Below are 72,089 nucleotides of genomic sequence, written 5' to 3'. Positions count from 1 at the left end.
TCTACCTTCCTCTCCCCTGTAAAGTGCTCTCTAACTCCTTGTGACTACTGTCCTCCCACGGTGAGGAGGAAACAATGGTGAGAAGTCAATCAGCTGTGCAAGGGGATCCATGCTGGCTTCTGATTGACTCTAGTGACTGCTGGCCTTGCTGGATTCAAGGAGGAACTTCTAAATGCAAGCAGATGCTGTGCTTGGAGCTCTGGAGCTCAGGAAACTGCAGCAGCTAGGTTGGCTACAGGAAGAGTCACAGAGGGACTCGGGAGGGGGTGGCTGCAAAAAAAGTAATGGCTTTGTGTCTGGAATCATTCCACCAGCAATACACACCTGGCAGTAACACGTAGGTAAGTTAGTTGATGGCAGGGATGTGCATGCGTAACACGCATGTGCCATCAACCAAGATGGCGACAGAGGCATCAGACCTTAGGGAAACCTCGGCTGCCATCTTGGTTGATGGCAGACTTGCGCCCACAGCTCAATGGGCCCCAGCATGGCTGGTGCTGCCCTGGCGACCAGCATTTACTTCGAGAGGTATGTGGAGCATGTTGCACCACACATCAGCACGGCAAAATGAAGAAGTCTGAAATGATTCAGCATTGACTAGGGAGCTGCTATTAGGCAGAAGGTGTGGTGACTGATGGAGATATAAGGCGATGAGGAGAATGAATGAATGAATGAATGAATGAATGAATGAATGAATGAATGGGGAAGTAATGGGTGTTCTCTACAAGCCAACCATCTCCCTGCTGGTCTGTCTTTGTGCAACAGACATTTCTGGTGAGGGAGAGAGAGACCACTCTAGGGTAATTGTTCTGGAATCCCAAATACCAAATTCTCTCTTACCAAGGCTATGTAAACTAACACCAACCTTGTAAGGTAGAAAGTAGGCTGCCACCACCCCTGTCACTGGTTCAACTCAGAGCTAGGGGAACTCTGAGCCCAGAAAATAAGTAAACCAAGGTCCTATAAGACAAGAGCCAAATTCACACTCCTTGTCAAGAAACCTCTGGTAAAACCCCACAAAACAGAATTAGGCTTAACTCCTTTTCCCTTTTGGTAGTTGTGTAGCTGAATGGTCAAGGTGCTGAATTCAGAACCACCCTTACCCTCAATGAATGCACCAGGTTAAATTAGAAGTAGCTTTATTCAAAAAAATATAAGTGCACATTAAAATATAGCAGCAACAATTATTCAAAACCATACACCCAAACAAGGGTTTAGGTATACATAAGAGAATTCATTCACAGAACACGAAAATAACAACCTAGCTAATCTATCTACTTACATAAGAGGTAGTTGGATGAAGTTTCTTCTCTCCTCAGAGAGAATAGCATCAGTTGCAAGCAATGGAACCCTGCTTAGGTAACCTCCCATAGGCACCAGTCAGAAGGAACCTTTTCGAACCTTCCTGAGGGAAGGAGCAGTGGGTCGGAGTGGGGGCGCAGCCCAAAACAGATTAGAAGGACTTTACATGGAAGGATGACATACTACACCATCAGGAGGCTATTTATGTGCCCCCTGGAAAACTGAGAGCCAGAGTGCTACATCAGTGTCATGACTCCCTCACGGCAGGCCACTTCGGGGTCTTTAAGACCATTCAAGCTGTCACCCTGGAGTTCTGGTGGCCCAAGGTGAAGAAGGACGTAGAGCATTACGTCCACTCCTGTCTCACTTGCATGAGGGCCAAACATGCCACTGGGAAGCCGTCGGGGCTGTTGGAACCCCTTCCTACTCCATCAGGACCCTGGCGGATGATTACTATGGACTTTATTACAGATCTTCCCCCTTCTCAGGGGAAAGCCACAGTTTTGGTGGTAGTTGATGCCTTCTCGAAAATGGCCCACTTCATTCCATGTGCTGGGCTCCCAAAAGCTCAAGACACCGCCAAGTTGTACGTTCAAAATGTGTACCGGCTGCACGGACTGCCAGACAGCTTGGTTTCCAACCGGGGAACACAATTTACCACACATTTTTGGCAAGCATTGTGGAAGTTATTGCAAAGTGAATTAAGACTGTCATCCGCTCATCATCCTCAAACGGATAGGCAGACCGAGAGGGTGAACGTAATTTTGGAACAATATTTATGTTGTTATGTGGGTTACCAGCAGGACAATTGGATGTCCTACCTGCTTTTAGCAGAATTTGCCTATAATAATGCTGTGCATTTGCACATGCAACAGACTCCTTTCTTTGCCAACTTTGGCTACCACCCCCGAGCATTCCCTGCCCCAAAGGACAACCTCTCCATCCCATCCGCTGGGGATTTCCTGCAAGAACTTCATGCTATGCAACAGCTACTCCAGGAACAACTGGAACGAGCCAAGGCAGATTACAAACGTGCAGCCGACCAGTATCGGCAAGACGGAGCCCTCATTCAAGCGGGAGACAAGGTGTGGGTGTCTACACGTTATTTACCTATGCCTGGACGGTGTCATAAGCTGCAAGATTGGCATGTAGGGCCCTTCGAGGTGGAGGCACAGATTAGCCCCGTGGCTTACAGATTAAAAGTGCCTTCCACTTTCAAGATGCACCCGTTCTTTCACTGGGCGTTATTGACGAAGGACGCTCCTCCCGACCCTAACCGCCCATGGGTCGAGCACGCACCGCCATTGTTGGTAGAGGGGGAGGAGGAATATGAGGTAGAACAGATATTGGATTTGAGAAAACGCCACAGGTGCCTTCAGTACCTGATTCATTGGAAGGGTTACAATCCATCAGAACGTTCATGGGAAACAAAGGAGAACATGCATGCCCTGACTTTGGTGAGAGAATTCCATGAGGCTTACCCTGCAAAACCCAGACCTTGGGGGTGGGAAGGGTTAATGCATGGAGGTTAATGATGTTGAACCTCAGCTCTCACAGAAGGGACACGAAGGGGGGAGGCATGAGTTTCAGGTGCCTCCGCTGCCAGAAGACACAGAAGACTCCAGCCAGTTCCCACAGATGGCGCGATCTCAGAGGAGGAGAGTGCGCCACCCCCAGTTGCTGCTGAGAACCTGTTGGGGGAAGCTCCAGCGAAAGTGCCAACTCCTCCCTTACCAAGCAGTTCCCAGGATGCCACCAGCATGATGTAGCCCCCTGACCTTGAGCCCATTGCTCAGGAGCAGGTGTCTTCCGATGAGCCATTAGAGACACACCCCCTGTCACCTCGCTCCCGCTGACGCGAGAAACAGACAGATCAGAGACAGGAGTTGCGAAGGAGTCAGAGATTGCAATCGAAAACGTTCCCTACTTAAGCTTGCTTCCTTCATATGCCACAGAGCATGTCTAGAGTGTAGTTAGGGATTTTATTGAGTTAGTGCAGGTTTTCTATGAAGCGCAATGCCTTTGATGTATCCATTACTTTAATAAAATGAGATTTATTGCACCCGCGTCTCAGCCTCGTAGTTCCGGCTCTGGATGGGACATTTTGATTATTTGCATGCTTATAGAGTTCAGTGGTATTTACTTCTGTGCAATCACGCTTAAGATAGGTAAAACTGACCATGGGAAGGAGGAAGAGGAGTGGGAAAGGGAAGGGGAACGGGAAGGAGGGGATTGGAAGGGGATGGGGAGGGAGGGGTAAAGGAAGGGGGAGGAGAGGGGCAAGAGGGAGGGGATAGGAGGGAGTAGAAGGGAGGGAGGGTTTGATCATTTGCATACTTTTTGAGTTCAGTGGGATTTATTTCTATGCAATGATGTTTAAAAATGGAAATGGACCGCCTTCAAGTCGATCCCCACCCATGGTGACCCTTTGAATAGGGTTTTCATTGTAAACGGTATTCAGAGGTGGTTTCACCATTGCCTTCCTCTGAGGTTGAGGCAGTGAATGGCCCAAGGTCACACAGTCAGTTTCATGGCTGTGTGGGGATTCAAACCCTTCTCTCCCAGGTCATAGTCCAACACTGACCCAGGGAAGGGGCAGGGAGGGGAGGGGGAGGAGATTGGGTGGGTGAGCACTGGGCAGAAGGGAAGCCCCTTCCCCAGGGTGCATACCGCAGATCAGAAAAGGTACCGCCAGGGCCAAGAAGATGCCAGCATGGTTAACGAGCAAAGTCAAGGAAGCTCTTAGAGGCAAAAAGTCTTCCTTCAAAAAATGGAAGTCTTGTCTGAATGAAGAAAATAAAAAAGAACACAAACTCTGGCAAAAGAAATGCAAGAAGACAATAAGGGATGCTAAAAAAGAATTTGAGGAGCACATTGCTAAGAACATAAAAACCAACAACAAAAAATTCTATAAATACATTCAAAGCAGGAGACCATCTAGGGAGACAATTGGACCCTTGGATGATAAGGGAGTCAAAGGTGTACTAAAGAACGATAAGGAGATTGCAGAGAAGCTAAATGAATTCTTTGCATCTGTCTTCACAGTGGAAGATATAGGGCAGATCCCTGAACCTGAACTAACATTTGCAGGAAGGGATTCTGAGGAACTAAGACAAACAGTGGTAACGAAAGAGGAAGTTCTAAGCTTAATGGACAATATAAAAACTGACAAATCACCGGGCCCGGATGGCATCCACCCGAGAGTTCTCAAAGAACTCAAAGGTGAAATTGCTGATCTGCACACTAAAATATGTAACTTGTCCCTCGGGTCCTCCTCCGTGCCTGAGGACTGGAAAGTGGCAAATGTAACGCCAATCTTCAAAAAGGGATCCAGAGGGGATCCCGGAAATTACAGGCCAGTTAGCTTAACTTCTGTCCCTGGAAAACTGGTAGAAAGTATTATTAAAGCTAGATTAACTAAGCACATAGAAGAACAAGCGTTGCTGAAGCAGAGCCAGCATGGCTTCTGCAAGGGAAAGTCCTGTCTCAGTAACCTATTAGAATTCTTTGAGAGTGTCAACAAGCATATAGATAGGGGTGATCCAGTGGACATAGTGTACTTAGACTTTCAAAAAGCGTTTGACAAGGTACCTCACCAAAGGCTTCTGAGGAAGCTTAGCAGTCATGGAATAACAGAAGAGGTCCTCTTGTGGATAAGAAATTGGTTAAGAAGCAGAAAGCAGAGAGTAGGAATAAACGGACAGTTCTCCCAATGGAGGGCTGTAGAAAGTGGAGTCCCTCAAGGATCAGTATTGGGACCTGTACTTTTCAACTTGTTCATTAATGACCTAGAATTAGGAGTGAGCAGTGAGGTGGCCAAGTTTGCTGACGACACTAAATTGTTCAGGGTTGTTAAAACAAAAAGGGATTGCGAAGAGCTCCAAAAAGACCTCTCCAAACTGAGTGAATGGGCGGAAAAATGGCAAATGCAATTCAATATAAACAAGTGTAAAATTATGCATATTGGAGCAAAAAATCTGAATTTCACATATACGCTCATGGGGTCTGAACTGGCGGTGACCGACCAGGAGAGAGACCTCGGGGTTGTAGTGGACAGCACGATGAAAATGTCGACCCAGTGTGTGGCAGCTGTGAAAAAGGCAAATTCCATGCTAGCAATAATTAGGAAAGGTATTGAAAATAAAACAGCCGATATCATAATGCCGTTGTATAAATCTATGGTGCGGCCGCATTTGGAATACTGTGTACAGTTCTGGTCGCCTCATCTCAAAAAGGATATTATAGAGTTGGAAAAGGTTCAGAAGAGGGCAACCAGAATGATCAAGGGGATGGAGCGACTCCCTTATGAGGAAAGGTTGCAGCATTTGGGGCTTTTTAGTTTAGAGGAAAGGCGGGTCAGAGGAGACATGATAGAAGTGTATAAAATTATGCATGGCATTGAGAAAGTGGATAGAGAAAAGTTCTTCTCCCTCTCTCATAATACTAGAACTCGTGGACATTCAAAGAAGCTGAATGTTGGAAGATTCAGGACAGACCAAAGGAAGTACTTCTTTACTCAGCGCATAGTTAAACTATGGAATTTGCTCCCACAAGATGCAGTAATGGCCACCAGCTTGGATGGCTTTAAAAGAAGATTAGACAAATTCATGGAGGACAGGGCTATCAATGGCTACTAGCCATGATGGCTGTGCTCTGCCACCCTAGTCAGAGGCAGCATGCTTCTGAAAACCAGTTGCCGGAAGCCTCAGGAGGGGAGAGTGTTCTTGCACTCGGGTCCTGCTTGCGGGCTTCCCCCAGGCACCTGGTTGGCCACTGTGAGAACAGGATGCTGGACTAGATGGGCCACTGGCCTGATCCAGCAGGCTCTTCTTATGTTCTTATGTTCTTATGAGCCCCTCCACTCCCCTTCAGCAATCCGCAATCCACGGCACCATCCACCTGCCCACCATTCCCTTGCCCCACCTACCTCTCTCCTGCCTTTTAGCATTGCCCTTAATGAAGATGGTGGCCGCGGCTTCCCTAAGGTACTGAAGCCGCTGCCACTATGCGTGCCATCAACAAAGATGGTGGCGGAGGCTTCATCCCCTTAGGGAAACTGCGGCTGCCATCTTCATTAAGGGCAATGGTGAAAGACAGAAGATAGGAGAGGTGTGTGTGTGTGTGTGTGCTGCGCGTGTTTGCACACACGCACATGCCGGGACCCAGGGCAAATTGATGCCCAATGGCCCTGGCATGCCTGCAGCCAGCCCTGCCCTTTCCTTTCCAAAAGGAAAACATTGTGAATAGTATCATTCCTTTTCAGGCTTTCCCCCACTTTTTATTCTACAGAAGGCACATGTAGCCTCCCACCCAAATTTAAACCAAACCTTTCCTTGGCTGCATCCACACCAGGCCTTTATTTAACTTGGACAGTCATGGCTTCTCTCAAACAATCCTGGGAAGTGTAGTTAGTGAAGGGTGCTGAGAGTTGCTAGGAGACGCCCTGTTCCCCTCACAGACCTTCAATCAGAGTGGCTGACTGTTAAACCAGTCTGGCCGCTGGAGCTCTCTCAGTGGAACAGGAGTCTCCTCTCAGCACCCTTCACAAACTACACTTCCCAGGATTCTCTGAGGGAAGCCATGACTGTCTCAAGTGAAATCAAAGTCTGCTGTGGATGTGGCCCCCTGATTAGGCAAGCCCAGCAGCTGTGAGTCCGGCATTTAGAATTCTGACAGTTGGTTCTTACTGAGCATGCCCCACATTATCATAGGCTTCCATCCAAAATTTATTAAATTAATTAAAAATCAGCCAGGCATTTTTTTAACTTTTAAACTGCAGAAGATGAAGGTCAGAGTATGGGGCAAGGTCAGTATTAGGATTACAGGTACTCTGTGAATATGGCTGATTTTTAATGAATTTCAACAGATTATGAGAACTCTCAGAGAAAAAAGTCCAAAAGGGCTCTGGGTTTTTTCTCTCTTTTTAGACTTTGAACTCTCTGTTCTCTTTGACTGTTTTGTGTATTGCCATGAAAATTGAGAGGGTTGTTAAGCAAGCGTTTCTGAGTTCAGAACTATTTGTAAGGTTTTGTTTTGAAATGAGCTTATGGGAAGCATCAGAATGGCATGGGGGTATTTTCAATTTCACATTGCGGAATGTGAAAAACCTATGTTGGCTATACTATACAACCACTCTTGTGGCTTTATAATATACTGATCTAAAGGCAAAACTGTGTATAAATGGGGAAATGTCAGCTAATGTTGAACTATCAAAAAGAAACTCAGTGGGGATGTTCATTTTCACCTCTTTTTTCTTTTTTAGTGATTGAACTGGTAGCAATATTATTAAGATCAGATGAAATCAATGGGATCAAAATAAATTAGGTAAAATAAAAGATTAGATTATATGCGGATGATGTGGTATTAATTATAATGAGGCCATTACCTTCTTTAACAAGAGTGGAGGAGAACATCAATAATTATGGGATATTAGCTGTATAAAATCAATAGGGGTAAAACAGAGGTTATAGGTTTAAATATAACAACTGAAACAAGACAGAAAATAAAAATAGACAGAAAATAAAAGAGAAATATCAATGTAACTGGACCAATAGCCCAGTAAGATATTTAGGAATAAGATTGACATCAGATTTACAGGATTTATACAAGAATAATTATGAACTGGGAGCCCAGTGCTGTGTGGGCACATTGGCTTGACCAGAGTCTGCACTAGGGATGGAAAGACCAGTGGGAAAAGGGCTCTGTAGATAGCCAGGATGGAAGAGAAGAGAGCCTTTGTTGTTGGTGCTGTTCCTGAGCCTCAAGCCAAATCCTAGCACGAAGAAATGAAGCAGATGATTTCCACGAGCCCCCCCCCGAGATAAAATGATGGAAAGGCCTTCCCCTCCTCAATCTGTATGTGTTATGATGTTGTTAAGGGGCCAGAAAAATGTTTTTAACTAGCTTGTTTTATTACATATTTTAATTAAGGATGTTTTAATGTTCTGATTTACTTGTAGTTGCATATTCTAATTTTATATGTGTTTTATCATTGATTTTATGTTGTAAACCGCTTAGAAGCCATTTTGGCATGCAAGCGATATATAAATGAATCAACAACAACAACAAGTTTTATTTAGGGAGTGTATAGCTCTTATTTCAGAATTGGAAAAATTATCCTTTTCAGGAAGAATTGGAGCAGTTAAAATGAACATATTACTAAAGATTTTTGCTGCTGCTAAAATTTTATATGCAGTTAAATGGAGAGTGGCAATAATTACCACAATAAAAGATTGGTATGATAAAATATAGGAGTATGCATTGATCGCAAAATCAACTTATAAAGTAAGATTTAAGGAATGTAATTATATAGAGAGTGTGTTTTTGTTTAAGTGGCAGAATGTTTTTGATTATTTTTGTATACATGAAAAAATGAAAATGGACTGCCTTCAAGTCGATCCCGACTTATGGCGACCATATGAATAGGATTTTCATGGTAAGTGGTATTCAGAGGGGGATTACCATTGCCTCTCTCTGAGGCTAGTCCTCCTCAGCTGGCTAGGGCCTGCTCAGCTTGCCACAGCTGCACAAGCCAGCCCCTTCCTGTCCGCAACTGCCAGCTGGGGGCAACTGGGCTCCTTGGGACTATGCAGCTTGCCCACAGCTGCACAGGAGGCAGGGCACATAACCCCTGAGCCACTCACTGTGGGGGTGATCTTTAGATGGCCCTTTACACCCAGGAAACATGAGCAGGGTTTTGAACTCACAGACTCTGGACTCACAGTCAGGCTATCCTCCCCACTGTGCTAGGGATACTTCAAACAGCACTTACGGTTTTTCTATGTTTTGATTTGTTGCATTTAGTTTATTCATGACTGTAGTATAAGTCTGGCTTGAACTGGAAATAAAGTTCAATTAAAAATATAAATTATAAAAGTGATTTTCATCCTAAATTGGATTTTTAAAATTATATTATTTCTTTGTTTAAAATGGCCTGGTTATAATCAAATCTTATATGCAGCCAAGTTAGACTTTAAACCTACATTTTTTAAAATATTGAGTGCTTGACCTTCTGTGAAACATTTGGAATCATTTAATATTTTGAAGTTTTATTAATATGGCAATTAGGACATAGAATGTACAATTGGGAAATATAACAAAATGCTTCAGTGTGGACGGAGTGATCCAGAATTACAGATAAAAGAGAAATTTTAATGTGAAGCTAAATAATTTGTCCTTCAAAACAGTTCATGAATTGAAATGAAACTTCTCCTTTATAATTCGCAGTTCTCTGAATTTTGTGATGCAGTTCTCCATTGAAAAGTTGTATACAAAAATGTTTATTTTAGGGAGAAGTGTGCACATATTAATGAAAACAACATTGATTGCATTAGGCAAAATTGCATAAAAATGTGCACATTAGGGAAAACACATATTCCATTCTCTTCCCCCTCTGACCTGTTTTACCATTTTCTCCTCTCAACTCTAAGTTGGCATTCAATGCAAAGCCCTTGGTCCTCATTGGGATGTTTTAGGAGTCTCTCCCTTAGGTTTTTCTCCTAAAGGGGTTTTTATGGTAGTTCGATTATGGTACAAGCTTTCTTGGATAGAGTCCACCCACTTGAATTAACTGTAGTCCCCTAAAGCTTATGTCACAATAAAACTGTTTTACAACAGATTAATTTAAATCTGTATTCCTTGGCTTTAGGATTTTTGGACCATTGTGAGGAATGAATTCCATAGGGTAGCTCTTTTAGCGGTTATGCATGCCTGCTTCAGAGAGTGTAATGGACTGTAATTCATCTTCCTCATCACATTCTTCATAGCCAGTCATAACAGTAGCATGGAGGGTTCCCTTACCATCTGGTGTATCCTCAAGAAAATCTAAATTATCTGCAGCACAATAGACAAATCTCCCTTTCAAAAGATTTGGTGGGAAGTATATTCCTCCATTATGTTCCATGTGCCATAAAACCTCATTAGCTAAAGCTGTCTCAAACTGAAGAACTTTACTGTAGTCAGCTGAGGATCCTAAACCATGCATAATCTGCATCAAGAATTTGCTACGAGAGAAGCAGGCATTTTTTTATACTTGTGCAGCTTTTGACCTCATGCAGGGAGCCTTGTTTTTCTTTCCATGCTTATACTAGCCAAATGCTCTGCCATTTTTTAAATTATATCTGGCCTGCAATATTTGCAGGATTACCTGTGTGTGTGCATTTCTTGTAACAGTGCACATGCCCTTTTGCTTTGTATTGGTATAGATCTTCTGGTGTTGAACTGACACAAAATTCTGCCAACAGTTTGTAATTACCATTTTCACATTTATGTCAAAGTTTTACATCATCCAGTATTTTTTTTTAGGTATTGAGTTTTAAACCAATGCCACCTTTTGTTGTTCTTGACACAACAGACACAGTTCAAAGTCTATACCAGTCATGAATTTGCATTGGGATGAGGAAGGCTGATCAATCTACATAACTCCATCTATAGTTCAATTATATTCGTTTACCTGATGAATGGACATGCACAGAACAAATTACAACACAATCAATATAGTACTGTACTATATGCTTACAAACCAAGAATTGTGGATATAATGTGCAGTGAAAATTATTTACTTTGGGGTTACACTTATTATTTGCATATTTTGGAATTACCTTTAAACTGGGACCTTAAAACCTTAAAATCCATCCACTAGCTATGGGGATATTGATGATTTTGTGAACTTTGATAGCAGCCATCTTGATGACATTATTATACGGCCACGAGAGTGGCTGTATACTATAGCCAACATGGATTTTTCATATTCTGCAATGTTAAATTGAAAATACTCCCCATGCCATTCTGATGCTTCCCATAAGCTCATTTCAAAACAAAACCTTACAAAACTTATAGTCCTGAACTCAGAAATGCTTGCTTAACAACCCTCTCAATTTTCATGACAATAAACAAAAGAGTCAGAAAGAATTGGGAGTTCAAAGTCTAAAGAGAGAGGGGAAAAAAACCAGACCCCTTTTGGACTTTGTTCTCTGAAAGTTCTCATAATCTGTTGAAATTCATTAAAAATTCACAGAGGACCTGTAATCTTGTTACTGACCTTGCCCCATACTCTGACCTTCTTCTTCTGCAGTTTAAAAGTTTTTTTTTTTGCATTGAACTGAATGATAATGTGGGGCATGCTCAGTAAGGATCAACTGTCAGTGTTCTAAAAGCTGCTTGACTTGCCTAATCAGGGGGCCACATCCACAGCAGACTTTGATTTCACTTGAGACAGTCATGGCTTCCCTCAGAGAATCCTGGGAAGTGTAGTTTGTGAAGGGTGCTGAGAGGAGACTCCTGTTCCACTGAGAGAGCTCCAGCGGCCAGACTGGTTTAACAGTCAGCCACTCTGATTGAAGGTATGTGAGGGGAACAGGGCATCTCCTAGCAACTCTCAGCACCTTTCACTAACTACACTTCCTAGGATTCTTTGGGAGAAGCGATGACTGTCTAAAGTGAAATAAAGGCCTGGTGTGGATGTGGCCAGAGACAGCTGTGGTTTAAATTTGGGTGGGAGGCTACATGTACCTGCTGTAGAAAAGGTGGGGGAAACCCTGAAAAGCAGTGATACTGTTCACAATGTTTTCCTTTTGGAAAGGAAAGGGGCTTCTCCTTTGCCCAGTGCCCACCCATCCAATCTCCTCCCCTCCCCTCCCCCTCCTCCTCTCCTCTCTGCCCCTCCCCCAGGTCAGTGTTGGACTACAACCTGGGAGACCAGGGTTCGAATCCCCACACAGCCATGAAGCTCAGTGGGTGACCTTGGGCCAGTCACTGCCTCTCAGTTGCAGAGGAAGGCAATGGTAAAGCCACCACTGAATACCGTTTACCATGAAAACCCTATTCATAGGGTCACCATAAGTTGGGATTGACTTGCAGGCAGTCCATTTCCATTTTCAAACATGATGGCACAGAAAGAAATCCCACTGAACTCAAAAAGTATGCAACTAATCAAACTCACACTCCCTTCTCCTCCCTCCTATATTCTCTCTCTTGCCCCTCTCCTCCCCCTCCAATCCCCTCCTTCCCCCTCCTCAAGGTCAGTTTCACCTATCTGAAGCCTGATTGCACGGGAGGAACTACCATTGAACTCAATAAACATGCAAATGATCAAACCTGCCCTCCCCTGACCTTTCTTTGCCCCTCCCCCTCCAATTCCCTCCTCTCCTCTCCCCCTGATCCTCCCCCATGGTCAGTTTTACCTATCTTAACCGTGATTACATGGGAGTAAATCCCATTGAAATCAATAAGCATGCAAATGATCAGTAGCGGGTGGCCAGACAACTTTTGTCCATGTTCCCTGGACTACTGCTGATCTAATGAACTGGTCTAATACATTCCCCAAGCTCAGACAAGCCCCCAATGAGGGGACTTGGGAGATCCAGTGCCTGCAAGGGGAAGAGGACCATCACCGCCCAGGGAGGGAGAGCCATCTGCCTGCTTGTGCTGCTGCTGCTGCTGCTTGGCTAACATCTCTGCTCTCTCCTTCTTGGGCTCCTGCTCTGCACGTGGGCACCTTGCAGGACCAGGCCTCAGGTACTCAGCCAGCTGTGCCTGATACTGTTCCATCTGTCCCTTCTTTGGAGGGGATATATAAGCCGGCTGGCTGAGGAGGCTTGGGAGACCCACTGCCTGCTTGGGAGACCCACTGCCTGCTTGGGAGACCCACTATCTTGGCCAAGTCGGCCGCTGCAGTCCCATCTGATTGAGTGTTGAATGTTTAAACGCCTGTTGTTATTGTTTAATTGTGGACTGTGTTTAGTGTGTTAGTGTGAAGGAGTTTGAGTCTTTATTCGAATGTATTAGTTTGAATCTTTGTGTAGTTAATTTGTGGATTGTGTTTTGTGTGAATGAGACTGAGTGAGTGTATGAGTACGTGAGTGTGAATTTATGTGTATTTTACTATGTGCCTGGGAGAGAGGACTTTGCTCCGAGCGGGAGGACTTTCGGGGGGCCCAATTAATGTAGTGACGGGTAATGGGAGGTATGGTGTTGTGAGCAGAACATGCCAGATAAGGGGAACTCATTCCAGACAAGTTGTGTCTGTACCTTGTTCTGGTCCTCCTCACATCCGCAGGACTGTTGGTTGTCCCATCAGCCAGCTCTCGGATCTCCAGGTGCTGCTTTTAAACGCCAGGTCGGTACATAATAAAATCTCCCTCGCCCATGATTTAATTGTCGATGAGGATGCCGACCTGGCATGCATAACCGAGACCTGGGTGGGTGATCAGGGAGGAGTTACTCTTTCCCAGCTTTGCCCACCTGGGTATACGGTTGAGCACTGTGGTAGATCCGAGGGCCAGGGAGGTGGGGTGGCTGTGGCCTATAGGAGTTCTCTCTCACTCATCAAGCACCCTGTCCAGGTAACAACTGGCTTGGAGTGCCTCCACCTTGTGCTGGGTCAAGGAGACAGACTGGGAATCTTGTTGGTGTACCGTCCACCCTGCTGCCCAACAGCTTCCCTAACTGAGCTGACAGAGGTAGTCTCGGAGGTTTTGTTGAAGTCCCCCAGACTATTGGTACTGGGGGACTTCAACATCCATGCTGAGGCTGCTTTATCTGGGGCGGCTCAGGACTTCATGGCCTCCATGGCAACCATGGGGCTGTCTCAATTTGCCACTGGCCCAACGCATGTGTCAGGACATACTCTTGATTTGATCTTTGCCACTGGACACGGAGATGGTGATCTGGAGGTGGGGAGTCATGGACAGATCACCGCTTGCAGAAGTTTAGGCTTACAGCCACCCTTTGCCTCCACAAGGGTGGGGGACCTATTAAGTTGGTCCGACCTCGGAGACTAATGGATCCTCAGGGTTTTCAAAGGGCTCTGGGGGATTTTCCAGCTGATAAGACAGGCGGTCCTGTCGAAGCCTTGGTCGCACTGTGGAATGCGGAAATGACCCGGGCTGCGGACACGATCGCTCCTGCGCGCCCTATCCCATGCAGAGCTCATGCAGCCCCGTGGTATACCCCGGAACTGAGAGCGATGAAGCAACAGAGGAGAAGGCTCGAGTGCAAATGGAGGCATACTCCTGACGGATGCAATTATGCCTTGGTAAGTGCCTCCACTAAGTTGTATACAGAAGCGGTGAGGGCAGTGAAAAAGCGACACTTCACTGCCACCATTAAATCATCCGTCAACCATCCAGTGGAGCTTTTTAAAATTGTCCGAGGGCTTTTACACTCTAGTCCTCAGGGTATTATAGAATCTTCAGAAACCCGTTGTAATGAGTTCGCTGGGCACTTCCAAGACAAAATTTCATGCATCCGCCGGGACTTAGACTCCAATATTATGGCAGTTGAACCTAATGAGGTATCCGGAGCACAGTCTTGTCCTCATTTATTGGATGAGTTTCAGTTGGTACAGCTCGAGGACGTTGACAAGGTGCTTGGACTGGTGCGTGCAACCACTTCTGTACTGGATCCTTGCCCCTCTTGGCTAGTGAAAGCTGGCAGGACTGGAACAGCCGGCTGGGCCAGGGAAGTGATAAATGCCTCCTTGAGAGAGGGAGTGGTCCCTAGTTGTTTGAAAGAGGCGGTAGTGAGACCACTCCTGAAGAAACCTTCCCTGGATCCAGATAATTTGAACAACTATAGACCGGTAGCGAATGTTCCATTCCTGGGCAAGGTCTTAGAACGTGTGGTGGCCAGCCAGCTCCAGGTGCTCTTGGATGAAACTGATTATCTAGATCCGTTTCAATCTGGTTTTAGGCCTGGTTTTGGCACTGAAACAGCCTTGGTCGCCCTGTATGATGACCTATGTCGGGAGAGGGACAGGGGGAGTGTAACTCTGTTGATTCTCCTTGATCTCTCAGCTGCTTTTGATACCATCAACCATGGTATCCTTCTGGGGAGACTCACGGAGTTGGGAGTCGGAAGTACTGCTTGGCAGTGGCTCCGCTCCTGCTTGGTGGACCGCCTCCAGAAGGTAGTGCTTGGGGAACATTGCTCGATACCCTGGACTCTCCATTGTGGAGTCCCGCAGGGATCGGTTCTGTCCCCTATGCTTTTTAACATCTACATGAAGCCGTTGGGTGCGGTCATCAGGAGTTTTGGAGTGCGTTGTCACCAGTATGCTGATGACATGCAACTCTATTTCTCCTTTTCATCTTCATCAGGTGAGGCTGTTAATGTGCTGAACCGTTGCCTGGCCGTGATAATGAACTGGATGAGAGCTAATAAACTGAGGCTCAATCCCGACAAGACTGAGACGCTGTTGGTGAGTGCCTTCTCCGCCCAGATGGTGGATGTTCAACCTGTTCTGGATGGGGTTACACTCCCCCTAAAGGAACAGGTTCGTAGCTTGGGGGTTCTTTTCGATCCATTCCTGTCTCTCGAGGCTCAGGTGGCCTCGGTGGCACGGAATGCATTCTACCACCTTCGTTTGGTAGCCCAGCTACGCCCCTATCTGGAAAGCGATGACCTCACTTCAGTCGTGCATGCTCTGGTAACCTCTAGATTGGATTACTCCAATGCGCTCTACGTGGGGCTGCCTTTGAAGACAGTTTGGAAACTGCAGCTAGTGCAAAACGCAGCTGCTAGACTGTTGACGAGGACCAGGCGGTTCACACATATAACACCTGTCCTGGCTCGTTTGCACTGGCTACCTATTTGTTTCCGGGCTAAATTCAAAGTGCTAGTTTTGACTTATAAAGCCTTACACAGCGCGGGACCACAATACCTAGCAGAATGCCTCTCCCAATATGAACCTACCTGCTCACTACGTTCAACATCAAAGGCCCTCCTCCGAGTCCTGACCCACAGAGAGGCTCGGAGGGTTGTAACAAGATCCAGGGCCTTTTCAGTAGTGGCCCCCAAATTATGGAACAGTCTCCCCGATGAGGTACGCCTGGCGCCTACACTTTTATCTTTTCAGCGCCAGGTTAAAACCTTTTTATTCTCCCAGGCATTTTAACTTAATTTATTTTTTAGCTTTCAATTTATACCAGGCTGTTTTACTGTTTAATATATGTATGCTTTTTCTGACCTTTGTAATTTTATTGCATTTTACTCTATGTTGTGCACCGCCCTGAGAGCCTTTTGGCTGTGGGCAGTATAGAAATCGAAATAAATAAATAAAATAAATAAAAATTCAGTGAAAAGATCCAACAAATCTTCAATGTGTATAATCCAGCTTGGGCAGATGTAAGCCAGCTGCTCTCAGGGTTGCTAGCACCCGAACAGAGAGCTGCTTTAATAGCCCAGACTGGTGTAGGAGATGGCATCTATGTGTTGGTGTGGCCAGTGGAAGACCAAGGGCATGTCACTGATGCAGACCGAGCCCATCTGCACTGCCTCCAAGACCGATTGGCTAAAGCATGTTTGGAAGTTCACCCTACTAAATTAGATTGGAATTTATTTTTATTTTATTTTATTTATTTTATTCAGCTTATATCCCGCCCGACTAGCAAACAGCTCTCTGGGTGGTGAACATAGAAACATGTACAATAATAAAATTACAGGATCAATATAACCAATATATAAAAATACACCATCTAAAATAAAATTACAACATTTACTTAAATTAACTAAGATTAAAATGCCTCAGAGAAGAGAAAGGTTTTAACCTGGCGCCGAAAAGATAATAGTGTTGGTGCCAGGCGTACCTCCTCGGGCACACTATTCCACAATTCGGGGGCCACCACTGAGAAGGCCCTAGATCTTGTTACTACCCTCTGGGCCTCCCTATGGGTCGGGACCCGGAGGAGGGCCTTCGTAGAAGACCATAGTTATGAGCCGGTTCGTATCGGGAGAGGCGTTCCTGCAGGTATCGTGGTCCCGTGCCGTATAAGGCTTTATAGGTTAGTACCAACACTTTGAATCTGGCCCGGTAGCATATTGGAAGCCAGTGCAGGCAAGCCAGAACAGGTGTTATATGCTCAGACTGCTTAGTTCTTGTTAGCAGTCTGGCTGCCGTATTTTGCACTAGCTGTAGCTTCCGAACCGTCTTCAGAGGTAGCCCTACGTAGAGCGCGTTGCAGTAGTCCAAACATGAGGTTACCAGAGCATGAACCACTGATGTAAGGTCCTCCTTACTCAGATAGGGACGTAGCTGGGCTACCAACCGAAGTTGGTAGAACGCATTCCGTGCCACCAAGGCTACATGGGCCTCGAGTGATAGGGAAGAGTCTAAAACGACTCCCAGACTACGAACCTGCTCCTTTAGGGGGAGTGTAACCCCGTCCAGGACAGGGTATGTATCCACCATCTGAACAGAGAAACCATCCACCAGCAGCATCTCAGTCTTATCAGGATTGAGTCTCAGTTTGTTAGTTCTCATCCAGTCCATTATCGCGGCCAGGCAACGGTTCAGCACATCGACCGCCTCACCTGAAGAAGATGAGAAGGAGAAGTAGAGCTGTGTGTCATCAGCGTACTGATGACAACGCACTCCAAAACTCCAGATGACCGCACCCAACGGCTTCATATAGATGTTAAAAAGCATGGGAGACAAGACCGAACCTTGCGGGACCCCATATTGTAGAACCCACGGGGTCGAGCAATGTTCCCCAAGTATTATCTTCTGGAGACGGCCCGCCAAGTAGGAGCGGAACCACTGCCAAGCAGTGCCTCCAACACCCAACTCCGCAAGCCTCTCCAGAAGGATACCATGGTCGATGGTATCAAAAGCCGCTGAGAGATCAAGGAGAATCAACAGAGTTACACTCACTCTGTCTCTCTACCGACATAGGTCATCAAACAGGGCGACCAAGGCCGTCTCAGTGCCAAAACCAGGCATGAAACCCGACTGAAATGGGTCTAGATAATCGGTTTCATCCAATAGCGCCTGGAGCTGGTCAGCAACCACTCGTTCCAAGATCTTGCCCAAGAATTAAGTGGATTTGTGCAAGCAAGGGGAAAAGAAGAACCCTGCAGACTATTATAATAGGCTGTGTAAAATTCTGAGGCAGCATGGGAGGGTGAACCCGACCAGCACAGAGATGAGAGGGCTGGTTGCAACCACATTTGTAAAGAATCTCCAGCTGCCCATTAAGCAGACTTAGAGATGGTTATGTCAGGACGGGTGGGACTCCCTGTCAATGTAATTGTTACAGCAGGAACCCAAATCTTTGATCAACAACAATCTGACTAGAACGAAAAGAAGAAAACTCTTCTTGCCCTCCAGCTCACTGATTACCAATGGCCAGGCAGAAACAAAATGCCTCGCCGCTCAAGTGATTTCTAACCACCTTTGGGAGGGAGGGGAAGATGAAAGGGGCGTAACCAGCCTGCGCTGCTACAAGTGCCCTGAAAGCTCCTCCCACGTGATACCTGTGCATATTACAAGTGTCCAGTCCATTGGCCACTTCATCCAGCAGGTGGCGCTCCAACACAAAAATTCGCCAATGCCAATGCTAAACCATTCCAGCCAAGGATTCTAACCAATCCTGAGGGGCAGAGTGCTGATCTTTTTCAAAGTATTTCTCGCTCTTCTTCTCTTATTCTTGATGTGAATGGTAAACCTCTTGCTTTTCTAATTGATACAGGTGCCTCTTTGTAGACGGTTCATGTCTCTGACTGTTCTCCCCCTTCTTCACGTGAAACTATTTCTGCTGTTGGGATTTCTGGCCAGCCTAATTCTTATCAGCTGTCTGTTCCCACCAATGTTACTATTGGACCTTTGACATCTGAACATACTTTTCTTCTGTCCTCCAGTTCCCCAGTGAATTTGTTGGGATGAGACCTGCTCTGCAAACTAAGGGCCACCATTTACTGCAGTCCAGATGGGGTGTACCTAGATTTGCCTCACCCTAATGTACCTCCTTTGTTGCATTCACTCACCTCTCAAGACAACCACACAACTGACCAACTGCAAACTGTTTCTGATGACACCCTATCTACATTACCAACTTCTTTGTGGGCAATAGATTCAAATGATGTGGGATGCCTTTTAGCTGCACAGCTTGTTCATATCAATTATCCTCCAAACAAACCCTTTCCTTCAGTGTGCCAGTATCCCTTATCTACTGAGGCTATTGAAGGAATTAGGCCTGTTATAGAGTCTTTGAAGTCTCAGGGCATACTAGTTTCAACATCTTCACCATGTAATACCCCTATCCTCCCTATCCACAAAGAAAGACTGTTTGATTCTCAGGGCCACCCTGCTTTTTCACTTTATCCAAGATTTACGAGCCACAAATTCCTTCGCCATTCCTATTCACTCTGTTGTGCCCAATCCAGCTACAATTCTTACAACCATCCCTGTGTCTGCTACTACCTTTACTGTTGTAGATCTCTACTCTGCTTTCTTTTCTATCCCTTTATATCCTGACTCTTGGTTTTTGTTTGCGTTCTCCTGGGAAAATTCTCAAATTTGTTGGACCCAACTGCCGATGAGCTTCAGAGATGCACCATGCTTGTTTGCAAAGGCCCTTAAGAAGGATCTGGACACTCTAAAATTCTCAGAAAACTCTGTTTTGGTGCAGTATGTGGATGACTTGCTAATTGCGTCAGATATCCCCCAGGCGTGCCTCACTGACTCTCTATATCTATTGCAGCAACTAGCCAATAAGGGCCATGAGGTGTCAAAGAAGAAGCTCCAGTTCTGCCAGCCTCAGGTTCAGTATCTAGGACACGTTATCTCACAAGGGTTTTACAGACTGGCCGACATTCACATTTCTTCCATCCTTAACATTCCCCACCCCCAGACTAAGCACCAGCTCCGAGGGTTATTTGGAGCTGCCAACTACTGCCAACATTGGATACCTAACTTCTCCTTGACTAAACCTTTGACCTCTCTCACTTCCGGCCAATTACAGGGCACATTGACTTGGACTGAGGATTGTAAGAAGGCATTTGTATCCCTCAAGCAAGCTCAAGTTCTGGCTCTGGGACACCCCAATTATGCCAAGCCTTTCCTCTTGTACTGCCATGAATGTGAGGGTTTTGCAGCAGGGGTCCTTTGTCAACTCTGCCTCTACACCTCGCCCAGTGACCTACTTCAGTGCTGAGCTAGATCCTGTTGTCAAAGGCTATCCCCCTTGTCTGAGGGCTCTAGCTGCCTCTGCTCTTCTTCTCCAGAAATCTGAAGATCTTGTTCAGTGCCGCCCCCTCGCCTTGCTTGTTCCTCACTCTGTCCACACTCTTTTGTTACACCGTAGGACTGAGTACCTTTCCACACAACACCAGATGAAATATGAAAACATTCTCTTAACTTCTTCTAATGTTACCCTTGAATGCTGTTCCCCTCTTAATCCTGCCTCTCTTCTTCCTCTCCCCTTGGATGGTGAACCTCATTCTGTTCCTCCACATGATTGCATACAGGTTGTCAAGCATCTTGCCACTCCTAACCCTGACCTTCAAGATATTCCTCTTGATAACCCTGATTTGGTTCTGTTTACAGATGGTTCCTGTTTCTGTGATGACCAGGGCACTCTTCTAACTGGCTATGCTGGGTGCTCTCCCCATGTTGTGCTAGAGGCTTATTTTCTACCAACCCTCCACTCTGCTCAGGCTGCAGAGCTTGTTGCACTTCAGCAAACCTGTTCCTTGGCTGCAGATCAATCTGTCAACATTTATACTGATCCTCTTACACCTTTAAGATCTGTCACTTTGTTGGGCAGATTTGGTCTCACCGACGATTCCTTACTTCTGGAAGCACACAAATCTCCCATTCTGCACTTGTTTCTTCCCTTTTGGCAGCTGTGCAACTCCCTTGCATTGCTCTGCTCACACAATGGCAACTGATCCCATCAGCAATGGCAACCGCATTGCTAATGCAGCCACTAAAGCTGCGGTGCTCAGTGCTCCCTCATCTCCCTTTCTTCCTTCTCAATGTTCTGTGGTTCTCCCCTCCACTGCCCCTGACCTCCATGGCCTCTCACTTCCTCAGGAAGCTGCCCCTCCTGCAGAGAAGGGTCTTTTGGTCCAACACGTAGGTTGCCTTCAAACTGACACTGTCTCGTACGACTCTTCTGACCGCTTTATATCTCCCGAAACTCTCCTCTTTCCACTTGCTCAGGCAACCCACCAGGCGGGTCACCTGAGCAAAGGGGGGATGCTTCAACAGCTGTGAACCTTTTAGATCACTCCCCAAATTACCTCTGTTTTAGCACAAGTTGCTTCAACTTGTGCTATGTGTCTATAGTATAACATTGGAAAACCAATTTGGACCCAACCTGCTGTTACTCTTTGGGCCTATGGGCCATTCCCGCACATTTAATTGGATTTTATAGAAGTGCCAAAGACCCAAATTATAAAGATGTGCTGGTGATGAGTGATCTTTTTTCTGGGTGGGTGGAAGCATTCCCATCACAACAGGCTGATGCCATAACAGTTTCAAAAGCTTTGATCAAGCATATTACTCCTTGATTTGGCTTGCCAGTTCAGTTGGATTCAAATCATGGCAGTTGCTTTACAGCTAAAGTGATTCAACAGATATGCAAAGCCCTAGGAATAAAATGCAAGCTACATACTCCATACCATCCCCAGTCTTCTGGGCTGGTCAAACATTGCAACCAGTCTTTAAATAACAGATTGGCTAAATTCAGTGCAGAGACAAATCTCAAATGGCCAGATCTCTCCCTCTGGCCCCCTCTCTCGTTACCACTATTTGTCTCAGTTCCTCAGAATCCCTTCCTGCAAATGTTAGTTCAGGTTCAGGGATCTGCCCTGTATCTTCCACTGTGAAGACAGATGCAAAGAATTCATTGAGCTTCTCTGCAATATCCTTATCATTCTTTAGTACACATTTGACTCCCTTATCATCCAAGGGTCCAATCGCCTCCCTAGATGGTCTCCTGCTTTGAATGTATTTATAGAATTTTTTGTTGTTAGTTTTTATGTTCTTAGCAATGTGCTCCTCAAATTCTTTTTTAGCATCCCTTATTGTCTTCTTGCATTTCTTTTGCCAGAGTTTGTGTTCTTTTTTATTTTCTTCATTCGGACAACACTTCCATTTTCTGAAGGAAGACTTTTTGCCTCTAAGAGCTTCCTTGACTTTGCTCGTTAACCATGCTGGCATCTTCTTGGCCCTGGCGGTACCTTTTCTGATCTGCAGTATGCATTCCAGTTGAGCTTCTAATATAGTGTTTTTAAACAATTTCCAAGCATTTTTTTAGTGACGTGACCCTCTGGACTTTGTTTTTCAGCTTTCTTTTTCCCAATCCCCTCATTTTTGTGAAGTTTCCTCTTTTGAAGTCAAATGTGACCGTGTTGGATTTTCTTGGCAATTGGCCATTTACATGTATGTTTAATTTAATAGCACTATGGTCACTGCTCCCAATCTGTTCGACAACACTTACATCTCACACCAGGTCCTGGTGTTCTCCATGCCTGAGGACTGGAAAGTGGCAAATGTAACACCAATATTCAAAAAGGGATCCAGAGGGGATCCCGGAAATTACAGGCCAGTTAGCTTAACTTCTGTCCCTGGAAAACTGGTAGAAAGTATTATTAAAGCTAGATTAACTAAGCACATAGAAGAACAAGCCTTGCTGAAGCAGAGCCAGCATGGCTTCTGCAAGGGAAAGTCCTGTCTCAGTAACCTATTAGAATTCTTTGAGAGTGTCAACAAGCATATAGATAGAGGTGATCCAGTGGACATAGTGTACTTAGACTTTCAAAAAGCGTTTGACAAGGAACCTCACCAAAGACTTCCGAGGAAGCTTAGCAGTCATGGAATAAGAGGAGAGGTCCTCTTGTGGATAAGAAATTGGTTAAGAAGCAGAAAGCAGAGAGTAGGAATAAACAGACAGTTCTCCAAATGGAGGGCTGTAGAAAGTGGAGTTCCTCAAGGATTGGTATTGTGACCTGTAATTTTCAACTTGTTCATTAATGACCTAGAATTAGGAGTGAGCAGTGAAGTGGCCAAGTTCGCTGATGATACTAAATTGTTCAGGGTTGTTAAAACAAAAAAGGATTGCGAAGAGCTTCAAAAAGACCTCTCCAAACTGAGTGAATGGGTTGAAAAATGGCAAATGCAATTCAATATAAACAAGTGTAAAATTATGCATATTGGAGCAAAAAATCTGAATTTCACATATACGCTCATGGGGTCTGAACTGGCGGTGACCGACCAGGAGAGAGACCTCGGGGTTGTAGTGGACAGCATGATGAAAATGTCAACCCAGTGTGCGGCAGCTGTGAAAAAGGCAAATTCCATGCTAGGGATAATTAGGAAAGGTATTGAAAATACAACAGCCGATATCATAACGCCGTTGTATAAATCTATGGTGCGGCCGCATTTGGAATACTGTGTACAGTTCTGGTCGCCTCATCTCAAAAAGGATATTATAGAGTTGGAAAAGGTTCAGAAGATGGCAACCAGAATGATCAAGGGGATGGAGCGACTCCCTTACGAGGAAAGGTTGCAGCATTTGGGGCTTTTCAGTTTAGAGAAAAGGCGGGTCAGAGGAGACATGATAGAAGTGTATAAAATTATGCATGGCATTGAGAAAGTGGATAGAGAAAAGTTCTTCTCCCTCTCTCATAATACTAGAACTCGTGGACATTCAAAGAAGCTGAATGTTGGAAGATTCAGGACAGACAAAAGGAAGTACTTCTTTACTCAGCGCATAGTTAAACTATGGAATTTGCTCCCACAAGATGCAGTAATGGCCACCAGCTTGGATGGCTTTAAAAGAAGATTAGACAAATTCATGGAGGACAGGGCTATCAATGGCTACTAGCCATGATGGCTGTGCTCTGCCACCCTAGTCAGAGGCAGCATGCTTCTGAAAACCAGTTGCCGGAAGCCTCAGGAGGGGAGAGTGTCCTTGCACTCGGGTCCTGCTTTTGGGCTTCCCCCAGGCACCTGGTTGGCCACTGTGAGAACAGGATGCTGGACTAGATGGGCCACTGGCCTGATCCAGCAGGCTCTTCTTATGTTCTTAATGCAGAACACACCAAACAGAAAACATTGGTTAACCCCTCATGAAATCTTATTGGAATGCCCCATGTCCATCCCAGCTGCAACCACTTTTAGAGGGATAGGAAGCTCTCCTGGTTTACTGCACTAATCTTACCAAAGCATTGAGATCTATTTTCTCTCAGGTCCAAGAAGCTGCCCCTGCTGAATTGAATGTGCCTACACACCGGCTTCAGCCAGGAGACTGGATCCTGATCCGAGAGTTCCAGTGAAAGAACTGCCTCCAACCTCAGTGGAATGGGCCATACCAGGTACTTCTGACCATCTACACTGCAGTGGCTGAAAGGACAACCTGGATACATGCATCACATTGTCAAAAAGTGCAGTCGCCTCTTGAGAGCCTGATTTTCAGATCCAGACAGACCCCAGTGGAAGGACAGAGAAAAGGATACATCACCCTGGACTCATCATCGCTACGACCTAAGGAAAGGTCCGTGGAGTGCCAAAGGATATACTGCTCCCAGGTGGACCCCACCAGATTATAAAGAAAAGTTAGGCGATGAAACTGAAAAGTTGCCTGAGGAGACAAGCCAAACCAATACCTGATCAGAGCTAATGAGGTGGTACCCCTTTGGAAAGTCTGTCACTGAGCAAGACCTAGAGCTGCATGAACAGTCGAGTAGCCCATTGGACTCTTTTGGACCACCCCCCACTGGGGTGGGTGGGACTGGTGACAAAGAAGTGGAGGCTAACTGCAACACTTTTTATTATCATTGTAGTGGTACTATAGATCCTGTGGGATGTGGAGGTTTGGTCTGAATACTATGCAGTCATCTTGGTATGGTATACACAGAGTGGGGACAGAGCACATTTTTAAACCTGTTGGTAAATCTCACCAGGGGAATGAAATAAAAATTCCTGTTGGGTCTGTGTCCATACCCCACCTCATGAGAAAGGAGGCATTCCCTTGGTTGGGGTTCTGTTGAACTCAACTGGCCTCATCACAGATGCCTGGCTTAGACATGACACCTCCTTAAAGAGCCTTAATACTACCCAGTATGTAGTCCTGTCCAGAAGGGCAGGAGGAGAACTCTGTTTAAATTTCACTGTGACCCAGTTCGTTGGATGTAGCCAATGTAACTGGACCCTCCAACAAAGTAACAGTAAATGGAGCCTTGCAAATTCCACTGAAGAACTTCTTATGACAAGTAAATCTGAAATAAGGGAACAGTGGTGTGCAATTTTTGAACCCCACTGGCAATCATATTATAATGAAAGCTGTACCAAACAGAAGTCTACCTTGACCAGAGTTATGTATGGTTTAGCAGGAACAATCCAGAGCAGTACTTTTGTCCCACTTCTACATACCCTGCCAGGAAGGAGCCATAACTATTGGTGGATCTGTGGGCATAAGGCCTGGAAAAGCTTACCTGTCAATGCCACTGGTAGTTGCTACCTGGGGCTACTGGTTCCAGGAGTTAGGATGACTGAAACCTTCCCCCAGGGATGGGTCAGGAATTATAGAGCACCCCCAGGTCACAAGATTCAGGAGGCCTATAATGACCTGACTGCCCCTGCTGAAACCTGGCTATGAGGTTTCATACCCTTTTATGGAGCAGGGGTGAACCACATGGATATTTTGAGAATTTCTGCCCTATTTGAGAACTTTATGAATGAGACTGCAGGAGCCCCTACCATGGTCAACATTGAACTCCAACAGATAAGACAACTAGACCTGCAGAACCGCTTAGCTCTGGACTACCTCGTAGCATCTGAGAGGGGTCTGCGGCCCTGTAGGTCCCAAATGTTGCACCCAAATAGTTGACGGCTCGGTGAATATCACAAGGTCCATAGAGAATATTTACCACCTAGCTTCTAAGGTGCATGAGATTAGGGAAGAAGGCTGGCAATGGACTCCTGGGGACTGGTTTGGCGGGTTGCGTAATTGGATTAAGTCTGCTATCCTTGTATGGTGTTGGGAGTCTTATTTTTATTTGCTTTATATATTTTGATAAATTGTGTGATGTTTTCTATTAAATGTACTATGCAGAAGGCAACACAGATGCTGACCCCAGCTGAAGTAAAGCAAAAGTAAGCGGAATTTGAACGATAAAGGAAACGGAGAAGAGGTGCTAGCCATGATGCAAATTGAAGTGGACTTGAAGAAAGTCCCAAATGGGGGAATGATATGGATTCTGAGTGATATGGATTCTGAGTGATGTGTATTCAGGACACCGTGACTCTTCGTTATGCAAGCAACACCCCATACACAATAGCTGTTGCATTTAGAGGCAGAGACACTTAGATGAACTGAGCATGCGTAAAGGCTTGAGTCTTGCGAGCACTTGCAGGGAAATGCAATACTGCCTAGACAAAGAATTTGCGGGGTCAGTAAATGATTGGCCAGAGCTATTGCTAGGGCTATGATGCATGTAACAGTATATAAGCTTATGCCTGACTGCCATTTTACAGCTGGGTTCTGTACTGTGCTCCAGCATAGTGCATTGCTGAATAAATGACCTTAAACCAGGCTTTGGCTTCCTTATTGAGTCTCCTCCAAAAGAAATCCAGTTGTAAATTCCACGACATGCACAACCTATACTCTGGACAAGAGAATACTGTATGGACAGAATATGGAGAATTCCCAGTCAGAAAGGGTGTGAGACAGGAGTGTATTTTGTCACCCTACTTGTATAATCTAAACACAGAACATATCATAAGGAAAGCGGGATTGGACCAAGATGAAGGAGGTGTGAAAATTGGAGGGAGAAATATCAATAATTTAAGATATGCCGACAATACCATACTACTAAGGCTAGGACTGGGGAGGGCAGCTATGAGAGAACTAGAAAAGGTCCTCAAATGCAAAGATGTATCACTGAACACTAAAGTCAGGATCATTCAAACCATGGTATTCACGATCTCTATGTATGGATGTGAAAGTTGGACAGTCAAAAAAGTGAATAAGAGAAAAATCAATTTACTTGAAATGTGGTGTTGGAGAGCTTTGCGCACCATGGATTGCGAAAAAGACAAATAATTGGGTGTTAGAACAAATTAAACGCGAACTATCACTAGAAGCTAAAATGATGAAACTGAGGTTACCATAATTTGTACACATACTGAGAAGACCTGATTCACTAGAAAAGACAATAATGCTGGGAAAAACAGAAGGGAGTAGAAAAAGAGGAAGACCAAACAAGAGATGGATTGATTCTGTAAATGAAGCCACAGACCTGAACTTAGATTTGTACAGGGTGGTTCACGACAGATGCTATTGGAGGTTGCTGAGTCATAGGGTCGCTATAAGTCATGATCAACTTGAAGACACATAACAACAACAATAGGTGCGTTCTTAAACTACAAGGTTTTCTGCCTATAAGTGAATTTAAATACATTTCTCCATATAAGACTAACATTAGATACAACCCATTGTCATGGGACACAGCCCAGTGTCCTGTTCCTTGAGCTATCCCTCTAATGCTCCGGCCAACCTCTGCCAAAGGCCAAACAAAACCATAAAACATTATTTGTGTGGCTTATGTGCAGTTCTGTCAGAGCAATGTTTGTGTCAACATCTGCTGAAAGACCAGCCATTCGTTTTATTTATTTAATACCTTTATTTCTCCCCCTTCAGTGATGTTTCTGGGTTACACAACAGCCACGACAGTGGGGCTGTGCACCAGAGTCAGCCAAAGGCCAAGCGCCAAACCAAATAGGGAGGGTTGAGGCAGACCTGGACTTTGACCAAATCAGCTTGAAAAAGAAACAGATCACCCTGGGTTGGGACTGCCTATTCCTGAGACTGTATTATTTTTAATAGTGAATTTTAAATTATTGTAACCCAGCCTGGTACTGCTGGTCAAGGGAGAGTAAAACATTTACTACTACTACTACTACTACTACTACTACTACTACTACTACAACTACTACTACTACAAGTAAGCAGCAGGGCTGGCCGGTGAGTGGGTAGTAAAAAAGTGTTATAAAGAGAGGGAGAAAACCCTTTCTCTATCTGCTTTCCCCATATCATGCATAATTTATACACCTCTCTCATGTATTTTCTATCAACCAAAAAGAGTTGATTCATCCCCTTGATCAGTTTGGTTGCCTCTTTCTGACCCTTTTCCAGCGGTACACTATCCTATTTTAGGTGCAGCAATGACATTCCTGCCTTGTGCGGGGGCCTGTTTGCCACCCCCCTTTTTATTAAGAAGACTCGAGATTGTTCCCAAAGGATTGGGGGGAAAGGTCAGGTGGGGCCTAATGGCCAATCTGATGGAGGGATGAGTGGGTTTAAAAGCCTGTTCTTCCCTCAAACTTGCCTCTCTTTTGCCTTGGGGCACCTACCCTCCTTTCCTTGTCAGTTTGGGCTTTGCTAGTCGCCAGATGGGGCTGAGTAGGAATCCCTTTTGTTTTGCCTATTCCATACTGCAGGGGTTGATTCAATTGGCCTTGGGTGTGTGTGGTTTACTTGCTTTGGCTGGCATGGAATTCAGGCAGGTGAGGAAGGTGGAGGTAAACAGCAGGAGACTGAGGCATTTTGGATAAAGGGCACTCTCTAGGGAACTACCAGTACTGATTGCCTGGTGGAGATCTGGGAGGGTGTCCTTGTGGGCCCAACTTGCGCATCATGGTGAACACCTGTACAGAGGGGCCAGGTTGCAGAGGTTGGATCCACATACTTGGCTCTACTAGCAAGGAGGGACAAGTTCTCCCCCATCCTTGGCTGGGGAGTCACAGTCAGCGGTGACTGACATGCCCAGGGAACAGGAGGGAATTCTCCCTACCAGTTAGGTTTATCCTCACCTGCCCGAAAAATTTTCAGTCTGGTAAATTGGCTGAAATTGGTTGAAGTTTTAATAGTTATTATATTTTAATAAATATAACATTATTCCATATCTGTGTCACAAGTCTTCTTTTGGTGTGGTAGCAATGAGAACTGTACACAGTGTTCTAAGTGCTCACAGTTGCAACATAGATTTTCATAATATCTCTATGACACTGGTAGTTTCAGAACCCTAGCATGGTATTTGCCTTTTTTCACAGCTGCCAGATACTGGGTCGACATCTTCACTGAGCTATCCACTATAACTTCAAAGTCTCATTCTTGGTCAGACACCACCAGTTCAGAGCCCATGAGTGTAAATGTGAAATTAAGATTTTTGGGGAGCCCCATGTGTATCAGTTTATACATCTTGACACTAAATTGCATTTGCCATTTTGATGCCTATTCACATCGCTTGGAGAGATCCTTTTGGAGAGCTTCAAAATATCTTTGTGTTTTCACCACCCTGAACAATATGGTTTCATTTTTTTAATATACAAGTTATTGCAGAAGTGTAGAGAACTCAATTTAAGATTAGAAAACCAGAATAGAGACAACCAAACTGGACACATCCTTCCACCCTAATGATATGTGTAGCAGGAGTCAGAGAAACTGAAGAGCAAGTGAAGGACTATTAGTCACAGGAGAGCTCATGACTAGGGTTACCAGTTCTCCGGCATCCTGGCGGAGATTCCGGCTTCACACTTGCTTTCCTGACCTCCAGCCAGAATCGCCCCCATGTCCCTGAATCTCTGGCTTTTGCCCAGCTAGGCTACGAGGGAGGAGGTGGAACAGTGGAGGTGAGTGATGATGTGTGTGTGTATACCTTCTTGTCCGCCACCCTTTCTGGCTACTTCCTCCATCTGTGCTTGGTGAGCCTCAATGGTTGCTAGCTGAGAGGGTGTGTGTGTGTGTGCTTGCATTGAGCAGGAGAAGAATCTGCTTCCCCCACCCTTTGTGGCTACTTGCTCCGTCTGTGCTTGGTAAGCCTGGATGGCACGCAAAGCAGCTGAGTGGTGGCCTCTGTCTTCCTCCCCTCCCCTCCTCCCTTAGGCAGGCAAGCCCTGCAAGTGCCTTAGTTGCTGGAAGGGGATGTTTGTTCCAAATAGTTCCTTTCTTCCAAAGTAAACCCATTTCAAACCATCCATGCACCCCATAAGCAATTTTGTGATAGTGCATAGAGGTTTGTGCAGAATTAATTAATTATCATCATTATTAATATTTTTAAAATAATGTTTTTTAAGGAAAAGACAATTACAAAGTAGTACTAAAATAATAATATATAAGAAAAGGGAAAGAGAAAAAATGCTTTACACACATCATTCAACTTTATTACTAATTATAGATATAGATATATTGATTCATGATTCATTAGAAAAGACAATAATGATGGGAAAAACAGAAGGAAGTAGAAAAAGAGGAAGGCCAAATAAGAAATGGATTGATTCCATAAAGGAAGTCACAGACCTGAACTTACAAGATCTGAACTGGGTTCCATACTTTCTGCAAAAACAACACCAGGAGCAGACTGCGGTACAGATCATGAACTGGTCGTATCGAAAATCAGAGTAAAGCTAAAGAAGAAGAACAAAGCAATCATAATGCCAAAATACTATTTAAATAACATCCCAGAAGTATATAAATATCCAATAAGGAACAGATTTGAGGCTTAAAACTTAGTTGACAGAGAACCAGAAGAACTATGGAGTGAAGTCAGAGACATTATCAAGGAAGAATGCAAAAAGACAATACCTCTAGTTAAAAAGAGAGAAAGACCTCAATGGATGACTGAAGAAACTCTTAAAATGGTTAAAGAGAGAAGGAAAGCAAAAGCAAAAGGAGATAGAAACACAGTTAGAAGCCTAAATGCAACAATACAGCAACTAGTACGACTAGTACGTATAGACAAAGAAAACTATTATGATAGTTACTGTATAGAAATAGAAAAGGACAACAAAAAGGGAAGAACAAGAACCCTATTCCAAAATATTAGAGAAATTAAAGGGAAATTTAAACCACAAGTAGGGATGTTGAATAATCAACAGGGGAACACACTGACTGACCGAGATGAAATAAAAGGAAGATGGAAGCAATATACTGAAGAACTCTATAAAAAAGATGACAGGATGACAGATTCATTCATGGAGGAACCATATGATGAAGAACCAGAAATTTTAGAATGTGAGGTAAAAGTTGCTCTTAAAATACTTGGAAGAAACAAATCACCAGGAACAAATGGCATACCAATGGAGTTGTTACAAGCTACTGAGACTGAATCTGTCCACATTTTGACAAAAATCTGTCAAGAAATATGGAAAACTAAACAATGGCCCACAGACTGGAAGCGTTCAATATATATCCCAATTCCAAAGAAAGGGGATCCCAGGGAATGCAGTAATTATGGAACTATTGCCTTAATATCCCATGCAAATAAAGTAATGCTCAAGATTCTACAACAAAGCCTCTTACCATATATGGAGCAAGAAATGCCAGTCGTCCAAGCTGGATTTAGAAAGGGAAGAGGCACCAGAGATCATATCGCAAACATACGTTGGATAATGGAACAGAGCAAGGAATTTCAGAAGAAAATTACCCTGTGCTTTATAGATTACAGCAAAGCCTTTGACTGTGTAGATCATGAAAAACTATGGAATGCTTTAAAAGAAATAGGGGTGCCATAGCATCTGATTGTCCTGATGCACAACCTATACTCTGGACAAGAGGCTACTGTAAGGACAGAATATGGAGAAACCCATTGGTTTCCGATCGGAAAGAGTGTGAGACAGGGGTGTATTTTATCACCCTATTTGTTTAAACTGTACGCAAAACATATCGTACGGAAAGCAGGAGTGGACCAAGATAAAGGAGGTGCAAAAATTGGAGGGAGAAATATCAATAATTTAAGATATATAGACGATACCATACTATTAGCAGAAACTCGTAATGATTTGAAACGAATGCTGATGAAAGTTAAAGAGGAAAGCACAAAAGCAGGACTACAGCTGAACATCAAAAAGACTAAAGTAATGACAACAGAAGATTTATGTAACTTTAAAGATGACAATGAGGACACTGAATTTGTCAAGGATTATCAATACCTCAGCACAGTCATCAACCAAAATGGACACAATAGTCAAGAAATCAGAGGGCTAGCACTGGAAAGGGTAGCTATGGGGGAACTAGAAAAGGTCCTCAAATGTATCACTGAACACCAAAGTCAGGATCATTCCAGATTTCTATGTATGGATGTGAAAGTTGGACAGTGAAAAAAGCGGATAAGAGAAAAATCAAGTCATTTGAAATGTGGTGTTGGAGGAGAGCTTTGCGCATACCATGGACTGCAAAAAAGACCAATAATTGGGTGTTAGAACAAATTAAATGCGAACTATCACTAGAAGCTAAAATGATGAAACTGAAATTATCATACTTTGGACACATCATGAGAAGACCTGATTCACTAGAAAAGACAATAATGCTGCGAAAAACAGAAGGGAGTAGAAAAAGAGGAATGCCAAACAAGAGATCGATTGATTCCATCAAGGAAGCCACAGATCTGAACTTACAAGATCTGAACAGGGTGGTTCATGATAGATACTCTTGGAGGTTACTGATTTATAGGGTTGCCATAAGTTGTTATCGACTTGAAGGCACATAACAACAAGAAGAACAATGCTGTTGGACTACGACCTGGGAGATCAGGGTTCGAATCCCCACACAGCCATGAAGCTTACTGGGTGAACTTGGGCCAGTCACTGCCTCTCAGCCTCAGAGGAAGGCAATGGTAAAACCACCTCTGAATATCGTTTACCATGAAAACCTTATTCATAGGGTCGCCATAAGTCGGGATTGACTTGAAGGCAGTCCATTTCCATTTTCCATCCATGCTCCCTATGACGGTGAGAAGGAATGACCTTGTCACTTCAGCTGGACCTGGGAACACCTTCTTTTAGGTAAGATTTCTATCTTAATTTCCAATCAGAGAATTTTTTTTAATTGTATGCTCCAAGCAGCTGTGATGCTTAATGACATCACTAGGGTCCATTCCCGTGATGTCACTACGGCCAACCCCATGGTGTCACTGTGGCCAGCCGCCATGATGTCACTAGGGTCCACCCCATGACATCACTAGGATCCACCCCATGATGTCACTAGGACCCGCCCCTATTTTCTCAGGTTTTTGGATGATTCCAACCTGGCTACCCTACTCATGATGGAGTTGTCTGGGGTTGGCTAGCAAAGCCTTCTCTTAAGAGAGCACTTCTGGGGTGCTTGGCAATCTTTGTAAGCAATACTTCCAGTAGCTTGGGATGACAAAGAGATACATTCTCTCCCAATCATGCTGAGGACAAGCGGAAGAGCAAAGCTGGGGGAAGTACCTTTAGGCTGTGCTTGAGAACAACCACGAAAGAGTGTATCTCTTTGCGAGCCGAAGGCCTTGGAGCTGAGACCAAGCCAGCAACTCAGAGCAAATATCAGAATTTATTGGTGAGCGTCCGAGTCCTCTGGCAAATGGTTCCTTGACTTATATTGGGTTTATTGCTTTTCACATGGAAAAGAAATGAGGGGGACTGGGAGGGGTGCAGAATTAAGGGGGAGCATCCCTGTCCATAAAGCTGTTTTTTACACATAGTCATTGTGGGCAATGCTGTGAAATCTCTCCCAAAGGAGAAAGTGGAGAAGCAAATTTATTTATTTATTATTTATTTATTTAAACTATTTCTATCCCACCCTTCTACCCTATAACAGGGCACTCAGGGCGGCTTATAAAAATAAAATCAAACATGTACATAATAAAATTGTAAACAGTAATATCACAAAAACATTAAAATAAATTTAAAATACATATATATACATATATATGGGGATTGGTACTAAAGGGGCTACAAAGGTAAAATTTAACACAGAAGGCATAAAATCAGTGTCAGGCTCTACCTTCAATACCTCCCAAAAGCTCTCTGGAACAAGATCGTTTTCAGAAGTCTCCGGAAAACCAACAGGGAGGGAGCAGAGCGGACTTCTTGAGGTGGGGTATTCCAAAGCTTGGGGGCCACAACTGAAAAAGCTCTCTCCTGCGTGCCTGTCAGTCTAACATCTTTCACTCCAGGCACGCAGAGGAGACCAGAGGCAGATTATCTTAAATCCCGGACAGGTACATATGGACATAAGCAGTCCCTCAGGGACATCGGTCCAAGGCCGTTTAGGGCTTTAAAGGTCAGAACCAGCACTTTGAATTGGGCCCCAAAACAAATTGGGAGCCAGTGGAGTCGATAAAACATAGGGGTAATATGTTCCCTGCGCCATGCTCCAGTTAACATTCTGGCTGCTGCATTTTGGACCAACTGCAATTTCCGAACCGTTTTCAAAAGCAGCAACTTTAATCACCAGTTGTTGATGTTTACAACCAACAATGCCCTCACTTTCCTTATTGCTGAGTGTGTGTGTATGTGTGTTTGTGAAGGGGAGGGTGCTGTATTCTCAGTCAGACCAGTGGTCCACCAAGGTCAGTAGCAGTGTCTACACTGACTGGCTGCAGCTCTCCAGGGTTCCAGAGAGGAGACACTCCCAGTCCCTAAATAGAGAGCCCAGGGAGAGAACCAGGGACCTTCTGCATGCAAAGCAAAACTTCTACCAAGAGGAGGAGGCATTCCCAGCACAAGTGCTTTGGGGGGGGGAGATATGCATATACTGTAGATGCTTCCTGCTTAATATGTTAAATGGGTCTTTGGTAAAAGTTTTTTTTAAAAGACTGGGGTGTTCCCTGGAAATCGTGAATCTGGATTAAAAAGCAGGACAAATACAGGCTAGCTGCTTGATGACAACAACTCTAACGATTAACTCTCCCATTTCATAACTTATAGGTCACTCACATGCACTACAGCAAAAAGGAGGGCACTCAGGAGCACCCGTCTCAATGGCTCTACACATCTCGGCATTCCATAGTGTGACATGAGCCACAACAGGAGGAGCAGCCATCTCATCCAGAAAATCCCCTGGAGAATTCAGGAATCGGGGGACGCAGCTGGCTTAACACAGAGACATGCAGCCCATCTGTCCAGATCTTTGTTATACACTCCAGGGTGGCCCTCTCATGCATGATCATACCATGTGTGATGGATGGTTTATTCTGGGCAGATCTATCTTATCAACATCAGAGAAGGGGATCAGTTGACTGGCATCCCCAGATTCCAAAATTCTAGAAAAGAAGATGATGAAGCAAGAGCACTGATGTAGCTAGCTCTCCTCTTTCCCTCTGCGTACCTTTGTTCACCTCCTTACCACCCTCTACCTACCACCATGGGGATGGCACCCACACCCTTCACCCCCATTTCCTTGGCCTGGAAGCATAGCTCCCTTGGCCTGCCTCTTATAACACACTAGGAGAGCAGATAGTACTCAATAAAAGTAACCATCACTGCCACGGGTCTAAGGATAGAGAGACCACTGACAGAGAAAGCTCTCTACATAAGGAATAAGATGGTCTTTCAGGTATTCTGGTCCCAAGCTGTATAAAGCTTTGTACACCAAGAAAAGATGTAGTCAACATTTCTGATATACCCTGATGAGGCCTTTTTTATTGTGTTGACCAATGTTGACCAATTCCCATAAATGTGTATTATAGAGTTTATTATAGAGCAGCTCTCTTTCTTAGGTCTCTCTCACACCTCTTTGGTAGATTGCCCGCTTCTCTCATCACTCCTTCCCTCAACCCCTTTGTCATTGTCTTCTTCTCATTCCTTCAGCTGCCAGTATCTTCCCCTTCTTTCGCTTCATCCACTTCAAGCTCTTCCTTCTTCCTCTCAGCTGTAGCCAACTGTAAAGAAATATGGAGTAAGGGAGTTCATGTTTTAAATCAGGGGATCCCAGATGGTAGTCTATGGACACCAGTGGTCTATGAGCTTCATTCAGGTCATCTGTGATGTGTCTTTGAAGAGGACAGTTACCGCTTGAATTATATGGAATTCCATGGAATTCAAATGTAATACATTAAAATTGTAATACATTAAAATACAACAGAAAGGAGCAAATGCAATTAAAGATATTTAGTACTGTGCATAACAATTACTACATCAGGAAGGAAAAACATTAAGTGGTCCACCAAGACCCTCAGCAATTTTCAAGTTTATTATAGAGCAGGGCAAATTTACACAGAGGGGAAGAGTGGGGCTAGCTACATCAAAGCTCTTGCTCAGTCTTCTTCACTTCCTGAATTTCAGATTCTGGAGATGCCAGTGAAACAATCCCCTTTTCTGGTGTTGATAAAAATCAGGTCTGCTCAGAACAGTGGAGGCTCCTCAATAAGGTCAGGTGGAGCACTGCCATACCCGAACCACCCTAAACTTTCAAACGTGAAGCCCAGCCGCTTCTCTGTTCCTTACATTCATATTCTGTAAAGTACCTGACATTTAGAAACACTCTGTTCATCTTCTGTTCTGGCCAATCTCTGGATAGTACAGCCAATCACAATCAATGTTATGGTCCCACACCTGTCTCCAAGGGTATATTTCTAGTAGGAAGGACTTAAGGAGGAGCGGGGTCACCTCAGCACCTCAATTTTGAATTTATTTCACATAGAATAAGCTCTAACCAATCAGGAGGAGTCCCTCAGAAATGCATTGGACGTTCCATAGCATTAGGGCAGGATTAGGAAGAGCCTCCCCAATGCATTTCAGTCTGAGCCAATCAGATGGATGCATTTGCAATCTACATTGGCTCCTCTGAGTTTGCTTTGCTATTCCCTTGCTTTTACAAGCAGCAGACTAGAGCAGGAATCACGACTCTTCCTCTACAGCCAGCCTTTGAAAGTAGCAACACTATTTCTGTGTGACCTCAGTTCAGTATTTGATTGTGCAGAGTAGGTGGGTGGAGGGATGTGCTTGCACAGGGAGCAAGGGAAAAACCCAGTGGTGTGTGGGGTAGGCGTTAGCCCTTGCTCTGATGGGCCTTCTATTGGCTGTGGGGGGGAGGGAGAGGTGGAGGATGGCAGTGATGGTGGCCTTGGCCCTGCCTCTGATAGGCCTTTTGCTGACCATTGGAGAGGAAGGGACAGGAGGGGAAAGCAGGAGCCAAATGGATCGCTCTGTGTGTGTGTCACCAGACGTAGCTTGAAGGAAAAGAGTGGCCACTATGCTGCCTGACTGTGTGTATGTAGGCAGGCAGAAGGAGACAGCTGTTAAAAATGTTCTAGCGTTGTTCATGGCTGAACAGAGATCTTCTAGTCCAATGCTCTAATCATTGTGTTTATAAATATAAAAATGCTCATTTTGCTTTATCTATAATTTTATGGTCTTGTATGGACCACTTCTAAACCAAAGTAAGGCACTTTTTCAGTTTCTTTAGGTTTTGTTTGCAGAGCTCCCTCGGCCCACCTCTCATAACACACTAGGGGAGAAACAACACTCAAGCAAATGACATGTCAGTGGACCTCATACTAGGAGATACCCACAATATAACTTTATCAGACACAACCCCACATCCCTTGCTCTGGTCTCCCAAGCAGGGCACAGTACCATGTTGGGTCAGTGGGTCCCTCTCACTCTAGTAGAATGATGTACTACCTCTGTCTCTCACCACTCCAGACCAACCCCAGTCTCTCACCCTGGAAATGGTGAGGCTGAACATGTGCCCAGTCTTTCCTCTTCACAATATGTAAACCCATGAAAGAGTCACTAGTGACAAGCCGAATGGGTTTGTGCTTCCTGAAAGGAACCAGGAAACAATAAAAGTAACGTATACTGCCACTAGTCTAAGGATACAGGGACCACTAACTGAGAAGGTTCTGTACAACTATTATTTAAAGAAAACATATGTTGGTTTCTAAAGTACAGTCTGTCTGATGCTCTAAGCAATCCTACTGTCTTGAAACACACATTAGCCCCATGCAGTGAATCCTCACTCTAGGGGAGAGTAGGCTATGCGGACTTAGGACTACTGTAGTCCACAAATGCAACTCCTAATCAATATCAGTTCTCCTTGGATCTGTTTAATGTTTAATGGAGAGCACACATTTCTCAACAGTGCCCTGACATATATAAATGACCGCTCAATGCAAGGACCTTGCCCTACTTCAGAGTCACCTCTAAATTTAACGTAAGTATCAAATTAGCTTGTTCTGACACTGCAATTATAGAGATCTGCCTGTGTTTGGTGTCCTTGGGTAAAGTAAGATCCTGGGCTTCTCTGGGAGGATGGGCAGGATATAAATGATGATGATGATGATGTAGTCAACACTTCTGATTTACCAGGATGACCCTTTTTTTGTTGTGTAGACAAATCTCTACAAATTATTCCCATAAGTATGTACTAATGAGTGTATTATAGAGCAGCTCTATTTCTTATGTCTGTCCCACAACTCTTTGGTAGATTGCCTGCTTCATCCATCACTTCTTCCCTTGACCCCTTTGCCATTGTGTTCTCATTCCTTCAGACACCAGTATCTTCCTCTTCTTCCGCTTCATCTTCTTCAGGCTCTTCCTTCTGCCCCTCAGCTGTGGCCAACTGTAAAGTGAGGGAAATATGGAGTAAGGGGGTGTATGCTTTAAATCAGGGGTTCCCAACCTATAGTCCATGGACCACCAGTGGTCCACAAGCTTCATTCAGGTCATCTGTGATTTGTGTGTGAAGAAGACAGTTACCATTTAAATTATATGGAATTCCATGGAATTCAAATTTTAATACATTAAAATGCAACATCAGTAAGGCACAATACACATGCACTTAAAGATATTTAGCACTGTTTTAAATCAGGGGTTCCCAATCTATAGTCCATGGACCACAGTGGTCCACAAGCTTCATTCAGGTCATCTGAGATGTGTCTGTGAAGAGGACAGTTACCATTTGAATTATATGGAATTCCAACTGTAATACATTAAGTACAATTTCAGAAAGGAGCATAGAATCATAGAATAGTAGAGTTGGAAGGGGCCTACAAGGCCATCGAGTCCAACCCCCTGCTCAATGCAGGAATCCAAATCAAAGCATTCCCGACAGATGGCTGTTCAGCTGCCTCTTGAATGCCTCCAGTGTCGGAGAGCCCACTACCTCTTTAGGTAATTGGTTGCATTGTCATATGGCTCTAACAGTTAGGAGGTTTTTCCTGATGTCCAGTCAAAATCTGGCTTCCTACAACTTGAGCCCATTATTCCATGTTCTGCACTCTGGGACGATCAAGAAGAGATCCCGGCCCTCCTGTATGTGACAACCTTTCATGTACTTGAAGAGTGCTATCATATCTCCTCTCAGTCTTCTCTTCTCCAGGCTAAACATGCCCAGTTCTTTCAGTGTCTCCTCATAGGGCTTTGTTTCCAGTCGCCTGATCATCTTTGTAGCCCTTCTCTGAACCTGTTCTAGTTTGTCTGCATCCTTCTTGAAGTGTGGAGACCAGAACTGGACGCAGTATTCAAGATGAGGCCTAACCAGTGCTGAATATAGGGGAACTAATACTTCAAGCAATTTGGAAACTATACTTCTGTTAACACAGCCTAATATAGCATTTGCCTTTTTGCAGCCACATCACACTGTTCGCTCATATTCAGCTTGGAATCAACGTCAATTCCAAGATCCTTCTCACATGTCGTACTGCTGAGCCAAGTATCCCCCATCTTATAACTGTGCATTTGGTTTCTTTTTCCTAAGTGTAGAACTTTGCATTTATCCCTGTTGAATTTCATTCTGTTGTGTTCAGCCCAATGCTCCAGTTTATCAAGGTCCCTTTGAATGTTGTTTCTGTCTTCCACAGTATTAGTTAAGCCTCCCAACTTTGTATCATCTGCAAATTTGATAAGCATGCTTTGTACCTCCTCCTCCAGGTCGTGAATAAAAATGTTAAAGAGCACTGGGCCCAGGACCAAGCCTTGTGGTACCGCACTCGTTACTTCTGCCCAGTTTGAGAAAGAACCGTTGATAAGCACTCTTTGAAAAACCATTAAGTAGTCTGCCAAGACCCTCAGCAATTTTCAAGTAGTCCATGCGGGGAAAAGTTTGGAAACCAATGTTTTGCCTTTGTTTTGCCAGATCTCTGGTAGCAATTTCAAATAAATAAATAAATAAATGACACTCCCCACACACACTCATTTTTCTGTGAATACCAGTTCAATCCTACACGTCTCTCCGCTGAAGTAAGTCCAACTGAGTGCGACAAGATTTACTCCCAGATAAATGCTTCCTATTGGGCTTAACAGTTGCATGGGGTGGGAAGGGGAAAGTCTCGGGATTTACTATAGGGTGGTGGCAAGGGGGTGGTTACCAGGACGAACAGGGGACAGAGTCCCTATAGTCTTAGTTATCTGGAGACACCCAGGAGTTCAACACAGCTGGGCCAAGACTTAAACACAAGCCAGTTACTTGCCTGTGAAGATGTTTTAGACTGAGAAACAGTTCCCTTTGAAAACCATCATGTATAAATTATACTTCATTTTGGGGCTATAACTGGTCACTACTACTGAGGTAAGAAATATTTTTCCCCAATCACATTAGGTTAGGTTTAGGATTTTCTTTCTTTCTTTATGTAACATAGCTTAATCAGCTGATCCATCAGGACTGTTTTAGAGGATCACTTTTCTTATTCAGTAACAAGGAGATATATTCTTCAGACGTGATTTCAGTTTCTGGCCTGTTTGTATTCAGAACTGAATTATTTTTTAAAATCAAGGGTGGATAAATGAACTTTTTAAAAAAAATAATAATAATCCATGTTTCATAGAGGGCTACTGACTTACGAGGTTTGAAGTTAAAACTTGCTTCCAAATCATGGTCATTTATTTATCACCAAACTGTTTAAAGAAGGGAACCAATATAGTATAATTTAAAATTGATATTTTTAAAAAATATATTGTTTCTTATGTTTAAAATTGCCTGGCAATTCTGATCTACAGGAATGTTGGACTTTAAGCTTACATTTTCTTTTTAATGGAGTCAGTGGCCCTCTAACAAACATTTGGAATTAAAGACTGTTTTTCTTTGTAAATAAAAACAGTTAATAATAATAATAATAATAATAATAATAATAATAATAATAATAATAATAATAATAATAATAATAATAAAATTAATTTCTGTGTCGCCTATCTGGCCAGAGGCCACTCTAGGCGACGTACAAAACAGTTAAAACACAATAAGATAAAATACAATAATACAATATAAAAACAATATAAGAACAATACAGCAGCAATATTAAAACAGGGTAGGAGGCATTTCAGTCTTAGCAATTAACCTTCCCCGGAGATCCCAAAGGCCTGTTGAAAGAGCCAGGTCTTTAAGGCTTTACAGAATGCATTTAGGGAAGAGGCATGCCGGAGATCTTGTGGGAGGGAGTTCCAGAGAGTGGGGGCCGCCATTGAGAATGCCCTCTCTCTTGTACTCGCGGGATTGAGAGAAGGCCTTGAGTGGCTGATCTTGTCGGGCGGCATAATTGGTGGCATTTAAGGCGCTCCGTAAGATAAACTGGGCCAGAACCATATAGGGCTTTAAAGGTTAATACCAACACCTTGAATTGGGCCCAGAAAACAACTGGAAGCCAGTGTAGATCGAACGACACTGGTGTGATGTGATCCCGGCGGCGACTATTCGTAAGTAGTCAAGCCGCCGCATTTTGTGTAAGTTGTAATTTCCGGACCGTTTTCAAGGGTAACCCCACGTAGAGCGCATTACAGTAGTCCAAACGAGAGGTGACCAGGGCGTGTACTACCAGTGGGAGCTGATGAGCAGGAAGGTAGGGTTGCAGCCTCCGTATGAGGTGTAGTTGATACCAGGCTGCCCGGCTCACTGCCGAAATCTGAGCCTCCATGGACAGCCTGGAGTCAAGTACAACCCCAAGGCTGCGGACCTGGTCCTTCAGGGGTAAACTCACCCCATTGAACATCAGGTCAACATCTCCCAACCCTCTTTTGTCCCCCACAAGTAGCACCTCGGTCTTATCGGGGTTCAGCTTCAGCTTGTTCCTTCCCATCCATCCACTCACGGATTCCAGGCACTTGGACAAGGTCTCCACAGCCAACTCTGGTGAAGATTTAAATGAAAGATAGAGCTGAGTGTCATCTGCATATTGGTGACACTGCAGCCCAAATCTCCTAATGATTGTCCCCAGCGGCTTCATATAAATGTTAAATAGCATGGGAGAGAGGATAGAACCCTGTGGCACACCACAATTGAGAGGCCAAGGGTCTGAAACCTCCTCCCCCAATGCTACTTGTTGGTACCTGTCGGAGAGAAAGGAACGGAACCACTGTAATACAGTGCCTCCAATTCCCCATCCCTCCAGGCGATGTAAACGGATACTATGGTCGACAGTATCAAAAGCCGCTGAGAGACCGAGGAGGACAAGAAAGGTGAATTCTCCCCTATCTAATGCCCTCCTCAGATCATCTACCAGAGCGACCAAGGCTGTTTCAGTTCCATGACCAGTCCTGAAACCCGATTGGTATGGATCCAAGTAATCCGTTTCATCCAAGTGTGTTGACAACTGGTTGGCCACCACTCGCTCAATGACCTTGCCCAAAAATGGTAAGTTCGAAATTGGGCGGAAGTTATTGAAAACTTGGGGATCCAAGAAGGGCTTCTTCAGAATGGGCTTTACAATTGCCTCCTTGAAGGCTGATGGCATCACACCCTCTTTCAAGGTTGCGTTTACCACCGCCTTGATCCCCTCGCCCAATTTCTCTCTGCAGCTCATAAGGAGCCACGATGGGCAAGGATCAGCTAGGCAAGTGGTTGGCTTCACAGATGAAAGCACCTTGTCCACATCCTCAGAAGGGAGAAGCTGAAACTGATCCCAACTTACCGGCATGCAACTGGTCAACTCTGGTTCATCCACTGTATCCACGGCGCACGGGATCGAGCTCCGTAAGTGTTCGATTTTGTCAGCGAAGTGCTTTGCTAATATATCACAGGAGGCCTTTGACTGTTCCAAGGGTTCCTGAGCAGCTGGACCGACCAGGCTTCGGACCACCTGGAACAGCCTCCTGGGACAGCACTCCGCAGACGCAATAGAGGCAGCAAAGAAAGCCTTATTTCCTGCCTTTATTGCCACTTGGTAGGCAGCTACTGCTGCTCTAACCTGTGTCCGGACATCTTCGGAGTGGGATTTCTGCCACCGGTGCTCTAGTCGTCTCACCTCCTGTCTCAAACTATGCAGCCGCGGTGTATACCATGGTGCCAGTTGAGTTCTATTCAGGGGGAGAGGACGTTTCGGAGCCACCCGGTCTAATGCCCTGGTGATCCCATCATTCCACTCCATCACCAGGGTTTTGACTGGGCGACCTTCAGCAGGTTCCAATTCCCCTAGCGCAGTCAGGAATCCATCCGGATCCATCAGGCGCCTGGGGTGGACCATTCTAATAGGTCCTTCACCCCTGCGGAGGGGGCATGGCATTGAGAAGTCCATGTTTACCAGGTAATGATCTGACCATGACACCGGGGTGGAATGAACCACTCCCAACTTCAGACCACTTCTCTCCTCTCCCAGGACAAACACAAGGTCGAGAGCATGACCGGCTACATGGGTGGGCCCAGTATTACTAAGGCGCAGTTCCCAGGAAGCCATGGTTTCCAGGAAATCCCGAGGGGCTCCTGTGAGAGTGGCCTCGGCATGCACGTTAAAGTCACCCAACACTAACAATTCTGGGGACAATGCCCGTACAGCCGAGACCACCTCCAGCACCTCGGCCAGGGAGTCTGCTGTGCAGCGGGGTGGGTGGTACACCAGCAGGATCCCTAAACTGCCCTTCGGGCCCAACCTCCAGTACATACAATCAACAAATTGAGTCCTATGGAGAGGAGGTCTGGCAAAAACCAAGGACTCTCGGTAGATGACTGCCACGCCCCCTCCCCGCCTTCCTACCCTCGGCTGCTGTGCATAACGGAAACCCGGTGGACACATGGCCTCAAGAATGGGAGCAGAGGCTTCGCCCAACCAAGTCTCCGTAATGCATGCCAGGTCTGCCCGCCCATCCAAGATCATATCATGAATGAGTAAGGTTTTCTGAGCCACAGACCTGGCATTACATAACAGCAGTCGAAGGTCGGTAGGAACCTTGCATCCCCCAGTTTTCGTCTGGTTCTGAGCAGACCTGGAACATGGGATGGATATAATGCATCTATCCCGTGTTCCCCTATTCCGGCATGGTCTGCCAATAGCACCCTTCCAGCGCCTGCCGCCCAAACTTCCTATAACTTGGCCCCCCACTTCCCTCCCTGGCTTGCACATGTCTCTATCCCTATCTGCCAGTCAACAGGTCACCCACCATAATAAATTTTTGTTCGGAGACCCGCCTCTGTACCCAATAACAGCTGTAATTAATTAAAATAAATTAATTTAAATTAAACTAAATCAATATAATTCACCCCACTTTCACATTCACATTCACACATTCATACACACTTCACGAACCAGCATCTGGGACAGATGGAACAGTATCAGGCACAGCTGGCTGAGTACCTGGGGCCCGGCCCTGCAAGGTGCCCACGTGCAGAGCAGGAGCCCAAGAAGGAGAGAGCAGAGATGTTATCCAAGCAGCAGCGCAGCAGCACAAGCAGGCAGATGGCTCTCCCTCCCTGGGCGGTGATGGTCCTCTTCCTCTTGCAGGCACTGGATCTAGTTGTAAAATAGATTTGGAAGTCACATTTTATAAATATGACAATTACGGAATATCATGTACAATACAAAAATATAATAAAATGTTTCAGTCTGGAGTGATTCTGTTCACTGAGCCAGTCATTTAGCCATCCCATCATCTAGGATTAGGGATGGGAGAGAAATATAGTTCCAAGCCTACTGAATTTGCACTTCCCAAAACAATGCACAGACTGAATGAAACATAGCTATCCTTCAAAATCCACATTTTTGTGACTTATGCAATGCAATTTTCCAAAGAAATGATGAGGACAAACAAAGTATGTATATTAGGAGAAAGTGTGCATAAAAATCCATATATTTGCAAATATAAAGTATAAAAATGAAACCTATCTCTGAGCTGTGAGGGGCTTCCAGGGGTCACAGTGCTTACTGAGAGTTTGCTTTCCTTGGAATGATAGTTGGTGGAGACTGTGGTGTCTTTAGGATATACGGTTTTATTTACACATATATACAACCTGAGCATTAAGATGGAGGGGCTCACAGCATTAAGACCCCAACAGAACTTGCTTCCCTGTTTGGCTTCTTGGGAAGGCTTCCCAGAGCCATAGCTCTGGATTCAGCCCAGAGACTGAGGCAATTCGAATACCCCCCTCCCTGTAGCAACGAGCTGAGAAAACTTTGTTTGTGACTCAGACACCAAAGAAGTCACCAAGGAGCAGAACAGACATCAGCTGCTTCCTGAAGCTTCTGCATAGAGCTGAGAACTTGCCTGCTGGAGCCAAATGTGTAGCTTCTAAACTGATCTGGCCACATAAATAGGGAAGTGAAACTCAGAGGTGGAGAGGAAGGAACCCAAAAGAGTAGCTGAAGCCTCAAACCACAGAGGCATGCAGGGCTGGGCGAGGCTGGTTATGGGTCCTTGATGGTGAAGGAAAAGCATTCAAGGCATGCTCAGAGGCATTCCCTAACATTACATCACATGCCCCAGGGGTGAACTCTAGACGTGGAGCACAGCATCATCCTGGTATGCTGCCTGTGCAGTGCTCCAAGGTGCATAGTTCTTCATGAGACGGAGAAATCGACGCCGGGGATGAGGCCTTACCTTCTGCTGTGGACTCTGCTGCGTTGTGCTGTGTTCCTGTTTCGGCCTGCGTCTTGCCGCTTGTTTCTGGGGCGGCCGGGTCTTCTGCCGTGGCGTGTGTGGGTCCAGGCTTGTCTGGAGGTCCTGTCTGCTGTTGCGCGCTGGCGTCGTCTCTGGTCGTCCCTGTCGCTGCTAGGCTGGGTCCTTCATTGTCGTTGTCACCGCTTCTGCTGTTGCTGTCGTTGTGTTCCGCGCTGCCGTTTCTGTGGGCTTTCCTTCCCCTGCTGCGGCTGGTCTGGCCGGGACGCGTTGGGAGCTCTTGTTGTTGCTGCGGCTGGATTGCGGGGGGTGCGGCTGGCCGTTGGACGGCCTGCTTCTCTCTCCGTTGCCGCGGCTGTGCCCACTGTGGCTGTCCCTGCTCTGTGCCTGTGGGGTGCGGCCGGGGCCACCGCCACGGTTTGCGCTTCAAACTGGGGCTTTTGCCCTTACCATCATTATCATCTGCCTGGCGGCGTTTGGTGAGAAGAAGGAAGGTTTCATCTACTTACATAGTGTTGGACGATGTTGGCTTAGCAGGTTGAATTGTATAGTGTGATTACAATTAAGTGTATGTTGTATGTAGGGTGTAAGTTGTGTATTGTATGTTGTATGTCGTATATTATGTGTTGTATGTTTGTTCTATATATATGTTGTTGTATGTATGTTGGTTGTATATTGTTTTCAAGAAGTGACTGGCAGCCCCCGGGGTGTAAGGGGTGGGTTTTTATTTTTATTTGTTTATCATTTAAGATAGGCCTGTCCAGCAGGCAAATAGGGATAGGGGCATGTGTAAACCAAGGAGGGATGGAACAGAGAAGGGGGGGGCAAGCTATACCAAGTTTGGGCGGCAGGTGCTGGATTGATGCTAGGGGCAGACCAAGTCAATTTAGAGGAACACGGGATAGATGCGTAATACCCATCCCATGCTCCAGGTCTGCCCAAAACCAGAAGTTAACTGGGGGAAGCAGGATTCCTACCGACCTTCGATTGCTGATGTGTAATGCCAGGTCTGTGACACAAAAAACATCTATAATCCATGACATGATATTGGATGAGTGCGCAGACCTGGTGTGTATCACGGAGACCTGGCTGGACGAGGCCTCAGCTCCCATCCTTAAGGCCATGTGTCCACCAGGTTTCTATTATGCACAGCAACCGAGGGTAGGTAAGTGGGGAGGGGGAGTGGCAGTCATCTACTGGGAGTCCTTGATTTTCACCAGGCCTCCGCTCTCAAGGACCAAGGTTGTTGATTGCATGTACTGGAGGTTGGGCCCGAAGGGCAGTTTGGGGATCTTGCTCGTGTACCGCCCGCCCCGCTGCACGGCAGATTCCCTGACCGAGGTGCTCGAGGTGGTCTCGGATGTACGAGCATTGACCCCAGAGCTTTTAGTACTGGGGGATTTCAACGTGCATGCTGAGGCCACTCTCATTGGAGCCCCTCGGGATTTCCTGGAAACCATGGCTTCCTGGGAACTGTACCTTAATAACACTGAGCCCACCTATGTAGCCGGTCATGCTCTCGACCTTGTATTTGTCCTGGGAGCGGTAGGAAGTGTTCTGAAGTTGGGGGGTTATTTCTTTTACCCCCTTGTCATGGTCAGATCACTATCTGGTGAATTTTGACGTCTCGATGCCACACTCCCTCCGCAGGGGTAAAGGACCTATTAGAATGGTCCGCCCCAGGCGCCTGATGGATCCAGAGGGATTCCTGACTGCGCTGGGGGAATTGGAACCTGCTGAAGGTCGCCCAGTCAAAACCCTGGTGATGGAGTGGAATGAGGGAATCACCAGGGCATTTGACCAGGTGGCTCCGAAATGTCCTCTCCCCCTGAATAGAACTCAGACAGCACCGTGGTATACACCGCGGTTGCATAGTCTGAGGCAGGAGGTGAGATGGCTAGAGCGCCGGTGGCGGAAATCCCGTTCTGAAGATGCTCGGACACAGGTTAGAGCAGCAGTAGCTGCCTACCAAGTGGCAATAAAGGCAGGAAATAAGGCTTTCTTTGCTGCCTCTATTGCGTCTGCGGAGTGCTGTCCCAGGAGGCTGTTCCAGGTGGTCCGAAGCCTGGTCGGTCCAGCTGCTCAGGAACCCTTGGAACACTCTAAGGCTTCCTGTGACAAATTGGCAAAGCACTTTGCTGATAAAGTCGAGCACCTGAAGAACTCGATTCCGTACGCTGTGTATGCAGTGGAGGATCCAGAGTTGACCAATTGCAGTCTGGTTCAGTGGGATCGGTTCCAGCCTCTTCCTTCTGAGGATGTGGACAAGGTGCTTTCAACGGTAAAGCCTACCACCTGTCTGATTGATCCTTGCCCGTCATGGTTTCTTATGAAATGTAGGGAGAAATTAGGCGAAAGGATCAGGGCGGTGGTAAATGCATCCTTGAAGGAGGGTGCATTGCCACCAGCCCTCAAGGAGGCAATTATAAAACCTATTTTAAAAAAGGCCTCCTTGGATCCCCAAGTCTTGAACAACTTTCGCCCCATTTCAAATTTGCCATTTTTGGGGAAGATCATTGAGCGAGTGGTGGCTGGCCAGTTGTCAGCACACTTGGATGAAACGGATTATTTGGATCCATACCAATAGGGTTTCAGGACTGGACATGGTACTGAAACAGCCTTGGTCGCTCTGGTGGATGATATGAGGAGGGCATTAGATAGGGGAGAATTCACCTTTCTTGTCCTCCTGGATCTCTCGGCGGCTTTTGATACCGTCGACCACGGTATCTTGTTAAATCGCCTGGAAGGATTGGGAATAGGAGGCACTGTTTTACAGTAGTTCCGTTCCTTTCTCTCTGACAGGCATCAACAGGTAGCATTGGGGAATATGGTTTCAGACCCTTGGCCCCTCACATGTGGAGTGCCACAGGGCTCTATCCTCTCTCCCATGCTATTTAACATCTATGTAAAACCGCTGGGAGCTATCATCAGGAGTTTTGGGCTGTGATGTCACCAATATGCTGATGACACGCAGCTCTATCTCTCCTTTAAATCTTCACCAGAGATGGCTGTGGAGACCTTGTCCAAGTGCCTGGAATCTGTGAGTGGGTGGATGGGAAGGAACAGACTGAAGCTCAATCCTGATAAGACCGAGGTGCTACTTGTGGGTGACGGGGAGGTTGGGTGCTGTTAACCTACAGTTTAATGGGGTAAGTTTACCCCTGAAAGATCAGGTCCGCAGCCTCGGGGTGGTTCTTGATTCCAGGCTGTCCATGGAGGCTCAGATTTCGGCAGTGAGCCGGGCAGCTTGGTACCAATTACATTTCATACGGAGGCTGCAACTCTACCTCCCTATTCATCAGCTCCCACTGGTGGTACACGCCCTGGTCACCTCTCGATTAGACGACTACAATGCGCTCTACGTGGGGTTACCCTTGAAAATGGTCCGGAAACTACAACTGGTACAGAATGCGGCAGCGCGGTTGCTTACAAACAGCCGACGCCGTGATCACATCACGCCAGTATTATTTCACCTACATTGGCTTCCAGTTGTTTTCCGGGCCCAATTCAAGGTGTTGGTATTAACCTTTAAACCCCTATACGGTCTCGGCCCAGTTTACCTGAAGGAGCGCCTCCAGTACCACAAATTAAGCCGCCCAACCAGATCAGCCACACAGGGCCTTCTCTCAGTCCCACCAACGAAAACAGCTAGGTTGGTAGGGACTAGAGAGAGGGCATTTTCAGTGGTGGCCCCCACTCTCTGGAACTCCCTCCCATTCGATCTTCGCCATGCCCCTTCCCTGGATACATTCCGCCGGGCCTTAAAAACTTGGCTCTTTGGACAGGCCTTTAGGATTTCCGGGGAGGGCTAATTTTTTGGGATACTTATTATCTATTGATTGCCCTAACTGATCTCATGCTGCTGTGATTAATGACTTCGTTGTATTTTATCTGTATTGTATTGTATTTTACTGAATTTTAGTTTGTACGTCGCCTAGAGTGGCTTCGGCCAGATAGGCGACACAAAAATTAAATTTTATTATTATTATTATTAAGCCTCTCTGTGTCTTTCCAGCTTCACACCATACTAACATAAAAATTACCTCTTGCCCCAAACAGGTGAAGGAGGGAGGGATACCCTTTTTTATGGCAAAACACTCCTTTCCTGCAAGTCTTCAGACATGTAAATCAGGTTCATCAACCAAACAGACAAAATGACAGGCTGAAAGGGGACCCATAGACATCATGCAAACTAAAACCCTAATCCTAATGAAGGGAAATTGTCTGTATATGTTACGGAATATGCATACAAAAAAACCTGATGGGTTTTTTTTGAAACTAACTTAGGTCCACTAATTTCACTGAGTAAAAGTGAGTTGAATATAACCCATGGTATAAAAAATGCAAATAAATAAGAAGTGGGCTCATCATGCATATTTGGGTTACCGGTGGGTCCCAGGTCTGAAAGACAGAAGACTACTGCAATGAAGCTTGTGCCATAACAAAACAGTTAGGCTGCAATCCTAAATTGAAATACCTGAATTTCATGGGACTTGTAAGCAGACATGGTTTGGATTGTGTTATAGTGCATTTTGCTGCAAGGGTCTGATACTTTTTTTTACCTATGGTAAAAAATCAGTCACATTATTTAAAAGAAGGGAAATGCCAAACACCTGCTTCCTGGTTAGAGATGGAGGTGAAAGTGGTTTCCTATACTGGTTATACTTATCACAGAGAAACTCAAACTTTCACACACAAAGAATCTTTTACCCCATATTCTCCTAAAAGAAAAGAAGGGGCTTTTGTTAATTGTCCTGGAAAGCCATATAAGATTTGAACAACTCACAAATGCATGTCAGAGCCCGGGGCTGGCACAAGGCATGACTGGGTCCTTGGGCACCAACCTGCCCTGGGTCTGTGGCGCCATAGCCCAATCCCCCATACAGGCGACACGGGGCTAATAAACCTACCCACGTATCCCACCTATCTCTCCCGTCCCTGTGAATGACGTGTGCAGAGAGAGCACATGCCTCCCATAAATCCAGATGGTGGTGGAGGCATCAGCCATCATGGTTGATGGCAGGCATGCGCGTGCAGCATGCATGTCATTCACAGGGATGGGAGAGGTAGGGGGGTTGTGCATGTGAGCTTATTGAAGTCCACATTGACTGTATTGGGGGGTGCATGGGAGCTCCCTCTCAACAATCCATGGCACGTTCAGGTGCCAACACTACCACGGGTCACAGAATGGGACCACTGCCCTCCCACCCTAAGGAGGAAGGCCTGACCTGTCTGCCCTCTGGCACCAGCCCTACTAGGGCTCTCCACTGTACAATCTCTAGAAATCAACCTACACAATTAAGCCTGCAGACAGAAGAAACAGCTCAAGCAACAAATAGAAATTGTTTGCTATGTTAATATGAGACAGATAGAATCATAATACAGACATCCTTCCTTATATCATTGTAATGAGAAATTCTGAACATGATTTTTTCTGTACAGGTTCTTCCCAGATGAACACAATGCCTCAGTTCTACCTGGGTTTACTTCTTGTTGGGCTCTGTGCTTTTGTCAACTGTCACCACGTCCCTGACCACCATGAGGACCACCACCTCCATCCTCCTGCTGAAGATCACAGTGATCCCATCTCTTCAAAGATAGCCTCAGGCAATACTGAGTTTGCCTTGAAATTCTACCACCAGCTTGTTTTAGAGGGTGCAGATACGAATGTTTTCTTCTCACCTCTGAGTATTTCCACTGCCTTGGCCTTGTTGTCACTGGGAGCTAAATGTACCACACTGAGTCAGCTTTTGTCAGGACTTGGCTTTAACCAGACTGAGATCAGTGAGCAGTAAATACATGAAGGATTCCATCATCTCCTCTGTCTGTTAAATCGCCCCAATGCTGAAATCCAGTTAAGCATTGGGAATGCCATTTTCACAGATGACCGAGTGAAACTCCTAAAGAAGTACTTGGATGATGTCCAACATTTTTATGAGACAGAGATTTTCCCTACTAACTTCAAGAATTCAACAGAAGCTGAGGGCCAGATCAATAGCTGCATAGAAAAGAAAACACACGGAAAATCGGTTGATGTTGTCAAGGGTCTTGACCCAGAGTCTGTAATGCTTCTTGTAAATTATATTTTCATGAAAGGTAAGTCAGATGTTGTTTTATACCTTGTTGTAACCTTCCTTTGCTTCTTCTTAAATGTTTGGTTTATGGCCTGGCTTTAAAGTGTGGTTCTCGGTGCAGATTTGTCACTGGAGAAAACCAGTGGGATACGGTTATCCCTGGATATAAACTATATCAGAAGGACAGGGAAGGATGTATTGGTGGTGGAGTCGCTCTATATGTGAAAGAAGGCATTGAATCCAGCAAGCTGGAAACGCCAAAAGAGGCAGACTCCTCTACAGAATCGTTGTGGGTGGTGATACCATGCCTCAGGAGGGATTTAATACTGGGAACAATCTATCTTCCCCCTGATCAAAATGCTCAGGGAGACCTGGAGATGAGATATGAAATTGAGGAAGCATCCAAACTAGGAAATGTGGTAGTAATGGGTGACTTCAACTACCTGGACATAGACTGGCCGCATATGTGTTCCAGTCATGACAAAGAAGGAAAATTTCTAGATATTCTAAATGACTATTCCCTAGACCAGCTGGTCATGGAACCGACCAGAGGGATGGCAACCCTGGACTTAATCCTCAGAGGGGACCGGGACCTGGTGCGAGATGTAAGTGTTGTTGAACCGATTGGGAGCAGTGACCACAGTGCTATTAAATTAAACATACATGTAACTGGCCAATTGCCAAGAAAATCCAACACAGTCACATTTGACTTCAAAAGAGGAAACTTCACAAAAATGAGGGGATTGGTAAAAAGAAAGCTGAAAAACAAAGTCCAGAGGGCCACGTCACTAAAAAAATGCTTGGAAATTGTTTAAAAACACTATATTAGAAGCTCAACTGGAATGCATACTGCAGATCAGAAAAGGTACTGCCAGGGCCAAGAAGATGCCAGCATGGTTAACGAGCAAAGTCAAGGAAGCTCTTAGAGGCAAAAAGTCTTCCTTCAGAAAATGGAAGTCTTGTCCGAATGAAGAAAATAAAAAAGAACACAAACTCTGGCAAAGAAATGCAAGAAGACAATAAGGGATGCTAAAAAAGAATGTGAGGAGCACATTGCTAAGAACATAAAAACCAACAACAAAAAATTCTATAAATACATTCAAAGCAGGAGACCATCTAGGGAGGTGATTGGACCCTTGGATGATAAGGGAGTCAAAGGTGTACTAAAGAACGATAAGGAGATTGCAGAAAAGCTAAATGAATTCTTTGCATCTGTCTTCACAGTGGCAGATATAGGGCAGATCCCTGAACCTGAACTAACATTTGCAGGAAGGGATTCTGAGGAACTGAGACAAATAGTGGTAACGAGAGAGGAAGTTCTAGGCTTAATGGACAATATAAAAACTGACAAATCACCGGGCCCGGATGGCATCCACCCAAGAGTTCTCAAAGAACTCAAATGTGAAATTGCTGATCTGCTAACTAAAATATGTAACTTGTCCCTCGGGTCCTCCTCCATGCCTGAGGACTGGAAAGTGGCAAATGTAACACCAATATTCAAAAAGGGATCCTTGGGGGATCCCGGAAATTACAGGCCAGTTAGCTTAACTTCTGTCCCTGGAAAACTGGTAGAAAGTATTATTAAAGCTAGATTAACTAAGCACATAGAAGAACAAGCCTTGCTGAAGCAGAGCCAGCATGGCTTCTGCAAGGGAAAGTCCTGTCTCAGGAACCTATTAGAATTCTTTGAGAGTGTCAACAAGCATATGGATAGAAGTGATCCAGTGGACATAGTGTACTTAGACTTTCAAAAAGCATTTGACAAGGTACCTCACCAAAGGCTTCTGAGGAAGCTTAGCAGTCATGGAATAAGAGGAGAGGTCCTCTTGTGGATAAGGAATTGGTTAAGAAGCAGAAAGCAGAGAGTAGGAATAAACGGACAGTTCTCCCAGTGGAGGGCTGTAGAAAGTGGAGTCCCTCAAGGATCAGTATTAGGACCTGTACTTTTCAACTTGTTCATTAATGACTTAGAATTAGGAGTGAGCAGTGAAGTGGCCAAGTTTGCTGATGATACGAAATTGTTCAGGGTTGTTAAAATAAAAAGGGATTGCGAAGAGCTCCAAAAAGACCTCTCCAAACTGAGTGAATGGGCAGAAAAATAGCAAATGCAATTCAATACGAACAAGTGTAAAATTTCACATATACGCTCATGGGGTCTGAACTGGCGGTGACCGACCAGGAGAGAGACCTCGGGGTTGTAGTGGACAGCACAATGAAAATGTCGACCCAGTGTGCGGCAGCTGTGAAAAAGGCAAATTCCATGCTAGTGATAATTAGGAAAGGTATTGAAAATAAAACAGCCGATATCATAATGCCGTTGTATAAATCTATGGTGCGGCCGCATTTGGAATACTGTGTACAGTTCTGGTCGCCTCATCTCAAAAAGGATATTATAGAGTTGGAAAAGGTTCAGAAGAGGGCAACCAGAATGATCAGGGCAATGGAGTGACTCCCTTACGAGGAACGGTTGCAGCATTTGGGGCTTTTTAGTTTAGAGAAAAGGCGGGTCAGAGGAGACATGATAGAAGTGTATAAAATTATGCATGGCATTGAGAAAGTGGATAGAGAGAAGTTCTTCTCCCTCTCTCATAATACTAGAACTCGTGGACATTCAAAGAAGCTGAATGTTGGCAGATTCAGGACAGACAAAAGGAAGTACTTCTTTACTTAGCGCATAGTTAAGCTATGGAATTTGCTCCCACAAGATGCAGTAATGGCCACCAGCTTGGATGGCTTTAAAAGAAGATTAGACAAATTCATGGAGGACAGGGCTATCAATGGCTACTAGCCATGATGGCTGTGCTGTGCCACCCTAGTCAGAGGCAGCATGCTTCTGAAAACCAGTTGCCGGAAGCCTCAGGAGGGGAGAGTGTTCTTGTACTCTGGTCCTGCTTGTGGGTTTCCCCGAGGCACCTGGTTGGCCACTGTGAGAACAGGATGCTGGACTAGATGGGCCACTGGCCTGATCCAGCAGGCTCTTCTTATGTTCTTATTTCACTGTTTCAGTCTGGACCTATGATATGAGCTCAAATGTCTGAGACTTCATCACAGAGAACTTTCCTAAATCAAGAACATAAAATGACCTTCTCCAACATTATCAATTCATATTGCATATATTGCTCATACTCTTGTCCTGGTAATGAGATGCAGTATTTGGGTACTAGAACAGCAACAGACATACAAAGAGAAGTATTTCAGCACAGCAAGGTGCCATTGCCATTCCACAATGGCTCTGAGTATGTTTATTGATTGATTGATTACATTTCTGTCCCACCTTTCCTCCCAGAAGGAGCCCAGGGAGGCACACAAGGCACAAAACACTAAAAACATCTTAAAACCAAAACATCTTAAAAAAAATAAAATATGTTAAAAATGTTTTTTTATTTTTTTTAATATCTGAAAAAGCATTGCAAAACAGATGCAGACTGGGATAAGGCTTGAATAGCTTGTTGAAAGAGGAAGGTCTTCAGTAGGTGACGAAAAGATAACAGAGATGGTTCCTGTCTAATATTTGTGGGACGGGGATTCCAAAGAGTAGGTGCCACAAAACTAAAGACCCACCTCCTATGTTGCATGGAACACACTCCCTCATGAGATGAGCACAGTGATGGACTGGGTATATAAGGGATTAGACAATCTTTCAGTTATCCTGGTCCCAAGCTGTATAGGGCTTTGTATAGCAAAACCAGCACCTTGAACTTGGCCCAGCAGCTAACGGGCAGTCAGTGCAATTCTTTGAGCACGATGGTAACCTGTTGATGATATCGTACCCTAGCGAGCAGTCGTGCCACCAAATTTTGTATCAGACTGTCCCAGTCCAGTAACTGCTGCAGCTGTCTTACCAACTGAAGCTAGTAAAAGGTATTTCTAGCCACTGAGGTCAGCTGGCACTCTAGCGACAAAGATGGATCCAGGAGCACCCACAGACTACGAACCTGCTCTTTCAGAGGGAGAAGGCAAAGCAGGCAATTGACCAATTATCTGGACTCCAGAATCACCTACCCACAGGGCTCTTATACAGCAATAAATATATTGAACATTTAAATAGCAAATTCAGAGCTACAGTCAGGCATTTCAGCATAGCAGAGTACCACTAAAATCATGAGCTGTTCCTAATGGCCCTGAGTATGGCAATAAATATAGTGAAGATTTAAATGGCTAACTTTAATATGTAGATTTTTGGCAATATTGTAATCAATGTTCTAAGCACTATTTAATTTTTTTTTAGATTTGATTTTTTTCAGATTAAGAGTAAAACTGTGGATCTTACACAGCTATGCAAACCACTGACTGGGACTCACAGCAGTGGAAGGTTTAATGGAGCATCATTGCCACCACTGCATCCACAGCCCTGACATTTCTGCCTGCAAGGAAAGAAGATGGGGATCAGGAAAAATGTCATTTTGCTCCACCACCTCCCAGGCTGGCATGGTACAAATGTCTGGTTTTGGCCTGCTGCCATCATGTGATGACAGTAGGGCCAGCTCAGGATCCTGCAGAAGAATGACTGACCAAGTTCCACCCCCTTGTCTCCCTAAAACACTGTTTCAGGGCTTTCCACTGGCTAACGCTGTACGGGCACAGACAGCAGTAGTTTCCAGCCACAGTTTGGTTGGGTGCATTGAGGAGCTCCACACTAGGGAGGGCACCTCCATTCCATCCAAACTCCCACCAGCCCACTGGATCAGAGGTTTGGATTGTAGCCTTGATAACTAAAAGAAGTTTAGATTGTAGCATCCATCATCTTTTTCCACACATCCCAGAATGAAGACCCCAGATGGCTATCTGAAACTGAAAAGGCAAAGCTTTATTTACATCTCATCAAGGTTCTGCAACTGGATAACTGACCTTGCTTGCCACCATGACTAAGAGAAGGAAACCTTGATCTTTCTTCTCTGAAAGGCAGAGTATACACAGTATATTCTTTTTAGGTTAAAACATGGCAAGGGAAACCTTCCTCCCCTTTCCTCGATTTGATGATATCACCCTAACTCAAGAAAGCAACTGATCCATCCCTTTCATTCCTGGCCTCCTTTGAGTGTGAGGCATGGTGATGCCTGGCTGCTCCATCCACCACTGCCGGCCAATGTTCAGGGGATGGATGCCTCTTGGGCTGACATGATGCTCCCCTCTGCTTGAGCTAGTCAGAAATGAGAAGAGGGTGGGGAAGGCATCCTTTCAAACAGAGATGCCTCCGTCTGTGCACCAGTGCCTCTCCTAATCTTCTTCTCCCTGCCTGCACTACCTGTCTATGACCAAGACAAAGACCAATTAGCCAACTTAAACTACAACATCCAGAGACAATTCTGCAGTGCTAGGTGGGCAACAACAAGGGCAATTGCTCCTCCCAACATGTCCCCATATGAACTTGCCCAGATCCTGAGATTGTTGTCTGTGTGCCACCTACAAGAGAGTCCAGAGGGTGGTGATGAGAAAACGGGGTCTTTTCTGCAGTAGCTCCATTTACGGAATGCTCTCCCCTGGGAGGCCCCCCTGGCACCACCTTTTTCATCCTTTCGGTACCAGGCAAAGTGGTTTTGTTTTCATGGGCTTTTCAGCAGAACCAGTGTTTGCATCTTTTTATTCTAATTATGTTTTTAATAAGTTATCTGCATTTTCTGATGTATTACTGTATTTTATATTTATAAATCACTTCAGGATACTCCCTTGTGAGAAGTGATTCAGAAATGTTCTTAAATAAATTAACCACTATTAATGTGGGTATGTAGGGGGAGATGCACATCAGTGTTACCCATATTTATGCTTGTAAAATGTGAATTTAGACCCACACAGAATGAATTGCTGTAATAGCTTATCATAATATGATAGTCTTCATGTTTATAGTGAATTTAGATCCTTCCTCTCTGATAGAGGTTGTAAATACTGTAGAATAGGTATGCATTGTGCACATTTAAAATTTGATAACACGTAAGCAATTCTAGCAAAATCTGCTTGCAAGTTTTAAAATGTTTTTGGGCAATACCTTTTTTTATCAGTCCTAGCTCTCTGAAAAGAAAAACAACATTCAAAAGTATTGAGAATGGCTAGTTGATTATTAATGTTTATGCCCCGAAATCCATTAACAAGACTTAGGATTTCAGCGTATCCATGTCATTCACCCTGAATTTCTAAAAGGAAAAAATAAATTTTTACACTTGCAAAAATTCATTTTCAAATCCTGGTGTATTACTGAATTTTGAATTTGGGTAAAGTAGTTTTCCATCCTAAACATGAACAAATTGCTTGGCGCTCTCTCCAATAACCTCTGTGCTCTTGTTCTTTTCATAAGCCTATTGGGAAAATCCTTTCGATTATCAAAGCACTAGAGAAGATGACTTCTTCGTGGATGAGCAAACAACGGTGAAAGTCCCTATGATGAACAAAGACAGCATCTTTGAGACTTACTATGATCAGGATCTGTCCTGTCAGGTGGTGAAGCTGCCCTACAAAGGCAATGCTTCAGCATTATTCATTCTGCCTGATCAAGGAAAACTGAAGCAGGTGGAAGATGCTCTGGGGCAAGACGTTTTGTTAAAATGGTCGAAATCACTGAAACGAAGGTATGTAAGTTTGCTGCAAGGAAAGAGTGTACGACCTGGAGTGTGTATATTTGGGTGTGGGTGTACTGTATACACAGAGAGTTGTATTAAATGCTAGTCCTACTCAGTGCAGACCCACTGAAAGTAATGGACTGAAGCTCGTCATAGCCATTAATTTAAATACATTTCTCTGAGTGGGACTAACATTAGATACAGCCCATTGCCCCCACACAAAGAAGACTCGTGACACCAAACTGGTATAATGTTATATTTATTAAAATATAACATCCTAAATCCAATGCAATACAGCCAATTATTCAAATCTATATATTTTCGGGCAGGTGAGGCTAAACCTAACAACGAGGGATTACACCTTCACCTTCTTAAGGCATCACTTCTCATCATCACGTGACTCCATAGTCAAGGACGTGGGTGAATTCCTCCCTCCTTGCTCTTGGAGCCAGCTGCCTGGTTCCAACCCCCACACCATGGCCCCGCCGTACAGGCGTTCACCATGATGCGCAAGCAGGTCCCACAAGGACACAACACAGATCCACACCGGACACAAAGCCCTGATGGTTCCCTAGGAAGTGCCCCTTTTTCATGATGCCTTAACCACCTAATTTTAACCCCCATATACCTCACCTGCCCGAATTCGATGCCAGCCAAAGCAGACACATCCCACCCAACCGAGAAGCCAATTGAATTAAACCCAAGCAGTATGGAGTAGGCAAAACCAAAGGGATTCTGAAATCAGGATCCCCCCCAAAAAATTCCTACTCGGCCCCATTCAGGCAACCAGCAAAGCCCATACTGACAAGGGAGGGAGGGTGGGTGCCGCGAGGCGAAAAAGGCAAGAGTGGGAAGAACGGAGCAGCCTTATATCTGCTGCCCAGCGCCTTCCCTGATAGGATGATTGATCTCACGTGGCTCCTAGCACTTGATTCGAGAATGTTCCCAAGTCTTCCCTGTAATTATGGTGGAGGCAAATATGCCCCTAATTAGGAACGACATTGCCCCCACACAAAGAAGACTCGTGACACCAAACTGGAATAATGTTATATTTATTAAAATATAACATCCTAAATCCAATGCAATACAGCCAATTATTCAAATCTATATCTTTTCGGGCAGGTGAGGCTAAACCTAACTACGAGGGATTATACCCTCACCTTCTAAAGGCATCACTTCTCATCATCACGTAACTCCATAGTCAAGGATGTGGGTGAATTCCTCCCTCCTTGCTCTTGGAGCCAGCTGTGTGGTTCCAACCCCCACACCATGGCCCCGCCGTACAGGCGTTCACCATGATGCGCAAGCAGGTCCCACAAGGACACAACACAGATCCACACCGGACACAAAGCCCTGATGGTTCCCTAGGAAGTGCCCCTTTTTCATGAAGCCTTAACCACCTAATTTTAACCCCCATATACCTCACCTGCCCGAATTCTATGCCACAAGAGGGGATCAGCTTAAGCTTGATCCCCTCCACCCAATGAGGATAACAATTCCCTTAATCCCCCGATAAGATCCTCCAAAAACAGGTCACACCCTTGCTCAGAAAGATGAACACCATCATCTTGAAATAGATGTGGGGCATGGAACCTAATCCTATCATGAGGAATAACTGCCCCACCAAGAGACAAAACTAAATCCCTAACCTTCCTATTGACCCATTTCCTAGCTCTATCTATCTTATTGGGGTGAACAGCACCCCTCCAAACCCTTCTAACAAACATTTCAGACCATACAAGCAGAAGATGGGGATATGATCTAATAAGCCACGTGAGATCACACATAACTTTTAGCAGCAAATCCAACCCAGGACGCTGCACCAAATCATTTTCACCCAAATGAATTAACAATATGTGCGGCCTGTCAGCCAATGACATGATCCGGCACACAGCAGGCAGCAATGCATCCCATAACATGCCCCTCCGGGCTTCCCACTGAATCGTAGCTGTGGCAGAAAGCTGCAGCTGTGTTTCATAAACAGATGAGGATGCCCTCCGGTGAGCCCAAAACACAATTGAGTGGCTACACAAGACGATCCTGACGGGAATTGGGATGTTTGTCAAACCTACAGGAAACAAAAACAAAGTCATCTATTAAAACCTGTCGTAAGACTTAAATGCATCGGAACGCCACCTTCCGATCGCCTGTATCTCGCTGATACTCATGCCCACAAGGGCCGCAGCTGTAGCTGCACCAATCCGGAAAGAATGCAGCCCATAGACTCCAGCATCGCGACCACTGGCCAACAAGGCCCGCCGAACAACGGCCCAAAATTGAAATTGAGTCAGGGCAGTACCATCCACATGTATGAACAAATAACGCTGGCCCGCTGGCCGAATGTATAAGAATTGTCGCATTGCAGACACAGGGCACAATACCTGGACCTGGCGACTTCGTAAAAGCACGATACTGCCATGGCCCTTTTGATCGGACTTAGAGACCCGCAGTGAAAACCTCACTATATCTGCACCGAATGTGCAATCACCAAAGCATAAGGCTCGATAAGTCACATCGCACTTAAAAGGGGGCAATACTTCGCTAGGGCGAAAAGCACCATAAAACATCGTCAGAGTTACTGCGGCAAACAGGTGCGACTCATACTGAGATGAGCATAAAGACTTAAATAGCGCCAGGATCTGGAGGAGGACATCGGGCGTGATTGGCCTCCTCCGGCCAGCGGACATGGGAGCGGAACACGACCAACCCACAAGGACCTTTCTGACCCTAAAATCTACAGAATGATCCGGCAGCCCCTTTTGCCTTGGAAATAAAGGCTAGTGCCGAGAGGTGACCAGCGATAGTAGAAACAGAATTATTGTGCCCTTTTAAATGTGTCATAAACTGCAATAAATGCTCCACAGGAATAGGCCACTCCAAAGGCAGCTCCATGCCTATACGGAAAGTCTGGAACTTAGCAAATGAACGCTCATATGCATTTTGAGTACTGGGAGCCAGAGCGGCAGCAACCGCAACCCCAACTTCTAGTTGCCAAGGTTCCACAGGAAAGTTGGGATTGGTACAGGATCCAGAGCCGCTCCAGGTGCAAGCTCGCAAAAGCGCGCCATCTGCAAGCATGAAAGTGCATCAGCTACCGTATTCTGCAAACCTGGAACATGTCTGGCCAGGAATAAAATATTAAAGCGCAAGCATTGCAACACAAAAGCACGCACCAAGCGCATGACCTGAGGAGACTTAGAAGTTTGGGCATTAATCACGCTAACTGTGGAAATATTATCGCACCAGAAGCGCACTGTGGGGTTTGTAAATGCCTTTGGCCAGATATGAACAGCGACCACAATTGGAAAAAAATCCAAAAATGTCAAGTCGGAAGTAATTCCGATATCATGCCAACTGTCAGGCCATCGCTCAGCACACCACTGGGCTCTAAAGATGACCACAAAGCCAATGCCTCTGGCAGCGTCAGAATGCACCTGTAATTCCGCTTCTAAGAGTAATTCCTCCCTCCAAAAGGAAAGGCCATTGAAATCCTTCAGGAATGCAAGCCACATGTACAAATCCTCTCTCATCCCTGACGTGATCCTTATGAAATGGAAGCGAGAGTGAACTCCCTTCATGGCGTCACATAAACGCCTGAGGAACGCACGACCAGGGGAAATAACTTTGGAAGCAAAACTAAGTGGCCGACAAGTTCTTGTAACCGGGCCAATGTGATCTTTTTCAACCCTATTACTAAACAGAGCAGTTGAAGCAGTACTACCAACTTCTCAAGTGGCAAACGTGAGGACTGAGTCACAGTATCTAACTGAATCCCTAAGAAAATAAGGGAAGTAGTAGGGCCCTCTGACTTTTCGGGAGCTAACAGAACTCCCCATTCGTCAGTTAAAGTGTCAAAAGATTGCCTCAAATGAAGGCAATGAGAAGACCCGGCCGGCCCCGCAAATAAAAAATAAAAGATAATGAGCAGAAAAGGAGGACGATGCTTTCCTCCTCAATGCCCATTCTAGAAATGTGCTAAATGCTTCAAAAGCAGCACACGACACAGAACAGCCCATTGGCATAGCTCTGTTGACGTAGAACTGATCTTGAAATTTAAAACCAAGCAAATCCACATCCTCAGGGTGTACTGGCAAAATCCGAAAAGCAGATTTTATATCACACTTTGCCATTAAAGCACCCCTTCCAGCTTTTCTAACTACTCTAACCGCCTCGTCAAAAGAAGTATATCTAACTGATGCAAATAATGGGGAAATGCCATCATTGACAGAGGCCCCTTTTGGGAATGACAAATTATGAATCAGGCGATATTCTCCAGCCTGCTTCTTAGGGATAATACCTAAAGGGGAAATCCTCAAATTTTCCAAAGAAGGAAAACGGAAGGGGCCTGATATCCGATCAGCAAGTATCTCCTATGAAGCTTGGCCAAAACTACGGGCGCTAAATTACTATAAGAGGGCTGCTTGACTAGCGATGTAGCAATCCTAGGACCCTCATAAGGGATACGAAAACCATCCGTAAAACCCTGGAGTATAAAACTAGCAGCCTGCCGATTGGGATAATGCTCTAACAGCTTCGCCAAAGGAGCCAGCTTGATCGGGCTACTGGCCTTGCGACGTACAGCCGCTATTGCCAGACCCACGTTTTGGCTGTGGGTGCTCCCCTGTACCCTGTGGAGCTGTACGTGCCCTCTGGCAAGAGGAACTAGAGTGGTTGCCTCTGCACAGTGCACAAACATGTCGGAACCTACAGGGACGTCTTGAGCATCGGCCATTGCTATTAAATGTCCAGCAGACTTGTTGGGATTGAACCCACTGCCCGCCTTGGCTGTAGCCAGAGGCGGAAGTCTGCGCACGTGCCAATAAATGCCCACTATCGGCCCTATCTCCAAGATAGCTTTGCTGATCCGAACCGCCCTTTCGTAGTGGAAGCAGATGCTTCAGATTTTGCCATCGGGGGGGGGTCCTGCTACAATTAGACCAAGAAGGGAAGGAGCTGCACCCCTGTGCGTACTTCTCTCGGAAGTTAAAGCCTGCAGAGAAGAACTACACAGTTTGGGAGAAGGAGCTGCTGGCCATCAAGGACTCTTTTGAAAACTGGAGACAATACCTAGAGGGGACCTCTCATCGAATTGAAGTGCGCTCCGACCACAAGAATCTTGAAAGCCTCCAAACCGCCAGAAAGCTGAACCAGAGACAGATAAGATGGTCCCAGTTCTTCACTAGGTTTAACTTCCAGATTACTTACCATGCCCAAGCCAAAAACCAGAGAGCGGATGCCTTATCCAGACAGCCACAATACAAAGAAAGTGAATCCGAGGACCAGCCTCAGTACGTAATCCCGCCAGAGAAATTAACGTTGGGAGTATGCCAGCCTTCATGGGAAGAGGAACTCAAAAAGGCACAACAAGAAGATGCAGACATGCTAAAATATCAGCAGGAGACGGGACAAGGTCAAGACTCAGAAGTAACCTTTCACTGGAGAAATGGACTGTTATGGTTCAAAACCGCCAGATATGTGCCAGAAGGGGAATTAAGGCTCAGAATCCTACGCCAGTGTCATGATTCCATCACAGCAGGACACTTTGGGATTCACAAGACCATTCAGAATGTGGCCAAGGACTTCTGGTGGCCTAAAATGCGTCGGGATATTGAGAGTTATGTAAAGTCCTGCTCTGTCTGTCTGCGGACAAAAACACAAACAGGGACACCAGCAGGACTGTTACAACCGTTGCCTGTCCCACACGAACCCTGGAAGGACCTCTCCATGGATTTTATAACTGATCTACCCAAGTCCCAAGGAATGACAGCCATCTTAGTAGTGGTGGATCTACTTACCAAAATGGCACACTTTCTTCCTTGTGCAGGGGCCTTAGAGGCTAAAGAAACGGCCAAGTTATTCATAAAAGAAGCCTACCGGCTGCATGGATTGCCAAACAGCGTAGTCTCAGACCGAGGAACTCAGTTCACAGCCAAATTTTGGAGAGCAATGTGGAAACAGTTGCAGACGGAATTAAAACTCTCCTCCGCCCATCACCCCCAGACAGATGGGCAGACGGAACGCTTGAATGCCGTTTTGGAAAGATATTTACGAAGTTATGTAAATCATATCAACAGACTGACTGGGTATCATATTTGCATTTTGCAGAGTTCGCCTACAACAATTCTCTGCACTCCAGCACTAAACAAACCCCGTTCTTCGCTAATTATGGATTCCATCCTAAAGTCTTTCCAAGCAGCTCAGAAGGAATGCTGGTACCGGCAGCTGAGAACTTCCTTAAGGAATTGCAAGCGGCGCAACAGACACTGAAACAGCAGTTAAACGAAGCCAAAACGGAGTACAAGCGAGTTGCTGACCTGCACAGGAAGGAGGGCCCCATCCTTCAACCGGGAGACCAGGTATGGCTGTCCACCCACTTCCTCCAGATGCCGGGCAAATGTAGAAAATTACAAGACAAGAGGGTGGGTCCTTTCAAATTAGAAACTCAAATCAATCCCGTGGCGTACCGACTGAAGCTGCCTGACACGTTTAAAATACATCCTGTGTTCCATCGATCCCTCTTAACGAAAGCCGCCCCTTCCAGTGAGTTACGGCTGGAGGAACCTCCCGGAGCTCCACTCCTGGTAAATGAGCAGCTTGAGTTTGAAGTTGAGGAGATCTTAGATTCCAGGATCAGACGCCACAAGCTGCAGTACTTGATTCACTGGAAAGGCTATGGGGTGGCTGACAGATCATGGGAAGATGCAGCTGATGTGCATGCTCCAGAATTGGTAAAACTTTTCCATCAACGTTTTCCCCACCGTCCCAAGCCAGACAAGGGGAGGGGGGCACAGCCTGGGAGGGGGGATGGTGTCGGAAGGCAGAGCTGGGGTCCCAATCCCGGGGAGCTGGATCCCGGAGAGTTGGGAGAAGAGTATTCGGATGGATGGCAGAGGGAAGGGGGAGGAACTTCCCCCCTTTGGAGCGAAGACGAAACAGAGGAACTGCCAGTGATAAGGTCGCTTAGCAACGGGGAGCCTGAGCCCTCCCTGGACATTCTCATGCCTCCCCCTCTTTCAGGCTCAGAGCAAGAGGGGAAAGAGGGAGGGCTGCTCACAGCCGAAAAGCGGGGAGGCAGTTTACCATCAGCCCCTCCCCTATCCCCCATCCTGGAATCGGAAACTTCAGAAGAGGAGGGGGTGATGCTTCCCCCCTCACCGCGCACACGCAGACAGCTGAAAAGACAGGAGAGAAGGGGGGGAAGGCGGGCAGTACCTGAGGGGCAGTTAAGGAGGAGCGAAAGATTGCGCGCCCGTTTGGCCCCTTCTTAAAGAACAGGCGGGAAGAAGTGCCTTGCTCTGTCAACTTTCTCCCAATGCCGCAGGACCTGTATCCCTGTATTGCTTCATGAGAAAATGCAGTCTTTGTTTGGACATTACCCTAATAAAACACGAATTAACTACAGCCGTTGGTCTGGTTCCTGAGTCACATCCTGGGCCTGACAGGCACGTATGGTGCCCAAATTCTATTCTTCATCAGAAGATTGAGTCTGCTGAGATGGGGGGCACTTCGTGGCCTGCTTCACCACCCGCACTCCTTTCTTTTGTTGCACCTTCTTGGGCGGCATGCTCAGAACAGCAAAATAACAATTACACAATTAACAAAATTATAAAACTCCAACAACGTTTGAATACACAAACTTATCACAGAATACCAGCACTCCTACAGTGCCAAGTACAAAACATTAACAAAATTTTATAATTATGATTTATATTATTATTTAAATTTTATTATTATTATTTATTATTATTATTATTTTATAATAATCCAATTAATAAATTGTTACTATTGTTAAGAGATGAGGGAGGGGATAAAGGGGCTTCTTTAAAAGGGGAATGAATTTTACGCAATGAATATAATTAATAAATTAACAAATATAAAAATCCAACAACTACTGCAACACCTGAACAATTGATCTTAATAAACCAGAACTATCAATATAAGAACTACTCAAATAATGAATTGAAAAACCAACAAACAGAAGAAACAAATAAGCTAAATATGAAGCAAAACGAAAGGAAAGGGGAGGGGGAGGGGGGCGGATAGCAAAAACAAAACCTAAAGCCCAAAGCACCAAATAAAATTCAAACACAAGGAAACAAATAATACACCAACTACAATTCCTAAGCAAACGGTACTGGTAAATTAGGGAACTTAATGCTATAAATACAACAGGAACACAAGCGAGATTAAAGGGAGGACGAGCCGGCTAGAAGCCGTCGGGCGGGTGGGCGGACGCCCGCTGCCCAGCTGATCGGCAGGAACGAGGAAAGGAGTTAAAGGGACTTCAAGGAACGGCAGAATAAAAGCAAACAAGCAACGAGGGAAATAAGCAGAATGATCGCGTCTGAGCACCAACGACGCCACGGAGCGAGGACAAACCGCACAAGCCGCGAGGTGAAAAAGGCAAGAGCGGGAAGAACGGAGCAGCCTTATATCTGCTGCCCAGCGCCTTCCCTGATAGGATGATTGATCTCACGTGGCTCCTAGCACTTGATTCGAGAATGTTCCCAAGTCTTCCCTGTAATTATGGTGGAGGCAAATACGCCCCTAATTAGGGACGACATTGTTTAAAAAGGAAACTAGAATCTTCAATTTAAATTGCTTGCTTTTAACAAGTTATTGTGAACCATTTTTAATCTAGCCAAACTGTAAATTCCTATTATTTGTAGTCTATATTTTCTGCAAGTGGTCTCTCATCAGCCTCTGGTTCTTCTTTCAACAGAAGAATGCATCTGTTCCTTCCAAGGTTTGCAATCTCTGGCAGCTATGCTCTCAAAGAGATATTAACAAGAATGGGTGTTACTGATGTATTCACAAACCAAGCAGACCTTTCTGGAATTACTGGGAACCCGAAGCTGAAGGTTTCCAAAGTAACCTTCTTAAAATTCATCATGCCCCAAGAAGCATTGTTAATCATGTTGCTTTCTTGGCCAGAGGTGCGATCCTGTCTGAAAGATCAAAGAAATGTCATTTGGGGACTACAGTACTTGAATCTGCCCTGAGTGTTGTTTCATCTGTGAAGATTTTAATATTATTGTTATTATTTGATTTATATCCCACCCTTCCTCAGGAGGATTGTCTCCATGTGTGAAAAATCCATGTGCATAGCATGTTCCAGATGGATGCAATTGCAGCATCATAGGCACTTGCATAAATTGTTACATGTGGTAGGATGCACACCTTTCCTTCCTTCAACCAGAAGTTATCTCAATAGGGGCAAATGGTCATGTGTGAAGCAACTTAGAGAGAAGCAATATGGTGTTTGGAAGGCAGGTGAGCACCACCAACCACCTTGCCTGCATCATCCTGCTAGCCACTATCGCTCCTTCTTTCTCTAACCCCTCCCAACTCAGATGCTTAATTTGGGTTTCAGAACCCTGATTAAACATGTGGTTGAGAGCAGGGGAAAAGAGATGCAGCTTCTCCTTTTTTCCCGACCCCTCCCAAACACATGGTTAATTAGGGTTTAAAAAACCTAATTAAATTCAGAGCTGGCCCCTGAATTAATTCAGAGCCTGGATATTTGTTGAATCAGCCACAGATTGGATCAGAGTCTCATCCGGACCATTATGTGATAGTTTGGTTAAGGGGATGGGAACCTTTGTAAAAGCCATTTGGGTTGTTCAAATTTTCCTTTGGAATGTTCAAAGAAACCTCTCAAGATATCTTGAACATTTCAAAGGAACGTTTGATGGAGAATTTTTATTTTCTCCTGTGGGATCTTTGCTGGGGGTCCTTTAAGTAATCAATGACACAGACTTAAAGCAATAAGGTAGGCCTTTATTCTTACAAGCATATGCAGGGTCAGTCCCCCAGAAAGTCTAGAGACGACTGCACTGAGGCACTGTGTGCAAGCTCTTTTATAGAGTACAGTTACAGCATGTGACAGTAATAAACCAATCCCCTAAGTTCTTCCCCACGTAACGTAACAGTTCTTCCCTCTTGCAATATTTCCAACCAACCAGATAACATTATTAAAATGAATTCATGTATATTCATAATTTTACAGATACCTCCCATCCTATTGTCTTTCTGTCCTCCCAGATTAATGTCAATCTGTCCCCTTGACCGATATTACCACTATTCTACTGTCAGACATTACTGATGATTTTATTCTGTACATTCCATTCCATCATGGCTTCTGATCAGCCAAGCTGGCCAGGGACATCTCTACGACATTACAACCTGTTCTTTTAAGTGATACCATGATGCAAGGCCAAGTTTGGTTCTCCTTAGAGTGACTGGAAGTTCTATATGAAATTCCACTTATAATTACACTGCTATATAGAAAGATTAATTATAAATCACATAAGAACATAAGAACATAAGAACATAAGAAGAGCCTGCTGGATCAGGCCAGTGGCCCATCTAGTCCAGCATCCTGTTCTCACAGTGGCCAACCAGGTGCCTGGGGGAAGCCCGCAAGCAGGACCCGAGTGCAAGAACACTCTCCACTCCTGAGGCTTCCGGCAACTGGTTTTCAGAAGCATGCTGCCTCTGACTAGGGTGGCAGAGCACAGCCATCATGGCTAGCAGCCATTGATAGCCCTGTCCTCCATGAATTTGTCTAATCTTCTTTTAAAGCCATCACCATATTATAGCTGAAAGCCACAGAATATAAAGAGTGATTTAGGAACACAGTAAAGGGGAAATTTTTCATCAAATACAGAGGGATGAAGAAGGTAGCCCACCTCAGAATACCTCTCACCTCGAGAACACACTTAATTACATTTATGAAGTAAAATTATACACATCATGCTACTATAAAAATCAATATCAAGCTCAAATTTTATCTCCTTTCTACCTTGATTCTATTATGAAGACTTCCCTTAGCTGAGGCCATTGCTCTGCAGCATACTAGATCAAGAACCTCTTTTCCAAGATCAAATAGTAAAAAGTATATTAATCAAAAGATTGTACGCATTTTGTTTAAAACAATACCAAATTAATGATCTGCGGCCATGCATTAGCCAATCTTGCCACAGAAAGAACTTGGGAATTTACAGCAAGGTGAACTTGACCATTTTCCTGCTTTCCCTACACACAGGCCTGCTTTTAATGCCTGTTGTGTGTGAATATAGGGAAAGAAATCCATTTTTCCTTCATCATTTTCAAGGGCCCAAATTGCTTGGGGCCAAGATGCTTGGGAGATCCTCCATCACATTCTAAAAGATTAAATTATTTTCTAGCCAAGACAAAGGAATGAAAAGATTCGTGTCACAAAGGATCACTTTGGAGCAGGGAGGTTTTGAGGAATCACCTTCAGTTTGGAGACTAATTCTTTTAAGAATATGATGCTGAGTATTGTTTTGGAGAGTGAGATCAATAGATCAACTAGGCAAGAAATGACCAAGTTGTCTCTTACTTATTCAATACGTAGCTCTGTTTTTCAGGACTAGATGTTTGCATAATAATATCTGGATCACTATCTTGCACTAATTCTTGTTTACTCTCTCTGCAGGCTATTCACAAAGCTTATTTAAATGTCCATGAGAATGGCACTGAAGCTGCAGCCACCACTGTCATTGAAACAGTCCCTTACATGATTCCCCCTGTAATTAAGCTCCGTCATCCCTTCTTGGTGTGTATCTTCATTGACAATATAATAGCTTTCAATGGAAGAGCTAAAAATCATACAGAGACATGATGGCATAACTAGTGTTGCAGCACAGACAACAAACTGTTTCCAATATACAGCGTGTGTGAAAAGATCCAGTCACTGTCATGTATTCCCAAAAGAATTAAACACTGACGGAGTCTCTATGTCAGTGAAATCATGTGGTGTTTCTTCTGTGTGAAAGTTCAAATCTGAAGAACGTCTAATCGTCAACATCCAAATGCTCCAATCTTGAATTACACTCAGAAAAAGAAATCCTTTTTGCACAAATGGGACATTTTCTCCTAGGACTAGTTGCCCCATTGGGGACAATTTGGGTGGGGGGAGCTTGGAAGGGAAGGGAACATCCTCCCCACACACTGCCCCTCCCAAAACTGCACTTCCACAAAGCAATGAGGCTTAGGAGAAAAGGTTCCATTTGCAGGACTGGGTCTTTTTTCGAAGTGACTTTCCTGCATTGGGGGAAGGAGAGATTAGAAACTGGGGGAGATAACAGAGACGGGAAAGTTCAATGAGTGCATGTGCGTTGGGATCTTTACTGGTGCATGAATTGTGCATGTGTGGTGAATGGGGTGCATCTGTGGCTTTGGCCCCACCCTGTTTGGGCTTTGGCTCTGGCTCCATCTACCCTGGCATGTGGCACTAGAAGGTTCTCCATCAGGGAATAAGATTTCAGCATCCCTGATACTATTCCAAGAGGCTCACCAATTCTTTTTTATAATTCACCTCTGCACATCTCCTCTCTGTGTCTACCATTCCCCCCGCACATATCCATCCGTGCCCTCTCCCATCCATCCATATACATCCCTTAGCATGCAGCCATTCATCCATTGTTAACACATGGGGACTTATAGAAGTGTGCATTGGGGACTCTCATGTGGACCCTCTTTGCGATCCCTAAAACATGCTACCCCATCAGGATTTTTAGCTTGCCTGGTGTGTGTATCTCAGCTTCACACTGTCTGACTTATCCTGTGATGCCATTGTTGTATCTAGTTTGCATTTGCAGATCTATGGGGATTCCCAGTTGGCTGAAGCAGCCTGTCTGTAGAGTCTAAAACCAGAAGGTTCAGGTTATCACAGCCCCACCAGGTGCCCTTTTTTTAATACTAATCAATCATCTCGTGTCCCTAGCCTCCTCAGGAGGTCAAACAGCTTCTTGATTCTTGCTGACGTCTTCTAGGAAGAAGGTGAAGCAAAAAGAAAGCCATGCAAGAGACTGTATTATTTATTTATTTATTTATTTTATTACATTTTTAGACCGCCCTATAGCAATAAGCTCCCAGGGCGGTGTACAGCATAATAAAACAGGTTAAAATACAAGTGGATGTAAATACAATACACAATAAAACATAATTAAAAATTTTCAATTTTAAATTCAAATTTTAAAATTTTTTAAAATGCCTGGGCGAAGAGGTAGGTCTTTACCTGGCGCCGAAAAGATAACAAAGAAGGCGCCAGGCGTATCTCATCAGGGAGGGCGTTCCATAGTTCGGGGGCCACCGCTGAGAAGGCCCTAGCTCTAGTTATCGTTCTCCGTGCCTCCCTATGCATTGGGACACGGAGAAGGGCCTTCGACGTCGAGCGCAGCGACCGGGTAGGTACATAGCGGGAGAGGCGTTCCGCCAGGTATTGCGGTCCGATGCCGTTAAGGGCTTTATAGGTGAGAACCAACACTTTGAATCTCGCCCGGAAACATATTGGTAGCCAGTGCAGCTGCGCCAGGACAGGTGTTATATGATCAATTTTTTTTGTCCCAGTAAGAACTCTGGCCGCAGCATTCTGCACCAGCTGAAGTTTCCGAACCGTCTTCAGAGGTAACCCTACGTAGAGTGCATTACAGTAGTCCAATCTAGAGGTTACCAGAGCATGGATAACTGTGGCAAGGTTCTCCCTATCCAGATAGGGTCGTAGTTGGGCTACCAGCCAAAGCTGGTAGAACGCATTCCGTGCCACCGAGGCTACTTGAGCCTCCAGTGACAGGAGCGGATCTAATAAGACCCCCAAACTACGGACCTGCTCCTTTAGGGGGAGTGTAACCCCATCTAGGGCAGGTCGGACATCAACCATCTGGGCAGAGAGCCCCCCCACCAACAGCATCTCAGTCTTGTCAGGATTGAGTCTCAGTTTATTAGCTCTCATCCAGTCCATTATCGCGGCCAGGCAGTGGTTTAGTACATTAACATAAGAGTCCAAGCAGGGGGTCATTTCGTTTGGCCATCCAGTTTAGCCATACTCATTTG

At 45.1% G+C, this 72,089-nt stretch overlaps 1 long non-coding RNA gene and 1 pseudogene across 1 annotated transcript; both read left to right on the top strand.

Moving 5' to 3' along the window:
• The first annotated feature begins 37,937 nt into the window (after positions 1–37,937).
• LOC133378418 (uncharacterized) lies at positions 37,938–39,973 on the top strand. The gene is made up of 2 exons (XR_009761010.1): positions 37,938–38,003; positions 39,722–39,973. It is a non-coding gene; the product is annotated as an uncharacterized LOC133378418 (long non-coding RNA).
• Positions 39,974–51,052: 11,079 nt separating this feature from the next.
• On the top strand, positions 51,053–69,951 carry LOC133377642 (alpha-1-antitrypsin-like; annotated as a pseudogene).
• Positions 69,952–72,089: the final 2,138 nt, after the last annotated feature.

Source organism: Rhineura floridana, chromosome 2 (assembly GCF_030035675.1).
Source record: "Rhineura floridana isolate rRhiFlo1 chromosome 2, rRhiFlo1.hap2, whole genome shotgun sequence".
Classification (NCBI taxonomy): Eukaryota; Metazoa; Chordata; class Lepidosauria; order Squamata; family Rhineuridae; genus Rhineura; species Rhineura floridana.
This window is presented reverse-complemented; position numbering and strand designations above follow the sequence as displayed.